At 38.4% G+C, this 60816-nt stretch overlaps 3 protein-coding genes, 2 long non-coding RNA genes, 2 other non-coding genes and 1 pseudogene across 8 annotated transcripts; 4 read left to right on the forward strand and 4 right to left on the reverse strand.

Annotated features, from left to right (window-relative positions):
- Positions 1-3491: 3491 nt before the first annotated feature.
- TRNAK-UUU (transfer RNA lysine (anticodon UUU)) lies at positions 3492-3564 on the reverse strand. The gene has a single exon. It is a non-coding gene; the product is annotated as a tRNA-Lys (tRNA).
- A 27-nt stretch (positions 3565-3591) lies between these two features.
- TRNAG-GCC (transfer RNA glycine (anticodon GCC)) lies at positions 3592-3662 on the reverse strand. The gene has a single exon. It is a non-coding gene; the product is annotated as a tRNA-Gly (tRNA).
- Positions 3663-8502: 4840 nt separating this feature from the next.
- On the forward strand, positions 8503-10302 carry LOC139193194 (uncharacterized). Its single transcript, XR_011577604.1, has 3 exons — positions 8503-8972; positions 9150-9287; positions 9907-10302. It is a non-coding gene; the product is annotated as an uncharacterized lncRNA (long non-coding RNA).
- Positions 10303-21678: 11376 nt separating this feature from the next.
- LOC103403905 (probable linoleate 9S-lipoxygenase 5) lies at positions 21679-26874 on the forward strand. Its single transcript, XM_029095729.2, has 9 exons — positions 21679-22136; positions 22548-22843; positions 23926-24166; positions 24296-24634; positions 24744-24829; positions 24924-25031; positions 25137-25450; positions 25538-25801; positions 25885-26874. Exons 1-9 carry the CDS (start codon positions 21899-21901, stop codon positions 26651-26653), a joined length of 2655 nt encoding a protein of 884 aa, XP_028951562.2. The 5' UTR covers positions 21679-21898; the 3' UTR covers positions 26654-26874.
- A 4171-nt stretch (positions 26875-31045) lies between these two features.
- Positions 31046-32283, reverse strand: LOC139192835 (uncharacterized). Of its 2 annotated transcripts, XR_011577275.1 has the most exons (5): positions 31996-32283; positions 31857-31895; positions 31570-31729; positions 31384-31481; positions 31046-31271 (listed from the first exon to the last, which is right to left on the reverse strand). It is a non-coding gene; the product is annotated as an uncharacterized lncRNA (long non-coding RNA). The 2 variants fall into 2 exon arrangements; XR_011577274.1 differs by having other exon boundaries at positions 31570-31895.
- Positions 32284-37783: 5500 nt separating this feature from the next.
- LOC103403899 (photosystem I reaction center subunit II, chloroplastic-like) lies at positions 37784-38868 on the forward strand. Its single transcript, XM_008342744.4, has one exon. It carries the CDS (start codon positions 38101-38103, stop codon positions 38740-38742), a length of 642 nt encoding a protein of 213 aa, XP_008340966.1. The 5' UTR covers positions 37784-38100; the 3' UTR covers positions 38743-38868.
- A 5743-nt stretch (positions 38869-44611) lies between these two features.
- On the reverse strand, positions 44612-46775 carry LOC139193018 (pentatricopeptide repeat-containing protein DOT4, chloroplastic-like; annotated as a pseudogene).
- A 10746-nt stretch (positions 46776-57521) lies between these two features.
- On the forward strand, positions 57522-58685 carry LOC139193019 (uncharacterized). Its single transcript, XM_070815978.1, has one exon. The coding sequence runs from the start codon at positions 57522-57524 to the stop codon at positions 58683-58685; it is 1164 nt and encodes a 387-aa protein (XP_070672079.1).
- Positions 58686-60816: the final 2131 nt, after the last annotated feature.

Genomic DNA, 60816 nt, shown 5'->3' on the forward strand with positions numbered 1-60816 from the left:
TCAGATATGAGGAAGGGTTGAACATTTTTGCAGGTCTGCCTGTCCGTTGGGGATGGAGGTCGACATATATAGGAGTCTCCCTAACAACAAGTAGTAATGCTATTCCTTTACCCTGCTTGGTCATAGCACGGTAGTGGGAGCTGCCAGCTTCACATGTTTTAACTCTGTCAGAGCACTTTGAAAAAGTGGTCTGTCGTATCTGGCTCTCGAGAAGTCTTCGACAGAATGCCCATAATTTCCGCAAAGCTGAGTGTGCGTGTGACAGGTGCTGACAAGGCTAGAAAAGAAGGTGCCTCTTCGATTTCTGAGATCGGCCCTCGTGGTCTCTGAGCAGCCCAGCTTTTGAGAAAGCGAGCGTCTCTTCGATTGATTCGGAGAACGATGCATCTTCGATTTTTAAGAAAGCAATCATGATGGGGGTCTGGCTCTCGAGATTCGGGGAGCAGTGTCACTTCGATTTTTGAGAAAGTAATCATGTTGGGAGTCTGGCTCTCGAGATTCGGAGGGCAGTGCCTCTTCGATTTTGGAGCAAGCAATCTTGTTGGGAGTGTTTTCTCGAATGTGAGTAAAGGTTGGGCATGTTTGCTAGTCTACCTTGCCACGAAGCACAGAGGTTGACACACAGGGATTTTCGAATTATCCAGCAAAGGTACTGTTCCTTTACCCTCTCTTCGATTTTTGAGAAAGTAGTCATGTTGGGAGTCTGGCTCTCGAGATTCGGAGGACGGTGCCTCTTCGATTTTGGAGCAAGCAATCTTATTGGTAGTGTTTTCTCGAGTGTGAGTAAAGGTTGGGCATGTTTGCTAGTCTACCTTGCCACGAAGCACAGAGGTTGACACACAAGGACTTTCCAATTATCCAGCAGTGGTACTGTTCCTTTACCCTTGTGGGTAATAATATGGTAGCTAGACCTCCAAAATTTATGGGTCTAAACTTTGTTAGTGCTGTTTCTTTGCTATTCTTTTACCTTTCTTGGTCAGAGCGATGTAGTGGGAGCTGCAAGCTTTACGTGCTCAATTTTGGCAGAGAACTTTGGCAAAGTTATCTGTGGTACCCATGAGCTATTGTTGCGTGTGGGAAGTGGGTGATTCAACAGTAAGATTCATGTGTTTTCTACTTCCTCAGAAGTCTTCGACAGAATGCCCATAATTTCCGCAAAGCTGAGTGTGCGTGTGACAGGTGCTGACAAGGCTGGAAAAGTAGGTGCCTCTTCGATTTCTGAGATCGGCCCTCGTGGTCTCTAAGGAGCCCAGCTTTTGAGAAAGCGAGCGCCTCTTCGATTTCTGAGATCGGCCTTCGTGGTCTTTGAGCAGCCTAACTTTTGAGAAAGCAAACGCCTCTTCGATTTCTGAGATCAACCCTCGTGGTCTCTAAGCAGCCCAGCTTTTGAGAAAGCAAACGCCTCTTCGATTTCTGAGCAGGCGCCTCTTCGATTTCTGAAGATCCGTCGAGTGCAGATTTTTATAGGGGCTGGCATTAAGTTCCAAAGCACACTTGAATCTCCACCAGTAGAAGCTCCATTCTTGCACTTCTAAGATCTTGATTTGTCCAACCTCTTCTCTCTTCAACACCTTTGAAAATGTCTGGCCCCTCCGACCGTCGTTTTGACTTGAACCTTGTTGAAGAGGCAGCCCCGCCTTCTCCAGACAACATATGGCGCCCATCCTTCGTCTCCCCTACTGGTCCTCTTACCGTTGGGGATTCTGTGATGAAGAATGATATGACTGCTGCGGTGGTGGCCAGGAACCTTCTCACTCCCAAAGATAACAGACTACTTTCCAAACGGTCTGATGAGTTAGCTGTTAAGGATTCGCTGGCTCTCAGTGTTCAGTGTGCAGGTTCTGTGTCTAATATGGCCCAACGCCTATTTGCTCCAACCCGCCAAGTTGAATCATTGGCGGCTGAGGTGATGAGTCTCAAACAGGAGATTAGAGGGCTCAAGCATGAGAATAAACAGTTGCACCGGCTCGCACATGACTATGCTACAAACATGAAGAGGAAGCTTGACCAGATGAAGGAAACTGATGGTCAGGTTTTACTTGATCATCAGAGATTTGTGGGTTTGTTCCAAAGGCATTTATTGCCTTCGTCTTCTGGGGCTGTACCGCGTAATGAAGCTCCAAATAATCAACCTCTGATGCCTCCTCCTTCTAGGGTTCTGTCCAGTACTGAGGTTCCGAATGATCCCCCTCCGGTGCCTTCTCTTTCTGGGGCTCTACCGACTGCTGAGACTTCTCCTAAGCAACCCTTGTGAAGGCTCCCTCTTGTTTGTTTATTTTGACTCATGTATATGTACACATTTGTAGCTTATCGGGGATATCAATAAATAAGTTTTCCTTCATTTCAACGTATTGTGTTAAATACACCAAAACCTTCTTCGCTAAGTTCTTTGAATTTTCTTTTGTTGAAGCTTATATGTTGAAGCTTTCTGAGTGGAGCATGTAGGTTGGGGTAGTGTTCCCTTAATTTCCCGAGTGAGGAAAACTTCTCGATTGGAGACTTGGAAAATCCAAGTCACTGAGTGGGATCGGCTATATGAATCTTAGAACGCCATTGTGCTCGGTCCTGTGTCATGTCCTTCGTTAGATCCAAGTACTCTAAGTCTTTTCTTAGAGTCTCTTCCAAAGTTTTCCTAGGTCTTCCTCTACCCCTTCGGCCCTGAACCTCTGTCCCATAGTCGCATCTTCTAATTGGAGCGTCAGTAGGCCTTCGTTGCACATGTCCAAACCACCGTAACCGATTTTCTCTCATCTTGCCTTCAATTTCGGCTACTCCTACTTTACCCCGGATATCCTCATTCTTAATCTTATCCTTTCTCGTGTGCCCACACATCCAACGAAGCATCCTCATCTCCGCTACACCCATTTTGTGTATGTGTTGATGCTTCACCGCCCAACATTCTGTGCCATACAGCATCGCTGGCCTTATTGCCGTCCTATAAAATTTTCCCTTGAGCTTCAGTGGCATACGGCGGTCACACAACACGCCGGATGCACTCTTCCACTTTATCCATCCAGCTTGTATTCTATGGTTGAGATCTCCATCTAATTCTCCGTTCTTTTGCAAGATAGATCCTAGGTAACGAAAACGGTCGCTCTTTGGTATTTCTTGATCTCCGATCCTCACCCCTAACTCGTTTTGGCCTCCATTTGCACTGAACTTGCACTCCATATATTCTGTCTTTGATCGGCTTAGGCGAAGACCTTTAGATTCCAACACTTCTCTCCAAAGGTTAAGCTTTGCATTTACCCCTTCCTGAGTTTCATCTATCAACACTATATCGTCTGCGAAAAGCATACACCAAGGAATATCATCTTGAATATGTCCTGTTAACTCATCCATTACCAACGCAAAAAGGTAAGGACTTAAGGATGAGCCTTGATGTAATCCTACAGTTATGGGAAAGCTTTCGGTTTGTCCTTCATGAGTTCTTACGGCAGTCTTTGCTCCTTCATACATATCCTTTATAGCTTGGATAATAAACTACGAGACGCCGTCTGTGGGAATCGAACCCACGACCACGTGGTTAAAAGCCACGCGCTCTACCAGCTGAGCTAAGACGGCCATTGTAAAAATCAATATCAGGGCAAATGCACCAGCCGGGAATCGAACCCGGGTCTGTACCGTGGCAGGGTACTATTCTACCACTAGACCACTGGTGCTACTGCTTTGGTGTGCTTTCTATTTGTGTTTTTGACGACCCACTCTTGTAGGTGATCACATGTTCTTCTCTCTTCTTAAAGAAGGTGTTTGCTAAGAAGAGATCATATGCCATTGCAAAATCCAAGATAGCTTCCCCATCCTCGTTTCTCTCCCCAAAACCATGGCCACCATGGAAACCTCCATAGTTGCCTGTCTCCCTGCCCACGTGTCCATTTAAATCTCCTCCTATAAATAACTTCTCCGTCTGAGCAATTCCTTGCACCAAGTCTCCAAGGTCTTCCCAAAATTTCTCCTTCGAACTCTTATCCAACCCTACTTGAGGTGCGTACGCACTAATCACATTGATAAGTTCTTGTCCTATTACAATCTTGATTGCTATGATTCTATCTCCTACCCTCTTGACATCTACAACATCTTGTGTCAAGGTCTTGTCCACGATGATGCCAACACCGTTTCTCGTTCTATTTGTGCCCGAATACCAAAGTTTAAACCCTGAGTTTTCTAGATCCTTTGCCTTACTACCAACCCACTTAGTTTCTTGTAGGCACATAATATTTATCCTTCTCCTCACCATAACTTCCACTACTTCCATAGATTTTCCCGTTAAGGTTCCTATATTCCACGTTCCTAAACGCATTTTGCTCTCTTGAACTCTACCCTTCTGTCCTAGCTTCTTCACCCTCCCCCGTCTAATAGGATCAAAGTACTTCTTTTGTGTGTCCCGTGTAAAGTTGATAGGAGCATATGCTCCCAAACAACTTTGAGTGGAGTCGTTCGAAAAGAAGTTTCTATGGCCCCCTTGCTCATTTAACACTGCATCCGGGTGCCGATGGAGATACAGCGACCCTTGCTCATTTATCACTGTGCTCGGGCCACACAGCGCGCCACTTACGGGTGACGCCCTAGCTTTAGCGCGATTTTGTTCTGGATTCATTTTCATAAGGATTCGACGTGATCATGGAGTGCCGGCTGTCGACTACCTGACGCCCTCCCCCTCCTCCTTTATCCGGGCTTGGGACCGGCAATGTAAGATACATAGGCGGAGTTTGTGATATCCACTAGTGTAAATATTTTAAATTGAAGATCGAATTCATTACTTGTATTCATATAGGGTCAAGGAGTGTAGTTGTAAAAAAATCATCAAAATCGGAGTTAAAATAACCGTTAAATCGTGATTTTTCGTTTATAACCGTCGAAAACTTTTGTCCCATTACTTGATCTCTGAATGTTTGTTTTTTGCAATTTTTGGCGTATGCGATCTCGAAGTATATACAAACATGTTTGACGGTTGGATCATTGAAACTAGTTTTGTAGAATGAGTATCTCATCAAAACAATAGATTCACTAATACTTAAGAGTTTATTCATAATTTTATTAAGTATAACATAAGATTTTGTGGTATCCACTAGTGTAAATATTTTAAATTGAAGATCGAATTCAATCATTGTATTCATATAGGGTCAAGGAGTGTGGTTGTAAAAAATCATCAAAATCGGAGTTAAAATGACCGTTAAATCGTGATTTTTCGTTTATAACCGTCAAAAAGTTTTGTCCCGTTACTTGCTCTCTGAATGTTTGTTTTTTTAATTTTTGGCGTATGCGATCTCGAAGTATATACAAACATGTTTGACGGTTGGATCGTTGAAATTAGTTTCGTATAATTCGTATCCCATGAAGTTCAATGGTGTGTGTGTGTATATATATATTTATTTATTAAGTAGATTTAAATCTATTTGTTTTGTATGTATAATTATTAAAGTTTTTAGGGGTATAAAATTTAATATATATATATATATATATAATTATTATAGTTAATATTTTGGGTATAATTATTATAGTATATATAATTATTATAATTATTATAGTTAATTTAATATATATATATATAATTATTATAGTTTTTAGGGGTATAAAATTGTTAAATTAATATATATATAATTATTATAGTATTTTCTTAGGGTTATAAATTATTAAATTAATATTCTGCTTATCGTGTATCGTGTTACCCACGTGTATACCCGAACAAACCCGTTATCTTAACAGGTGCTTATCGGGTTACCCGATAACGACCCGTTTCGTTATCGTGTCGACCCGAACACCTGTTAATTTCGTGTCGTGTCGTGTCGGGTTATCGGGTCGTGTCAGGAATTGCCAGGCCTACCAAAAAGCATGATCAAGCACTATACTTTCCACCATACGACCTGCATTTGAACGGCTGAAATTGTGGTTGGCCCAATTATCACTAGTGAATAGTTGTTTCAACCCTGCTTTCTTTTTAACTAGGCTGTCTAGTGCAATATAGTTGGTGGCGAATCGAGTGGTAGCTGGACGAATAATTTCTCATTTGCAAAATTCACGCATCTTTGCCAACAACCAACCATAATTGTAAATATAATTTATGATCGTTCTAGCTCTTTTTACAACATTAGCAATATTCTCTTTCTTCCCCATTGCCTCAAACATGAGATCAATACAACGTGCTGCACATGATGTCCAAAACACATTATGATGCTTCATTAACTTTTTTTCCAGCTTTGACAAATGCAGAATCGTTGTCGGTCACGACTTAGACAACATTATGCTCTTCCACCTCCATGATTACATCCCTCAATAATTTGTAAATATACTTGTAGTTCTTTATATGGTCTGAAGCATCAACGAACTTAAAAAAAATTGTCTTTCCCTTTGGAGTATACCATGAAGTTTATGATAGACAATCTGGTCGAGTCAGTCCATCCGTCACACATGATTATGCAACCATTAGTTTCCCACTTTGACCTCAACTTGTTAACATACTCGCCAATGTCTTTATACTCCATTTCCAAATATTTGTTTCTTACCTCATAGGGAGTGGGAGGTTGTACTTCAACACCAGCCTGTTGACATCCCAATACTATATTTTTGAAATGATGTGATGATGCCTTCTCAGCAAGGACATTTTCATAGATAAAGAACTTGCTAATTAGACGCCCCATTCCCTCCTTCACATTACCTCCAGTGAAATAACTCCAAACACTCTTTTGACGTGCTTTGGATGACTTATATAAACTTGGGGCTATTGGTGGTGTTGGTTGTGATTCTCTAACACTTGCTCCCCGTCTCATTTGTGCACCACCACTTGTCCCGGAACCTTGTGCTCTATTAGGAATTTTATGAAGGTGTTCTCTTTCCCATGTTGACTGTTTGGAGGCACGTAACGCTTGTTTGAAATTGCGTCGTTCTTCAGGTCTCATGTCATCATCACATTCGTCCTTATCGTCATCATCATCACTATCAACCGCTTGGTCAATGACTTCTCCTCGTAGCCCAGCTCGAATATTTTCCATTCCATGTGTTTTCTTTTCTTTCTGGTGTTTTTTATTTTTTAATAATGTGGTGATGAATGCCTTCACTTCTGGGGGGACATTATCGCATCGTTGGACATTATTTCCTAGATCTAATCCACTAAAATGGTACTTAAGTCGTGTCACTCCGCCACTCTTCATTACCCGACCACAATATTTGCAAATTGTGCCATGTTTGTTTCCGTCTATTGGGTCTCCATGTTCACAAGCTGGATCACGTTTAGTAACTCCGCTAGACATCTTAAACGTACCTATATTTATTTTTCATGGAAATTAGGCAATTATTTTTTGGCCAAAAAAATATAGTAGTGACGGTTATATAAGAGAACCTAAATAATAAAGTTATTCTACAGAAGAATTATATAGGAAGTAAATAAAATGATTGTAAGAATTTAAGTAATTATAAAAATAATATGGAATAATAAAACCCAATATTAATGAATAATAATCCAATTTGATAATAAAATCATAAATAACATTAAATATATTAAAATTATCCTAGGGAATAATTATACAACATTACTTAATTACTTCAAAAAATTAACATGCACAATATTATTTGGTTCTTAGATCACATGCACGGGTCCACACAAATTTTTTTGTTGTTGTATAAATTACAATAATATAAATATAAGTTTGTAAACTTACCTTAAATATGGAACCCTTTGTGTAAAGGCCAAATAGAATTTGCGTGGACCAACAATAAAATAATAATTACAACAAAATGTGATGAAAACATATAAAGTCTTTAATAATGAATTAAGAGACAATAAACACACATGTAAGTGACCAAATAAAAAATTAAAAAATTAAAAACCACATGCCATTGACTAAGTAATTAATTGACACAATTTAAAATATAATGCCACCAAAATTTTGGAATAGATAATAACAAAAATGCAAATTAAATAACAATAATGAATGAGAATAACTTACTATAGTTCAGTTTTTTTTTAACTTGGGGGCAAATTGAGGTTGATAGATGTTGAGAATAACATGAGCATTATGTTTTGTTTTGGAGAGATGTTGAGAATAAGGGACGGCATGGGACCATTTGATTTTATTTGTATATATAGAAATAGAACTACCTAACCATATATATAGAAATATGACTACAACTAATTAGTTAGGTGAGTGAACGTGGTGAGTAGTTCAAAAGTAGATACTTGAAAAGAAATTGTCAAAGATTCATTGTCTTGTTTCTTACAAAAAGAATTCAAAACAAAACCATATATATAAAATTTTAGCATATTCTCACAAAAACATAAGTGATATGGTGGTTAAGGTGTTGAAGGAGTAAAATGGGAGGGGTTCTGTGACAGCCCGTCCCTGATTTTAAGAGTTTTAAAGTTTTAATAAAGGATTTTACAAAAATGCCCTTTGAGGCACGCGCATTATTCGAGGTTAATCGTTGTGTCGTGCCATCTAAGATTTGCTTTCTTAACATATCCTCGTTGTACTTGTCGTTACGGACGTGTGGGCGCTGACGGTTCGTTATTTGGAGTTATAACGAAAAAGATTTTAAAGTTTGAAGTTTGAGCATTTTATAAATTTTATTATTAAAATTTGGATGGCCCAGATTTAATGAAGAATTAAATGGATGGCTCGGATGTAAAGGAAAAAATAAATAAATAAATAAAAAGTGAAGGAAGGTTTTGTGTGTGTGTGTGTGCGTGTGAAGAAAGAAGAAGATTGAGGATTGGGCAGTCGGGAGGAAAGAACAAAGAAAAAAAAAATGGGATTGGGCAAAACTGCCCAATCTGAAAGAAGAAGGAGGGGACGAATCAGGAGAAGAGAGAAGGAGAGGATGGCCAATCGGAACAGAGAAAGGAGGAAAGGAGAGAAGGCGAGAAGCGGAGGAGAGAAGGAAGAAAAATAGGTCTTCACCCGCGACCCGTTTTGACCCGCGACACCCACACCCAAATGCCGACGATTTTCACCGAAATTCTCACAAATTGGATCAAGGTACCACTTACAATCAACACCTAGGCCTTCCCTCTTCATATTTCACCCCAAAAACCATGAAATTTCGTGGTGATTTCTCAAAGAACACCCACACGGGTGCCGCGACTTTCTTGTTCAAAATTCGCCCAATTCCGAAGCAATTTCTTTCAATTACTAACACCATTATCATTCCCTTAGGACCTGGAACAAAGCCCAAGCATTAGTTGGAGCATCGGAGTGATTTTAGAGGTCGAATTGAAAACACCCATTTCTAGGGTTCCGCACCGATTTTGGTGAAATTGGAGCTCTTCCAAGCCAAATTGGCCTTGCCCTCAGGTATAAAGTTTACTCTACTCATTGAGATCTTCAATTCTGTATTTTTTGAGAATTTTTGGAAATAGTTGGATTTTCTGGCGAGCCGGGGCGGCCGACCGCCACCCGCGGCGGCTCGTGCGGCGGCGCGTGGCTAATGGCCCGCCAATGTCATTCTTAGCATGTGTTTAAGGTTCTAGGTTCAGTTTTGATAGTTGATGGACGTAAATTGAGTAATTGAACCTAAGTTCGTTACGATTCGTGGTTAGGCGCAAAAGGTGAATCGACGATCCAACCGTCGGATCGTCACCAAACTTTGATACGTTGTAGTACGTAATATTTTAGGATTATAGGAACTTACGGATCGGGAATCTGGTTTACGGATCTTTCAGAATTAGAGTTGTAAGTTCATAAAATAGAATGTTAACCGTCACTTGGTTCTGGAAATTGACGGAGATCCGACCGTTGGATGGTAATGAAACTTTAGCATGTTGTCCTAGAGGTATATTGTGGACCTCTGGAAGTTATTGATTTGAAATCTGAGTTGCAGATCTTCCAGATCGAACTACGTAGTGACATGTTTTATATAAGTTATATATTCTATCGATATGATTTCTGAGGTTGGATTTGATTATTGTTCTAGGCGCCGATCGTCATGACGCCTTGATGTGTGGTGCTAGGGAGTTGTTGGGCGAACTCCAGGTGAGTGGGCAGTATTTCTGTTTATACCTATTTACTATTGATATTTTTCCCAGAAATTGAGTTTAAATGAAAGTACGTTTTAAAATGCCATGCATGCATATTATGAATTATATGATTTGGTATATGATGCATATATGTGAAATGGTGCTGTGGACGCACAAGTGAGTATCAGGTGAGGTTTATGTTGTTCATGTGATTTATTGATGATGTGAATTGTGTTGAGAGCTCACAACCTGCACCCCCGGTGTTAGTGCTTATGTTATTCACCCTGCATCACACGCTTACCTTGGATCCAAGTAGATGCTAGTCGTACAGACCACTAGAGGTGATTCCGACATGCCAGTCGTACAGACCATTGGAGGGGTTCCGACTGGTAAGTAACTTTAGATTATGTGCACAGATGATTGATGAGAGAAGCACTAGAGCGTATTATTTCACCATCTTAGTCGTACAGACTACTATAGGTAGTTCCGACTTATGTGCAGTGTAGTGCCGTACAGGTCACAGTTGGTGACTCCGGCAGGGCCGTACAGGTCACAGTTGGTGGCTCCGGCTGGATGGGATATTGAGCTATAGAATCAGCCGTACATGACCACTATAGGGTCTCCAGTTGATTTATTATTTCACCTGATTTATATTGATGCATTCATATTATATTTTGGCATATGGCATGGCATATTCTTTCTGAAAAGCGTTGAAGGATTGTGATTTGAGCTTTTGATGATATATATATGTTTATATACTCTTTTTTTTCTGGGAAAGTATACAGGTTTTACGGCGAGGGGTTAGAAATGTTTTAAATGAAATGTTTTCGAAAAACTTTGTTTTACTGACCCACTCAATTTTGTTTTGCACCCCTCCAGGTTCTAGATAGCAGAGCTTTGGTGGCCACGAGGAATCCAACGGTGTTCTGACAGAATTCACAGAAGTAGGACTCACCCTCGGGTGTTTCATCTTAATATTTGTATTTTTAAAGCTTCCGAACTGTGTAAATGGTTACGTCACTCTCACGTGACGGCCAGCATGCCTTCCTTCGGGACGGGGTGTGTCAGGTTCGAATCCTATTGGTGTTTTTTTAAATATAGAAATTTATCTTAGATAATAAATATTAGCTTGCAAGCCTTGCAGACATCTTAACGATCATATAAACATTACAGGCTGAATATATAACCACAAACACATCTGTAGCGAGTTGGATAAGGCCCAGGTGCATGGTTGACAAAGGGAGGGGTTCGAATCCCTCTATTCTCAAGATTGAGACTTTTCAGCATTTTTCAAGTATTTTTGGGTTTCATCTCGCGATATATTGCCCAAATAATGTATTGAAATGCTGAAAATATCGTCTCCGATAATATCGATATATTGACGATAATTAAGTGGATAAGTATGAAAATATCGTCTTCTAAAAAAAATGATAATATCGATGAAATATCGCCGATAATATCGATATTTAAATCACTACTTCTGGGCAACGGATAAATACCAAATGCAAATTGTTTTTTTTAAATGACACATAAAATTGTAATCGAAGTCTTAAAAAAGGTAAAAGTTCCCTAAACTTAAGATAAAACTATTGAAGTTGAATGCATGCATTCTTCTTCAGGAAAGATGCAACTAAATTAACTAATGAAGAGAAAGTAGGTAAGCATGATCAGAATTACCGACCAACAGACTGCTGTAGCTATCAATTTAATTACATCTTGGTTGATGAAGAGTACTTAATTAAAGTCGACAAAGTTTTTAGTGCAGTGAAATTGATATATATTTCAAGATTTTTTAATACGAAATAAATAATAAATATGCACGTTATAACGTAATCTGTAAATGAATAAGTACTGTAAATTTTAAACTCTAAACTCTCATATGACATTGTGATAATTACAATACCTAATAATGAATACTTGAAAGATTTTTTTGACACTCGTTCATGGAAATTTTTTTGTTAGAAATTTGTAAGATTAGAAGGGTCTGTAGGCCCTTGCCCTTTTGCGGGGTCACAACTTGTCAACACATTGTGGGAACATGATTCAAGCATATATAAAGGTAGGATTAATTATGGCTTAATGCTCATCGTGATAAGCATGTACAAGTAATCGTCACTTGCCATTTGTTTGTAAATTCAGCTTTCAGTGAAACAAAAATGTAAAAGATGGAAAACTACCATACTAATAAACAAAACCAATCATGTAGTTTATCCTTTTCTTTTCTTGTAGTGAATTAGCCAACTTGTCTTTTTCTTTCCGAAGAAAATATCATTGAGATGTTAGATTCTCTGCTAGTATTTGATTTGATTTATTTCTCTTTTTGTTTTTGATATGTGTTTTAAGTTTTTCACATACTTGCACGTATGGTTTTAGCTAACGCTACTTTGGCATCCTCTCGTTTCAAATTTGTATAAAAGTCTTCTACATTAGCTGTCCAAACAGGACAAGGAAAACACGAACACAAACATGACCACAAATTAAATTCCACGATCAAGATCAAGACCACACGGTCTGACGACTCGTAGGTCATTGATAAAAAGTGTAGCTCGTCAATGATCAAACCAGTTTGGTTCACATATAATATGACGTATGATGGCAAACCACATTCCATATAAAGTTATTAATAAAGTCATAAAATAATTAGACAACTTTTTTCTTGTTAATTAGTCTTTCACATTGACTAATAAAGTCATCTAGAACCATCGTACATGTACAAGACCCCTATAAAGCGTCCATTAACCGACAAATCACATCAAACTAAAAAATGTTTTAACAAATTTACTATTTTAACCACCTTCAAGGGAATATCACACGTGAATCAACGACTAGTGTGTGTACTAAACGAACATCCAATTGATTAAACCTGATAATTTTTTATTTGATTCGTTATTTTGACACAAAAATGATACTAAATTAATAGATTTCAGATAGACACGTTAACAAATCAAATCATTATTAGGTAACTTATAAGCACATGTTAAGATAACGAATCGGTTCATGTGTAATTACGTATAAACTGTAACCAGTTAAGAAATAGTTAATTTGGTAATTTCAAACTACTAAAAAACTACTATAGTCACTTAGTACTATAATTTACTTGTATTCCTCTTCACTTGTAAGTGAGAGATCTTAAGTTCAATTTTCATCAAAGATAAATTTGAACTATATTATTAATAACATAGTGTGAGGCTAAACCATCACTCTCATTTAATGTAGATAATATCATTTGTTAAAAAAAAAATTAAAAAAAATCTACTTTAATAGCAATAGGATTTAATCCCCTTTTGTAAGATTAAATCCCTACGTGAGCTTAATCCCTACTGTTAACTTCTATATTTATTATTTTATATGTGTTATGTGCGCAAATATGAACCGCGCTGGAATGAGAGATGAACCAAAACGTCTATCTTCCTAAGAAAGCTTACTTGAATAAAGGCTTTCTATATTATTAATGGTGAACTGTCAATTTAGTCCCTGAATTATATTCAAAGCTCATATATTCAATTTTCCGTCAATTTAAATCACATTACTTGCATGTGATACACATTGAAAGGTAGATTAGTAGTTTTTCATCAAGAAATAATGTATGGAATTAATTTTGGCGGGTAAATTGGTAGTTTCAAGTAAAAAATAGTGTAAGTTAATTTTGGAGGGTAAATTAGACGTTAGATTCGCAACCTCAATGAAATGTTAATGGTTTATAAGCGAGAAAATAGCGGTATTATACTTTAAAGTGTGTCAAGTGACTTAAGTTGACTAAAAATTGGATAAAATAACTTTGAATATAATAGTATGAACGAAATTAGCAATTTTTAATAAATTTAGGGACATATTTTACCAAAAAAATAATTCAGTGACTTAATTTTCACTAAGGTGATACTTCAGGACTAAATTGACAATTTACCCCATTATTATTAATTAATATATAATTTATACTAATAAAGTTTAAATTATATATATTTATTTATATATTATAATTTATATATATTAATATATAAACATGTGCAAATTCCTAAGTTGAATTATATATTTATTAATATATAAATATAACATGCTTTTTATGCAAAGGGATTCTCATTTTTTTTTCAAAAATTGGGGATTAGGTGTAGGACCCACTTTACATAGAATTTCAACGATTCGAACCGTCTATTTTATAAGTCTCGATTCATAGATCATCCTTGCAAAAATTCATTTCAATCCGAAATCATTTGCTTATTTAATTATTAAGAATAAATTTCATTGTTTCTTATATAACAAAGAATTCGTTAATTTTTTTCAGCCCAATTACTTTTCACAATCATAGAACACTTCATAGGAACACCTAGTAATATCACCACTAGGATCCATGATCAACTCAGTAATTTAAGATGTCCTACACTAAGCGACTTTAGATGATACAAATATGTATTCATGTCTAGAGTCATGCTCTGAGAATATAGTAATCAACCATTCTAGAAAGAAAATTTTATAAATGGATTACCGAACATTTTTGCTCATAAAATAAGAAACGTTTTAGTAAATGAAGAAGGTGTCATACCATATCATACCCTTACTTATGGAAATATAATTAATATTATCCAGAAGGAATGCTTGAAAATGTGTATCGATATGAAAATTTCAAAACAAGTTAACAAAGATAAATTCATTGCTAAGTATAAATTAGGAACGTTCTGTGAACAATATGGACTACCTCCTATTGCTCCTTTTAACAAAAAGAAAAAATCACAAGTATCCCAATAGATACTCAGGTAGATAATACCCCAAATATAATAAATACAAATCTAAAAATAAAAACTTTGAAACCAATAAGTTTTATGAAAAACCCAAGACTAATAAGTCTCAGAGAAAACCTTCATGGAAATTTTTCCCTAAAGAACAAAAGGGTAAATGCTATAAATGTGGAAAATATGGCCATTACGCCAACAAATGTCATGTCAAGAAAACTATCAACCAATTGAAGATCTCTGAGGAAGAGAAACTTCAGTTAATCCAAGTTTTAGAACTTAAAGACATAGACCATAGTCAATCAGAAGATGATTTGGAATTATCCTCTTTCGAGACCCATTCCTCCAGTAGTCTTTCATCACTCAACATTAAAGTAGGTTTTACCGATACTTGTTGTAATAACAAAATCTCAGTACTCAATAAACAAGAAGAACAAGAAAATCTTCTTATTGAATTAATTAGTAAGGTCGATGACCCAGAATTAAAATCCTTTTACCTCCAGAAACTAAAGAAATTGGTTTCTTCAGAAGAACCAGGCATTAACCAATCCCAACAAATTCCAAAAATCTCTCTTAGCACAACCTTGGAAATGTTTAATAAGTCTAAGAAAGAAATCACAATTAAAGATCTCCAAAAAGAAGTTAATAAAATTAAAGACGAAATTAGATTTCTGATGTCCGAAAACCTAGAAGTCCGAACACAACTCAGTAGAGTTCAAACATATATGTTAACAAACTCTCACGAAGAAGAACCTAACAGTTCTTCCTCTAGTTCTGATTCAGGCTCCCAGTCTGAAGAAAAATCTACAGAAATTTAGTCTTAAGTCTTTTAGACAAGATAAGAATCCAGAAATGGTATTCTAAAATTAAAATAATAATTGAAAATTTTCATTTAGAAACAATTGCTTTGATTGATTCCGGTGCAGACTTGAATTGTATTCAAGAATGGTTAATTCTTACTAAGTATTTTCATAAGTCTACAGAAATACTTAGTACTGCTAACCAGTCACCAATGCAATTAAAATATGAAATACCTAAAGTACATGTGTGTCAAAACAATATTTGTTTTAAAACCCCATTTGTTTTAATTAAAAACATTTCAGATCCAGTTATATTAGGAATCCCTTTTATAGCACTTATATATCCTTTTAAGGTTCATGATAATTGGATTACCACCAAAGTCTTAGGACAAAAAGTCATATTTGAGTTCTGCTTGGAAACAGATCTCAGAAAACTAAGACACTTACAGAAAAATAATGTTTCAAAAACCATTAGTATAATCACTAATAAATCACAACACATTAATTTCTTAAAAGAAGAAGTTAATCACAAACGAATTGAAGAACAGCTAACAAATAAATCTTTGTTAGAAACTATTAATAATGTTCAAAAGAAACTTATTAATGAAGTCTGTTCTGACATCCCCAATGACTTTTGGCATTGTAAACAACACATTGTTAAACTTCCTTACATAAAGGAGTTTAATGAATAAAAAATCCTAACCAAAGCCAGACCTATCCAGATGAGTCAAGAAGTCATGGAATTCTGCAAAACAGAAATCCAAGAACTTCTTAATAAAAGAATCATTAGAAAAAGTAAATCACCATGGTCATGCCCTGCATTTTATGTTCAGAAAAACACAGAATTAAAAAGAGGGACTCCCAGATTAGTTATTTATTATAAACCTTTGAATGAAGTTTTGGAATGGATTAGGTATCCAATTCCCAACAAAAGAGATTTGATCAAAAGGCTTTCTCAAGCAGTCATTTCTTCAAAATTTGATATGAAATTAGGTTTTTGGCAAATTCAAATATATGAATCTAATAAATATAAAACGGCTTTTGTAACTCCATTTGGACATTATGAATGGAATGTAATGCCTTTCGGCCTTAAGAATGTACCAAGTGAATTTCAAAATATTATGAATGAGATTTTTAATCAATATAGCCATTTTTCGATTGTTTATATTGATGATGTTCTTATTTGCTCAAGGTCAATAGACGAACATTGGAAACATTTGCATATGTTTGCTAGAATAATCAAGTCTAATGGATTAGTTGTATTTGCTTCTAAGATTAAACTGTTTCAGACTAATGTCAGAGTTTTAGGATACAATATTCATCGGTCTACCATCCAATCTATTGATAGTCATTAAATTTGCTAAAAAGTTCCTAGATCAGATTACTGATAAAACTTAACTTCAAAGATTCCTTGGATCACTAAATTATGTATCTGAATTTTATCCTCATCTTCGTCAACAGTGTAAACCATTGTTTGATCGTCTCAAAGATAATCCTCCAGCATGGTCTACCATTCATACTTCTATTGTTAAACAGATCAAATCACATGTTAAGACATTGCCCTGTCTTGGCATTCCAACTCCCAACTTATTCAAAATAGTTGAAACTGATGCATCTGATATCGGTTATGGAGGTATCCTCAAGTAGCAAACTTCTTCCAGATCTTCCGAACAAATTGTTCGTTTCCATTCAAGAGTATGGAATTCTACACAAAGTAATTATAGTACTATTAAGAAAGAGATATTATCTATTGTATTATGCATTAGCAAATTTCAAGATGATTTATTAAATCAAAATTTTTTAGTCTGAGTCGATTGCAAATCTGCAAAACATGTTTTACAAAAAGATGTTTAAAACATTGCATCAAAACAAATTTTTGCACAGTGGCAAGCCATATAGAGTATTTTTTATTTTGATATTGAGTACTTTAAGGGCAACCACAATTGCATTCCAGATTTTTTTAACAAGAGAATTTTTGCAGGGGAAGAATGCTAAACAGCAGTAGCCAGAGAAGGCTTCCAGCCACTCTTCCACCTCCACCATCAGTAAAAAAGGAATATATTCCCGATTCCTCATCGGCCTTAGCCATCACCAACATATTTACTCCCTTAGGATCCATCGTATGACATATCCGACCAAATTACCAAAAGGCTTTAGCCAACCCATATGATCTATATTCTTCAATGCCATCACCTTCAACACCAAAAACACATAGCTTTGCTAAAACATCTCCCTATATCAAGAAAAATCCATTGGAATATCTTTTCAGCATCCCTAACCAAATTGACAGAAAACAAATCCTAGAAAAAATAGCCAAAACAATCTTACATCCAAATATTCATCATATACCAATTGAATCTTTCAAAACCCTTAAATACTACCAAACAATTCTCAGTGAGACCGAAAGCATTGCTATCAAACTGATTTACAATACCACCCATGAAAACAAAATACTCTACCATTCCTTCCACATTGGAAGATTTCTTACCGAACAAGAATGGGGACTCCCCCTCTATCACACTAAATCACTTCATACCCAGAATGTTCTTATTCCCAACAACCATTATAATTATTTTGATTACATTCAAGCATGGACCAACATATTCCTGCACCAAACATCTGATTTTAGTCATTCTTGGTTCATCACATTTGACAAAAGTTTCAGGTTAAACTTCTCAGCATGGTTTCCCAATTGGTAGTCAGTGCATGGCCCAATAGCTAGCTTACTACCCGAAGATCTCATGTAGATTTTATCATCTGGTTTCCATAAAAGGTTTGATCGCAGCCAGTTCGACGACAGAATCACTCTTCTACCGTTGTTCATGGAAAAATACAAGGTCCCTTGGATCATGAAATGGAACTACGAAGTTGAAACATGACAAGTTTACCATTCCCGGTAGGTTAAATGGTGGGCCAAATTCGACTACCAAAAAATTATCATTGTAGTCTCATCACAATTCATCATTGTTCCTGTTCCAATGGTATCTCCAGCAACAACTACAAAGGCATTGCTGGAAATTCCAGAAAATACACAATCATTATCAGACATTAGTCCTTCATCCTCCCTCAAAGGAAAAACTAAATCATCCAGGTCTTCCAAAACAACAAGTTCGAAGAAAAAAGAGAAACCCTCGCAGCTTAAGGAATAGCAGATAAGCTTATGGCAGAAGTAGCTTTGCTGCACAATGAAGAAGAAGACACAAATTCAGACTCATCAGACTCATCAGACGCTTCGTCTCAACCCGTCAAGTGGGCAGATTACCCGGATTCTTAAGACCCATTTGAAATTTGAAATTTTGAAAATGTAATAATTTGTAATCATTTCAGGGTTTTACCCATGTAAATCGCACAGTAGAAGCCATGTGATTTTTCATGGAAAGCAACATCAACAATGGTAGCAATCATTCAGACATAACATTATTCATGAATAGTAAAATCACTTTTTACTATTCATCCATCATTTCAGCCAGCAGCAGCGTGAATCCACAGGAAAAACATCATCATTTGCTCATCTTTACAGCCTTTGGCTCATGCAAGCGACAGTTAGTAGCGGGATTGCCGGCCTCAATCATCTCATTTCTCTCCATAAAATAAGAATTCATTTTCAGAGGAAGAGGACTTTTAGTCGAAAATAGCTGAGACTTCTGTGAATTCTCTTAAGAACAGAAGCCATTATTCAGATCCATCCCACATTCAGTAAAAATTATCAAACACTTGTATTTTATTTTCAATCAAGGATGCATGCGAGCACCAATGTTTTCCTTATCAATCTTCAGTAGAAGAAATTGTAAGTTGGTTTCCAATTTGAAATAAAATTATTTTCAAATTTATGTCTGCATAATTAATTTCATTATGAATAATATTTTCATAACCACTAATTTTGAATGGCACAAAATTCTTATTCAGAGTCAATTTATTGAGTATCTCAAATTCAAAGTAAATACCGATCGATCATTCATTGTCTTCTTCCTTATTGTTTTTAACATTTGGTATGATATATGCACTCCCAATGAACATAATGAATGTAGTCTTGGTTGTTGTCCTCATAACTTTTACTATCATTAATAGATATAAGCGTCCTCATAACTTTTACTATCATCAATAGATATAAGCTCCGCACCCATTTGGTATCAGAGCCAAGTTAGTGGTAATTGCATTAGCATCTTTTAATCTGCAAGTCAGGTTCATATTCAAGCTTTCAATTTACTATCATCAATATATAAATATATATATATATACACGATAGAAATGAAAGGGCCCACTCACCTTAGGTCCGCGCTACAACTCCCAAGCACGAATATCTAGATGTCTCGAACAATCGGCGCCTAGAACAATTATCAAATCACATCTCGTAATTCTTATCGATAGAATACATAATTTACATAAAACACACGCCTACGATTCGATCAGGGAGATCCGTATCATGGATTTCCGATCCGTTACTTCCAAAGATCCACATTATACTTCTAGAATATAATACTAAAGTTTCATTACGATTCAACGGTTGGATCTCCACCAATTGCCAATTCAAGTGGTGATCAACGTTTTATTTTACGAACTTACAAATCCACTTTGGGAAGAACCGCAGGTCAAATTTTCAATCCGTAAATTTCTAATATCATCAAATATTACCTACTATAATATATTAAAATTTGGGGACGATCCAACGGTCGAATCATCAATTCATGCAAGGATCTCTTGATGGCCAACTAGGTGGTCAACTATGAAACTACATTAAACATCATAATTTCCCTAAACAGATGTCAAATATGGAATCAGGACTTCAAATTTAGCCTAGGTGGAGTCTCGGCCCACGCGCCGCCACACGTGGTGGCCAGCCGCCACTGTTCGCCGGAAAATTCTACTACTTTTAAAAATTCTCAAATTTCACAGAAATGAAGATCTCAAAGAGAGGAACAACTTTCATACTTGCCCCGAAGTCCAAAAGTGGATGGAAGATAGTCAATTTTGCCCACAAAGCCGGCAGGGGCCTAAAGCTTCCCGATGTCGATTTGTCGTCTACGGTGGTACAACGAGGTCAAGGTTGGTTGGGATTTTCTCCTGAGATGATGGGCTACAAAGCACAAGTGGTGGCATCGGCCATCGCTTTGCCAATTAGCCGAAAAATTGAAAAGGATGGTCGGAGCATTGTTGATTTTTGTCGACTTTTGTCGACTTTCGTGGCCTCAAACCGCCACATACCATGGTTAATCAAGGTAGTTCTTGGGTGGGTTTTGTAAAGAGGAATGAGAGCTTCAAGATGGTGATGGTGGTGTCGAAAAACTCCGCCGGAGTTGGCTGGAATCGGCCTTGGAAGATGGGTGGTCGCGATGGGTTGTGCACAGGTGCATGGAAAGCTGGGAGCTTTTTATTTATTATTTTTTTCTTTTCTTTTTCCTGATTTCTGATTGGGCTGTTGCCCTTTTTTCCCTCTTCTAATTGGTTCCTTGTCCCTTTAATTTAATTGGTCCACTATTCCCATCTGATGGGAGTTCAAAATTAAACTAACAAGTAACCAATTTCAAATGTCTGTAACTATACCGTTATAATCCAGACTCGCAAACGGCTTTCGCCTATGCGTTCGTACCAACGAGTACTACGAGGATATGCTACAAGAATAAGTCATATGTCTCTATAACCAATGGTCAACGGAAGTCAAAGCCTTCCCCTCTAGGGCATTTTCGTAAATTCACATTTTAAAAATTTATAAAAACGTAAAGTCAGGGACGGGTCATCACATATATGTACAAATAAATTTGATTATAGTAACAAATAGGAATGTGATATCCACACACCCCATTTTACTTCTCACACACCTTTTTAATTTTCGGCCGTCGGATCGGATGAATTAAAGAATATCAATAGACAGAAATTATCAAGGAGTGTGTGAGAAGTAAAATGAGACGTGTGGATAGCACACCCCTAACAAATATTATCATCATGATTAACCCACTTTTTATGCTGTGAATAATTAAACAATCTTTAAATCTAATGATTTTTTTAAAAATATGATCTTCAAATAAGATAAAAAGAAAATGGACAGTTTGAATTATGACATGTGGACGATGACACACTATCTTGTCATTATGTAACATATACAATTATATGTACATTATTACATAAAAAAATAGCGATTGAGTTTGCCAAGATGGAATCCTATCCTTTATACTAATAAAGAGGCAAACACTAACTTAGGACCACATGAGTTGTCGTAAAAGTTAAAAAAAAAATAAAAATAAAAATGATTGATCTGATAAATCATTAATAAACCCTCCTCCATCAGGAGGAAAGACCACCACTACATAATTACATGATTTACATCTTACTCCAACACAGAGCTAGAACGCTTCCCACATTCTCTCATCCATCTTCCTGAGATTTTTGACCTTTTTTCTGACGGGTGGGTTGTGCAAAGTTCAACAACAATGGTGAGGAGACTGATGGAAGCATGTTGTTTGAAGGACAAGGAGAAGGGAGATGACGATGTGAAGCCAGATTACATGGTGAGTGGGGGCAACAGAATCAGAGGAAAAGTTGTGTTGATGAAGAAGAATGTGTTGGGCTTCAACGACCTCAAAGCTTCGGTCGTTGATAGAATCCATGAGCTCTTGGGCAAAGGTGTTTCCATGCAGCTCATCAGTGCCACTCATCCTGAACCAGCAGGTCAGTCTCTCTTTCTCTAGCTAGGTTTCTTCAGTTGAATCGAATTAACAATCCACTAAAATTCTTTTGAGTGTTTCACACGTAAGCTCTAGGTAACTTTACATTTTCGAGAAAAATACATCAAACCCAATATGTAAGGGGAAAAAACCCAACTGACTTGGTAAATGGAATAGATGTGAGGCCTTTTTCTCTAATTGATCCGTTGATGTGTGTTTTTTTTTTTTTTTTTGGAAAACTTAAAGTTGTCAGTGTTTTTTCTAGTTTACTTAAATACTTTTGTTAGGTGTTTGCAATTCATGAATTTAATCTTGGAACCTACATAACTGGACGCAAAAGCTATGTTGAAGAAGAGAAGTACATTAGGATTTTGACAAAGCTCAAGATTGACTCAAAATTCTTATTCATGTGCAGCAAATGGATTGAAATCGAGAGGGAAGCTTGGAGAGGTAGCTTACTTGGAGAAATGGGTTACAACGACTACATCTTTGTCGGCCGGAGAAGCTAGTTTCTCCATTTCCTTGGATTGGGATGAGTCTCATGGTGTTCCCGGGGCATTGTTGATCAGAAACCACCACCATAGCCAATTCTACCTCAAGACAATAACATTAGAAGACGTTCCTGGGCACGGTCAACTCCATTTTGTCTGCAATTCTTGGGTATACCCAGCACATCGTTACAAGTACAATAGAATATTTTTCCCCAACAAGGTACTGGTTAATTAACATAATGCCAAGTCTAACACCTAGTTTGGGAGTGAGGTGCTTAAAAAAAAACACCTATGAAAAAAAACTATTAGGGTTTTAGATGTTTGTTAAACTGAAAAAAAATGGCTTATTTTGGAAGCTGTGTGAGAATAAGCTGAAATCAAAGGAAAAAGCTGAAGCTGCTATTTGTAGCTTTGGAAAACTGGCTTTTTTTTCAAAGCACACGGGGTTACAGTGCTCCTTTAATGAAAAGACCCACTATCAGACTGCTTTTTTTTCCAAAAGCACTTTTACAAAAAAGTTTACCAAACGCTTTGCTGATTTATTTCACAGCCGCTTATTCTCACAGCACAGCCGCTTATTCTCACAGTAGTTTTTTTTCAAAGTACAGCAATACCAAACCAGCCCTCCATCAGGGAGAGACAGTTTTCACTAGTTTTTTTTTTCTTTTTATAATTTTTATTTAAGAAAGAAGAAATCTGGAATCTTGTAGCTCATGCAGCATGCTTTGTTATTCTTTGATTAAAATAACAAGTAAATAAAGGTTTAGTGACTTGATCAATTGGTTTTAGCATCTGATCTTATCCGAACCATGTGGTCAGATTCTGCAATGATCGATCCTTTTAATCTCAATAGTATGGAAAAATCATAATCCATTACTTTTCCAGCTGGATTAGCACTCGCACATAAAAAAATCATTTTATATTATGTTTGATTTAATTTTTTCTAGTTTCATTAAATCTTTTGGTATTTTGACAAATATAAGATACAACATTAGTTACATTCAGTGGCTTTTTTGGTGGAACACAATTCAACAATTTTCAAAAGTTTCGATAAATTGGTTTTTCTCTAATTTATTAAAAGAGAAATGAGATATTTATTTTTGTTCATTTTTCTCCTATGATTCACCAATCAAATAAGAGTGCGCAAGAAAAAGAAAAAAGACGCTTGGCGCCGGAATCACTTCCCCTGCTGAAATGCAGAAATGAAATTGAAACGCAGAAATGAAACTGAAATGCTATAATTTTTGTTAAGGTACTTACGAGACTGCACTGCCCTGACTGAAAACTTGATTTTTTGTTTAGGCCTACCTGCCATCTGAAACACCTGAGCTACTACACCCTTACAGGGAAGATGAACTCGTTAATCTCCGAGGGAGTGGATCAGGCGAACAAAAGGAGTGGGACAGAGTCTATGACTATGCTTATTACAATGATTTAGGGAGTCCAGACAAGGGTCCAGAATATGCCCGCCCTGTACTTGGTGGGTCGAACGAGTATCCATATCCAAGAAGAGGAAGAACTGGTCGAGAACCAACTAAAACCGGTTCGTAACCTAAATGGCTCATTTTGCTAATCAAGTCGTGACTAAGTTAAAATATGGCGACAACACGTACAGCATGAAGCATTCCTTACGGTTCTATCTATGACCAATTTTCTCTTATGCTTTGTACAGACCCCAATTCCGAGAGCAGACTGCCGCTTCTAAGTCTAGACATTTACGTTCCGAAAGACGAGCGGTTTGGCCACGTGAAGTTTTCAGATTTTCTTGCCTATGGCCTGAAATCCCTGGTTCAAATATTGCTTCCAGAACTTAAGTCTTTGTGTGATAAAACTATCAACGAGTTTGACACCTTTGAGGATGTACTTAATCTCTATGACGGAGGTATCAAGCTACCAAATGGACCTACTCTCAAGAAAATACGGGAGTGCATCCCTTGGGAGCTGCTTAAGGAACTGATTCGCTCAGATGGCGAGCGATTTCTCAAGTTTCCAATGCCTGATGTGATTAAAAGTACATAAAGATATTTTTTCCCCTGTGACATGGTTTTAGATATGCTACATTCCTATATTGTTGAACATAAATCGTATTCAACTATGAATTTTTCCTGATATAATTGCAGGAGATAGGTCTGCATGGAGGACAGACGAAGAGTTTGCACGAGAAATGCTAGCAGGGGTGAACCCTGTTAACATCACCCGCCTCCAAGTAAAATATACAATTTTCCATGGTTCATATTACAATTATAGTGGCATGGATTTGTTCTAAGTTGTCCAAATAATCACCAAAATTTTAACTACAGGAGTTTCCCCCAGTTAGCAAGCTAGACCCAAAAGTGTACGGGAATCAGAACAGTTCGATAAGAGAAGAGCACATTGCAAGCAACATGAATGGCCTCACGGTTAATGAGGTACAAATGATGCTTCATTTGTTTCCAGTATATATTTTATACGATTATAGTCTGTGTTTTTAAATCTATGTACTGAAATAATCATTTTTGTCCCATTTTGCGCAGGCAATTGAAAGTAACAGGCTGTTCATATTAGATCATCATGATGCATTACTGATATACCTGAGGCGAATAAACTCTACGCACACAAAGACGTATGCCACCAGAACTCTCCTCTTGCTCCAAGAAGACGGGACATTGAAGCCTTTGGCAATTGAGTTGAGCTTACCACATCCACAAGGGGACCGTCATGGTTGTGTCAGTACAGTCTTCAATCCACCAGGACAAGGCAAAAAAGGCGTCGAGGAGTCGGTGTGGCAGCTTGCGAAAGCTTATGCTGCTGTAAATGATTCTGGATATCATCAGCTTATCAGCCACTGGTACGATGTCTAACATAGAAAGCGACATATTTTACCATCAGGTAGCAGTTTGGTTCTAGTTTACATGCTAATAATTATTATTTGCAGGTTAAACACACATGCTGTGATAGAGCCATTTGTGATTGCAACACATAGACAGTTGAGTGTGCTTCACCCGATACATAAGCTTTTGCATCCGCACTTCCGGGACACAATGAACATAAATGCCCTGGCCAGGCAAATCCTCATCAATGCTGATGGGGTACTTGAGAAAACAGTCTTCCCAGGTCGATTCTCCATGGAAATGTCAGCCGTTATTTATAAGAGCTGGGTATTCACCGACCAGGCATTACCTGCTGACTTATGCAAGAGGTAAGCCAGAAAGCCTAAATTGAAAATAATAAGATTTGAACTTCCATCAAACTGAATATCATTTCGCTTCTGGTCTATTTCAGAGGAATGGCAGTTCTAGATAAGACCTGTCCTCATGGCCTCAGACTTCTGATTGAAGATTACCCATTTGCTGTTGATGGGCTAGAAATCTGGTCGGCGATTCAAACTTGGGTTGATGAATACTGCTGTTTGTACTACGAATCAGATGATGCGGTCCAAGTTGATTCTGAACTCCAGGACTGGTGGACAGAGCTTCGCAATGTAGGCCACGGTGACAAGAAGAATGAACCATGGTGGCCTAAGATGCAAACAAGAGATGAACTTATTGAATCATGTACCATAATTATATGGGTGGCTTCTGCCCTCCATGCAGCTGTCAATTTCGGGCAATACTCTTATGCTGGTTACCTCCCTAACCGCCCAACTGTAAGCCGACGCTTCATGCCTGAGGCAGGCACTGCTGAATATGCTGAACTTGAGTCCAACCCTGACGCAGCTTTCCTCAAAACAATTACAGCTCAATTGCAAACTCTCCTTGGTGTATCTCTGATAGAGGTTTTATCACGACATTCAACTGATGAGGTTTATCTTGGGCAAAACGATACTCCTGAGTGGACTTCAGATGCTGAAGCACTAGCAGCATTTGCAAGATTTGGAGAGAAGCTGATGGACATCGAAAAGGGAATCAATGAAAGGAACAAGGATATGAGATTGAAGAACAGAGTTGGGCCTGTAGACATGCCTTATACCTTGCTCTATCCTAACACATCAGACACGAGCAGAGAGGGTGGACTCACTGGAAAAGGAATTCCCAACAGTGTCTCAATCTGAACCTTTTGATCTGTATACTAGATGAATATTTTTGAAGTAATAATAGTGTGACATCGTACAATGGGAGTGAAAGACTACCAAATAGGTTTTTTGTAATTCTCATAGTCTTTTCTATAATCTTGTACCTAAGTGATGGTGCAGACGGCACTATCTTAGTAATGTGCATTAGTTGTGCAGCTGTAAACATATGCTTCCCTGAAATCAAGAACTCGTGAAACCTACTGGTTGTGCCTCTCTCGGACTCAAATTATTGTTTTCCCCTCAATATCTATTATATAACTTTGAAGCCAAATGTAACTGTGAATCAAAGCTAGAAACAACCCAAAGATGAACACTATTAACCAGCTATGGCATTTGCCAGACGCAAACACTGTCACTAATTTGCCAACAGAAGACTCAAAAAAGTAACTTGTGAAAGTTCAGATGCAGATCCAGAATTTCAATAAAACGAGCAAATATTAGTGTGATAAGCAACTATGAGAAGATAAAAGACAACGTTGCTATCTTGAAAAGAAAAAATTCACCCACCATCTCATTGAAAATCCAATTACTTGCTCTAATAGTCATTTTTGAACTCCCCAATTCCCATCTTTTACATTTCACTTATCTGTATATATGTCTCTTCTTTTTCACTCACTCACAGTTCCCTTTCTTCCAAGGTTTATGTCGAAAATCCCATACGAAAAATTGACATCAATAAATTACAATATATAATATACATGGTTTCGTTCCTAATTATCCCGAGATCTTTTATGGTAAAACCTTACTCACGTTGGGCTAAGAGGTGGTTAGTTTGAGCACTATTGGTGTTCGACAGTTGGCCCATCTCTATGGAATTTGACAGTTTATACCAAGAAAACCTATCAAAACCCATATTCCATGTAACATGACAATAACAAATTTAGAACCACGAACCAGTACAAAATTCTATATTAACATGGCTAAATAGAACATGGAAAATATATTTCAATGGGAAAAACAAAGGAAGAAGCAAATATGGGTTGTTTCTAATACACTTTCAAACGCATAGAGAAAAAAAGAAAAAAAGAGAGAGTGAGAGAGAAGACCTACTCCATATACAATGGGAACTGGAGAAGATTGAAGCTGTTCATCGCTTGAGGGCTTGGACTTGGAGCAGAAAACCACAACCGGTCGCATTTGCAGTATTCTACTTGCAAATTAACAATGATTCTCCCCTGTTTCATGCCACTTATCCATTCGTTGCATGTGCCACGTGTAATGCTTGACTTATCATGGATTATTTTAGTTAACTATATTTCACACCTTTCACGTATGGGGGTGGTTTCCAAAATTGGCCATGAAGTTTCGATTTTATCATTTTAATCACAAGGTATTGAAGTTATATCAAGTTACGCTTTTGATTGGGATTGATTTTTCATCCTTCATTAAATTGATGAAATAGTGAGAATGAGAACCTTATATATAGGCTAACAAGTTAGTTTCATTTGTACCATTAACAAAAAAAAAAAAACTAATCAATTTAATGGAGGATTATATGTTAATAAAAAAGGTATATGTTGAAACATTTTCAAAATGGTGCAATGTGACAAAACTTATATCTCATGGCCCATTTTAAAAATCAACTTTGGGACGCGTATTCAAAATTGACACTTGTATTAAAAAATGATAAATTAGGTTTTCATCTCTCATTTTCTTTTCTCATTAATTGAAACCTTATTCCACTTCCATTTTTATCAAGGTCATTGACTTTTATCCACCCCATTGAGTGTTTTAGGTACTCAAGTAGACGATGCATCAGATCTTCATGGATGAAGTAGAAGCATGGTCTAAAATATCTATAATATCCCGATATTTCCATCGAAATTTCCGTGTTTTTGGACTACCGATATTTCGGATATTATCGATATTTTAGACATTGCTAAGTCACTCATGTATCTTACCATACAATGTATAAAGTGTAAAATATTGTACTAATTCATTATATATAAACGATTATGGTGTGTTTAAACTTCTTTCATTAATTACTACATATTTTCTACACTCACAATGTTTGCCAGCTCACTATATAATCAATTTAAATCAGTTATATCTATCATGCAATGCATTTCCTTCCAATTTTTTGTGATAAACTAATAGATAATTAACTAAATAAACATCCTGCAAAGTTTCAATAAAAATTTCCAAGTTTTTCTTACAATTTCCGTGGTTTTTATTCAATTTTTATCCATATCGATAATATTCCGATATTTCCATCGAAATTTCCGTGTTTTTGGACTACCGATATTTCCAATATCATCAATATTTTATACCTTGAGTAGAAGTAGTTGATAGAGTCGTCTCCTTTAGTCAGCACAAGTAGCAAACAAAGCCTCTAGTGGAGAATGCATACAGGAGTAAGTCTCACCAAAACTTGGCTATGGTAAAACTGAAAGAGACAAAACCCATAGTTTAAGAGAGAAATGTGAGTTAATGCAACATGTCGGTACTTAACATCTTCAGGACGTAAGTAGAACGTGAACAAGGATATGACCATCCTGATGTAGGTGCCTCGTTAGGTTAGGAATTTAGTGGGAAATATGCTCCTGAACTAAGCAAAAAAAAAACTGTACATTAGGTTTTTTTTTTTAATTAAGCAATAATGTCAAATCCACTTTAACATTGCTATCCGGAAAAGACAATGTTGAGAATAAATTTATTAAACAAAGAAAAGTAAAATACAACAAAAAGTGGAAGCAAGAACCTTACCCCTCAGAAAAATAAAGATCTTTTTTCAATACCAATTAACGGTACAATTTATTTACGGAATGAAAATATACTCGGATGGTTACTATCCACTAAGGCAGTAATTGCCTTTGCCCAATTGCCTAGACAGTTATTGCGTTACTTGGGTGGATTTGCTAAGAGAGAATCATGTCATTGCAACGACGCCAAGCCGCGTGAGCATCGGGATCGTCGGAGAAAGAAGGCTCTTGGACATCGCCAGTGATGAAACCAAGTTTATTCTTGGCACTCAAGGAAAGCTGCATGCCACGGGCCAGGATGTGTAGTTATCACCATTCAACTTCTTGGATACAAGGACAAGATTCGGGTGGTCTGAATGATGAAGGGAAAAAGCACCATCGGGAGAAGAAGAATCAGCCATGGGAACGGCAGAGAAAGCTGCCGAGAAAAAAAAAAAAAAGGGGAAAAATAGGGCTAGGGTTTTAAACCTGCTCTGTATACCATGTAAGAAAAAGGTATGTAGGCTAAAAAGCATATTTGTTATTGATACGTGAATGATATTATATACAATTACATGCCTTGCATAGCAAGGAAAAATCCCTACAAATTAGGAATACAACTATAATTAGGACCACAATTACACAAGGACTCCAACCATATTCCTTATTTGTCTAACACTAAAGGACAATGACACATTAATGTTCTTCGCATAGTACAATTACTAGATGCAGGAAATCTTAGGATCTAGTTATCGCAGATCGTATTTGAATGTATAGTGCTTGTCCTAACCCGACCGTTTGACACCTCTAATAGATATGCATGTGAGCGTGTGCGTTTGTCCCACTCTCACTTTCTTTTGCCCAATCTCTTTCTCTGTCGCCGAGTATGTGGGTGACGTATCAAGTTTGAAATCAATATTCATCCTCGTTTTGGCCTGGATGTTTGTAAAAAAAAAATTGAACTCAGCTCTGCTGTGTGCAGAGCAGAACCAGACAGGCACCGACGGAGAGCAGCAGTAGCATAACCAAATGGGTTTTCTGGCGAGGGGAGGGGCTGAACCAGCACTCCAGTCTTGTTTTTCTGGCGAGGGGAGTGGCGGCTGCCACTCCTCACCATCACGTGGCTTCACCACTGATACGTACTAGCCTTTCTACAAGCGTTTCCGCACATGTGAAAGACAATTTTTTTATCACGGCACACTATACAGGCGACTTAAATGTATTTATTCATGTTAATTGTTTCGCTCTTCAGCATGCAAAAGGTCGCCCTAAAGATCATATGTTTGGGTGAGAGGGGCATCAAAGGTCCAAAGAATTAAAGTGAAATTAGTAAGGAATGAACTACAAACTATTAAAGAAGAAAATAACTTCACTTCGTAGGCATTATAAAGGTTTGTGAATGAAAGTATTAGTTATTCACAACTCCTATGCCTTTGTAATAATTATGTAATGCATCTATCTAAACATTTCTAGTCCATTCAAGACTAACTTGACTACATTAATCCCTTGAAATAAGTTCATTACCCCCAATCGTTAAAAGAGTGTCAAATACGAGTACGAAAATGAACTCAAATAATTTTCTAAGTCACCATGTAGAAAGAGACTTAGTTCTCATGGAAGACAACATTAAAGTTGGAAATGATATCATATTACTGCGAAACCACCAAGTAATTCAATTCGTATTCTTATAATAGCTGACTGAATCTGAAAGCAAATCTTTCTTGTATATAATAAATTGTTTCCATTCCAGAGGGCTTGAAGTCACTGTTACTGCCCGTACCATTGCCAGACTCTACAAATAGTGAGGATTTCATGTATTTGCACACGGCAATTTTTAATGACAATTTTAAGAAAGTAGTGAAAGTATTTAAGGCTTGCTCTTCACTCCACATCCCCAGTGCTGCTGGCCTTGCATCCTTTGGTACAGGTAAACATTTGTTCAAGTGAAATAATGTACTTGCAATGATTGATATTTTTATCTAGTAAAATAAAAATTAATAGAGAAGGGAAGAGGAGATCACGTCATACTTCAGAAATAGTCTTCAACTTGCCCTGTTGTTACTTCAGCAATAATCTTGATAGTGCTCAAGCTTGGGCAAAAAGAAATCACCTACTTGTTGAACCACCTATGAAAGTTATAAATATGTAATTAATTGGTCCAAGAAAATTCACGGAGGCATATAAACAGATAAAAATCGTTGAATCTTATATTACCTGCAATGAACGGAGAAACAATTTGGTATAAGAATCTCATTCCACATAACTTCTTCAGTTCGGGCCTAAACAACTGAAAGCAAAAAAATTCCCAAGATACATACTTTCATCCAAATCATCCACCGTCGTTAACAAAACAACAACCTGTATCTTTCTTCAGCTAAGATAAAGCAAAAACCCAGATGACCCAAAATCAAATGGCTGTTCAGTGCTGGCTGGATTGTTTTTAAGAAAACTGTAAATTTGGAACATGCTGAAACCAAATTTGGTACCAAAAGATTTCAAACCTGAATTGTTTGTCAATATCAGCTTTCATCGCCATGAACCTGAAGCATTATAATAAAACACAACTTATTAACTATTTGGTATTGACTTGTAGAAAGTTAATAACTTTTCGCAACATTACAAAACCGAAAATTGTAGTACCTTTCAGATATGGGAATCACGAATTTCTTCCCTCTTTCTTCTTCATACGCATCCAACACCATTGCAAACTCTCTAATTATTCTCTTATCCTCGCTTTCTGCAATCTAAATTCAATAAACTCTTTCCTTCTTCATACGCATCCAACATCATTGCATACTCTCTAATTATTCTCTTATACTCGCTTTCTGCAATCTAAACTCGATAAATCCCAGTGTTGAAAAAAAGTCAGTAAAAAGCTTCCACTGCAATGTATTGCCAATTAAATTTTACCAATTGGCTAAATATACATATAGGGTTCTAAGTTCTAACTGCTAAGAAAGGGCGAGGTCTGAAATAGGATTTACGGAAGTTACACTATTTGAGGGAAACTGTTTTGTATGAAACGTGGTGCAGTTTTCTAGGACCTTTTCCCACGTTTGAATTGTTTTGTTATTTACACAAATGCCCATGGAACATTTAGATTCATAATTTACTTCAGTTATAACTTTTATAATTTTAGGGGCTTTAATGTCTACTTCTTTTTTGTGAAGCTTTGAGACACCAAAACTCAGTTCTGGCTTTCTAATATGTACTAGCCTTCCTGCACGCGCTGCCGCGCATGCAAAAAGCTTCTTTTTTTTTGTTCTCCTTTTTATTACAGGCTTTGCGCACTCCTTAAGTTGTTTTCATGTGTTTAAAAATAAAGAACATAATATTTACTAAACAAGTTATTGTATGATGATTGGATACATTAATGGCAATGTTACATAATAAGTGACACATCCCAACGCGAGATGTCCACTTGGACTCCGAATCGAGCTGTGTTAGCCAACACCATGAAGGTGACAAAGCTATAAAGTGTAGTGATGTCCATTTAAACCTAAAGTGCCTAAATGTAAGATTGCGCATGTGAGCGGGAATAAACCCATTTCACATTTGATGTCAGAGCATAAGTAAAATACAGTGGAGGTAAAAGAGGAATTATACAGTCAATAGTATTCCAACAACATCATTATGCCAAAAATCCTCGTCAACACGAAAGCTCAGCCACTAAAACCTGGAGGGATGAAAAACAAGGGTGAGTATGCCTAAAAATAAAGTTTTGTAAAAACCTTTTTGAAAACATAATAACCCCTCGCTGTAAAATAAGAATAGTTTCCAAAATATACATACTACATATAGTATAAAAATGCTTACCGTAGCATGCAATATCTCAAGAATTCAATACGACACAATATTTCGTAAGTAAACACATGACCCCCGTAATCACATAATCTCGCATAAGCAAACATATCATATCAAGTGCTCATCGACACATGCTGACACACGAGTTCATGCAAAGATATTTAGACATGAACAGGGCTAGGTGTAACAATGATATACGCTCTAGTACTACAATCATGCTCACATCGACCTAATAGTAATAAATAAAATATTAATCAAGGCTGTAATTAAAATCTTATAAAAGTACGCACACTTGTGCATCCCCATAGGATTTATGATAATTTCGTAATTTCCATTATTTTGCTAATTCTTATAAACATTAGTCTAATCTAGGCATACATAGGGAATCCTTTTTCAAATGTATAAATGGAAACTAAATAAATATATAATATTTAAAGGAAAAGACCCACTCACAGTTACTTGCGATGTCACATCCATTCAAGTTAGGAAATCAGAGTCTTTGATACTAATCGCACCTAAACATAATATTGGGACCCATTAGTAAAACTCCACTAAGACAATTAAATTTGGGGAAACAAGGTACGGATTTGAAATCAGGGCGTCGAACTACGCTAAGGAGGGCTCCCCGATAAATGTTGTAAAAAGTCAATGGAAAAGTCAACGGTTAACCCTAAAAAGTCAACCGAGACACCACGGTAGTCAACCATGTTAAAACTTTAAAATTTCATTAAATGGATGTCAAAAACGGACTCGGGACGTCGAAATTAGCTTAGAAGGGTTTTCGAGAAATTTCTAAAAAAGTCAACACAAAGAATATTCCTAAAATATTCTGAGCCCATTTCAGAACTAGGCCAGCAGGACCAATGGCCCAAAGGTTTGGACTGAGCTTGGATCAGGTTTTGGGACGGATTTGGGCTTAAGGCCATTTTTTTGCATCGGATCGGGTTGACTCGTGGGCTCAAGGGTCGGTCGGTTTTCTGAGAAGAAGAACACCGGAATCGCAAGTGAGAATGGCCGAAAAACTTTAGAATGCTATAACGGTTTCAATTCTAAACCAAATTCAAAAATTCAAAAGCCAAAGTAAAGCTCAGGAGTTAAGGAATCGAAATATACCAAAGTGAGGTTGAGCCAAGGTCGAGATCGGCCGGAAAAAGCCTGCAAAGGGCCGGGTTTCTCGCTAAAAATATGGGAGTGTTTCCCTAGTGGTTTCTATCCCCAAACCCTACAACAAAGGCCTAAAACCTTAAAATATTTCACAAATGATGAGAAAGTGGGGTTCCTGAGACCTACCTTAGTTGGAAAATAGTGAAGTCTTGCCGGACGAGACGATGAACAGTGGGCAGAGCCGCCGTGCAGCCACATCTCGAACCAGGTTGCACTGAACTGACTGGATGACGGTGATGGTGATCTCTCTTCGAGGTTAGTGGTCTAGTTCCGATGGTTTTGACGAAAGACGACGGTGATCCGTCATGGTATTGTTTGCGTGACTACAGAGATGAGGAGGACGACTGAGAGAGAGAGAGAGAGAGAGAGGTGAGGGATAAAGGAGAGGAAATTATGGTAGTTGGCGATGGTTCATGACTAGCCTAGGTTTTATAGTGGTGGTGTTCGTCAGAACGGCGAAGGTTGTATTCGCGGTTTCTCTGCACATGCATAGAGAAAGACATGAGATGGAGCAGAGAGATGAGATGGAGTGAAATGAGGGAAGGAGATGAGGTGGCAACAAATGAATGGATAGTAGGAAAAAAAATGGGTTTTCTGGAGATTGGAAGACACATGAGAGAGGGAAAGAGTGAGATGTGGGCCCCACATGTCTTACAGCTCAAAGTCACTATTGAACCATATATTTTCAAAAATTAAAAATAAATAAATAAAAATACATAAAGAACTACGAGTGACTTGATCCCTCAACGAGGGTACGTAGGCAATCTAGGGCTTGACCTAGGTGCAATCGCAAGATCAAACACCCAAATCCTCAAGTTATGATTTATTCATATTGGAATCAAAGGGTTTTTCCTTTTTAATGAAGGATTGTAGTTAATAGACGCATAGTCTAGAATTGGTCGAACTCAAATTAATAAAACCCTTTTAAGAAAAGTGAGACGCATAGTCTAGAATGGGTTGAACTCAAATTAATAAAACCCTCTTCGGAAAAATAAACGAGGGTGAAATTGTGTCTAGTGAATTATTGTTTACATATTATGTACAATTTTGGCTCAACAGTCACCAATGAAAATACAAAAAAAATTCTCATGTAACATGAATTTACCAAAACGCCCATCATGCTCTATAATTTGTAAAATCTTCGTCGTAACTCCAAATTCAGTTCCGCTTACGCCTATGCATTCGTACCGTTAAGTACTTCGTGAATATGATAAAATAATAGTCCATATAGGTCACGAAATGACGGTCAATGAAAGTCAACAATCTCTCCTCTAGGGACATTTTCGTCAAATCACTCTTTCAAAATTTATAAAATCGTAAAATTAGGAATGGGTTGTCACAATAAGTCATATAGGGAGGAGTTTTACACTGGCCAGAGGTTAAAATGGAAGAGTGGATTTTGCTTCAAGCCGCAACGTGCAGTTGTAGACTTATAGTGGTGTTTGCATGGTGATTTACTATATTTTTTAGTCCTTTACTCCCTGCAAGCCAGACGAAAGTGGACAAAAAAAAAATACAAAACAATATTAAATTCTAATAATGTTATGTTGAGGGAAGCTCTTAAATTAAGTGTCAAATGCCCTCTTCATTGAAATTGTTTTCATCCTTTTCATCCTCACAGTATATGAAATCAGAACTGCAAGAAAACGACCTACCCATATATTAACCACCAATTTGGAGATGCTAAAAGAACGAAAATTTGATGTTAAAAACATGAATTAGGAGAAAAAGGAAATATAAACATAAATTGACACTAATATCCACCTTTCAAACCTTCATCTCTTCAAATCAGAAAACCCCAATTTCACTGGAAACCGCCAAGTCTCGGGTTCCGCAGTCAGTGGCCGAGACCTTATCAGAGACATTTTGCGATTATCGCTTGCTCCAATGGATAATGGAATTACAGACACCAGGTTATAGTTCCCCTCGATGTCATCACAGTTCTTTAACCTTAATTTAGTTTTGAGTGAAAATATTACCATAAAAAATTTTAAAAAATCTTAAAACAGTTAAATTAATAGTGCCCTATAAGTCAGAGCACTTAGGTCATGAATCGTGCAATGCCACACCATCCAATTAACCATTTCATCTGGTAAAGTCTCTGACTTCGCAACAAAACCCTACAAACACAAAAATTAACCCACAAAAATTATAACCGCGATTCACACAGAGAGAGGGGTGGGTGTATGGACGTGTGGGTGGTTCTTATTAATGCCCATTGATTCAGCAAACCACTTTTGCAGTTTACGTTGATTAATTACGTGGGCAGAACGTGGGATGAGAATGTGCACGTCTCTATTATTTATTTTCCTTATTTCTCTTTTCCAATAATTTTTTTTTGTTTTAGTTTTTTTGTATCTATTTTTTATGACAAAATTATCCCTACGAATTTTGTTCTTTTATTTTGGGTAAGGTTTGAATTTTTTTGTTATAGGGACTTTTATGTTCAGTTTTTTATGGTGAAGCCCTGAAACACCAAAACTCACTTCTGGCTTTCTAATATTAGAGATATGTATGTACATAAGTATGCTTATATTTGAGCATATTGGTCATATGATTTGGTCGTAAATATGTCAGACTGTGGAGCAATGATCCTTTTGGGTAAATTAGTTAGAACTTTTAATCCTAATTTTTTTTTTTTGAACAACGATATAATCTACACTAAAGGGGCGTGGCCCGGTGGACTTAGTTTCACAATAGGCTAACAATAATTTGGTTCAAATTCGTCTTTGGTGAGAATCGAGTCTAAAACCTCATACTTACAAGTGAATAGAAATACCACTACGCTAGGTACTAAATGGCCAATTCATGAATTTTTTCTTAGCGACAAAACTCCAATTTTTACGGACCAATGCTTACTTATCTGGATGATTAATTTGTCAATTTTTAGGGATAAAATCTATCAAACAGAAGTAATCCAGGTGTCTTTTTCTAAGTATAAATAATATGCAGGGTGTGGACACAAGTGATAACAGTTCAGCTATGGACTAGAGATATAGTGTTCGATTGCATTCTCCCCCAATATAACATGTTAGTTGGTTTGATTGTAGAACATAATTGAAACTTGATTGGCTGAGATAGCCTTCATCTTATGTTAAACCAATTGCGCTAGTAACATGGATTGACAATTTGACGCACTCTAGCTTAGATTTTGTGTTACATGTACATGAGATTTTTTTTTTTTTCTTTTTCATCTTAAATCCTTAATTAGTTAAGACGTCCCTCAAGCAAAAAGAAGGCAAAGAGTAGATAAAAAGGGCTTTGGCCCTCAAATTCAAAGGCAGAAGAGGCTTGATTGCCTGCCTATAAAACAACAGCAGTTTGAAAGGTTAAACTATTTGAGAATCCACAAACTAATACTCACAACACGCATCAATATAACCTCATTTTAAACATGAAAATGATCACAGCTTAAATTGTTTTTATTTCATCAACTAACTGTTCATCTAATATAAAAAATATATATATATAAAAATCGCAATTTTTGGTGTCTCCATATGAATTTACAAGTTGACCAAACTAATTAAGATATGCAAAAAGAAGAAACAAAAGCAAAGATGAGCCCTGAGTCACAGGTAGGGCAACGTATCAGAATCACATGTTCTTATTGGCCGAGCCCTTATCACCTTATCCAAACCCAAATCCTCACCACCCACATCAAATCCCTGCAAACTCCCATTCAAAATCTCCATTACCCCATAACCCCCGAAAAAATTATACTACCGCACAACACAACACAAACCACCCACAACTATACCACTCTCTCTCTAGTCCCTCATGGCCATGGCAACACAAGCCAGCCTCTTCACCCCAACCCCCTCAGTCCCAAAGACCACCGCCGACCGTACAACCGCCCCATGGAAGCAATCAGTCTCCTCCTCCTTCATGCCCCCCAAGCCACTCAAGCTTTCCACCACAAGAACAATGAGGATTAATGCCTCCGCTGAAGAGAAAACCGTAACCACCACGAAAGAGGAGGCTCCGGTAGGATTCACCCCACCCGAGCTGGACCCAACAACTCCCTCGCCGATCTTTGGCGGCAGCACCGGCGGGCTGTTGAGGAAAGCGCAGGAGGAAGAGTTTTACGTGATCACATGGGAGTCACCAAAGGAGCAGATTTTTGAGATGCCGACCGGCGGAGCAGCCATCATGAGGGAGGGTCCTAACTTGTTGAAACTGGCTAGGAAAGAGCAGTGCTTGGCTCTTGGGACAAGGCTGAGGTCAAAGTACAAGATTAAGTACCAGTTTTACAGGGTTTTCCCTAACGGGGAGGTCCAATACTTGCACCCCAAGGATGGTGTGTACCCTGAGAAGGTGAACCCTGGGCGCCAAGGGGTTGGCCAGAACTTTAGGTCGATTGGGAAGAATGTCAACCCAATTGAGGTCAAGTTCACCGGCAAGCAAGTCTATGACATATGATCATGATATTGATTTGTGTAATTTGCAATGTATTTAAGATCATGATGATGACTATGTGAGTATAATTTGTGCTTCTTGTAATTTGATTTCATTAAAATGCAACTTCAGTGACATGATTTGGGTCAATATGTTTTCTATTTTAATTTATATATGTTATATATTTCCATAGATTATTATAGTGTCACTACTACAAAATGGACTTATTGTGTCACTAGGTGATGTCGCTTTAATATAATATAGTGGTGGACAAGACATTTGCAACACCGACTGAACATGACGTCGGATTTACTGTTGCTTGTAAGCGTCATAAACTGTCTATGTCGCTTTTAACCGACGTAAACATTTAATGTCGCTTTTAACCAACATACATTTTAATAATTTTTAAATAATGGTGTCGCTTTAAAAAAAATAGTGTCGCTTTTAAGCGACATAAAGTATTGGTGTCGCTTCTAGCTGACACTAATTATTGTTTTTAAATATTTTAAAGCCTGCATCAGTTTTGAGCGACATAGATTTTATTTTTCTAATATTTTGAAACCCGGTGTCAGTTGTAAGCGACAGATTGATGGTCTTTATATACTATCCCCATGTTTTCTTCTTCCTCTCTTGCATCTTTGTTAAGGATGAGTTTATGAGGTGGCACGCAACTAGGCCGGCAAACGGGTTGTGTTTATCGTTTTCGTGTAACACCTGTTATCTTAATGGGTCGTGTCGTGTCTCAACCATTATCTTAATGGGTCCTTAAGAGGCGACCCGTTATGATCCGTTAAGAAATTTTTTTTTTCCTTAAATTTGCACATACCACACATTGCCACATAAATATTACTTCAAAACATTAAAACACATTTGTCGTTTAAGTGTTACATCTACACTCGAAAATAAGAGCCTAATAAACAAACATCCATACACTACTACTCTATTACAAAATGTTAAATGTGCAAGGCTATGCAAAATAAAAGAGTTTTTGTTTTCAAGGTTGTGAAGCCTTTCTCAAAAGTTTAAACCTTGCCAATGGAACTCAAAGCTTGCATGTTATTCCTTTTACAAAATCCTCAATTTTCATCGATCATTGTGGTATCCACTTTTATAAATATTTTAAATTGACGATCAAATTAGTTCATTGTATTCATATAGGATCAAGGAGTGTAGCTGTAAAAAAATAATCAAAATCGGAGTTAAAATAACCGTTAAATCGTGATTTTTTATTTATAACCGTCGAAAAGTTTTGTCTCGTTACTTGATCTCTGAATGTTTGTTTTTTGCTATTGTTGGTGTATGCGATCTCAAAGCATATATAAACAAGTTTGACGATTGGATCATTGAAATTAGTTTCGTAGGATGTGTATCTCATCAAAACGATAGATTCACTAACACTTAGAGTTTATTTATACTTTCATTAAGTATAACATAAGATTTTGTAGTATCCACTAGTGTAAATATTTTAAATTGAAGATCGAATTCATTCATTGTATTCATATAGGGTCAAGGAGTGTAGCTGTGAAAAAATCATCAAAATCGGAGTTAAAATAACTGTTAAATCGTGATTTTTCGTTTATTCAACGATCCAACCGTCAAACTTGTTTATATTTTTCGTTTATTTGACTGTTATAAACGAAAAATAACGATTTAACGGTTATTTTAACTCCAATTTTGATGATTTTTTTACAACTACACTCCTTGACCCTATATGAATACAATGAATGAATTCAATCTTCAATTTAAAATATTTACACTAGTAATCTTATGTTATACTTAATGAAAGTATAAATAAACTCTATGTGTTAGTGAATCTATCGTTTTGATGGGATACGCATGTGAACACGGAAAATTCCTGAAACGAAAGAGACAAGAACGACGTGCACAAACAAATATTAAGTATTTGATGATTTTGGGTTACAATCTCTCTCTATTTGATCCTCTGATTCGATCTCCGTGAGGTGTTGATTGGTGGGTGTTTCGTTGATCCAAGGGCCGTCGAGGCTTGATCTTGGATGAACAGTTGGAAGTTTCTTCAAAGGGCCGTGGGCTTGATCTTTGAGGTGGATTTGAACGGATCTTCAAAGGGGCTTTTGGGCTTGATCTTTGAAGAACAGTGATGAACGGATCTCCAAGGGCTTTTGGGCTTGATCTTGAAGAACAGTGATGAACGGATCTTCAAGGGCTTTTAGGCTTGATCTTGAAGAACGGTTGGATGTGTGGATTTGTCGACGTTGTTGATCCAAAGGGCCGTTGGGGCTTGATCTTGGATGAACGGATGATGAACGATGATGCTTTCTTCAAGAGCCGTCGGGGCTTGATCTTGAATTGGTGGATGATTGTTGATCCAAAGGGCCATTGGGGCTTGATCTTGGAAGAACGATGAACGAAGAACGAAGAACGCTTTCTTCAAGGGGCCGTCGGGGCTTGATCTTGAAAGTGGATGATTGTTGATCCAAGGGCCGTCGAGGCTTGATCTTGGAAGAACGATGAACGAAGAACGAAGAACACTTTCTTGATTCTTCGGGAACCTGGATGCTTGAGAGCTTCGGAGTTTCAGAGCTTTAGAGCTTCAAGGTGTAATATGAATTGGTCTCTTTAAATGAATGAAATAGGCTTGTATTTATAGAAATTTCCAAGGCCTAATTTTGAATATAATATTCCAGATGAAATAAGTCGTTTCTGCCAGGTGTTGACACGTGTCCTATTTGATGACTTTTCCAACTCATTTCAATTTTCGTTGAGTCACACGCTACGTGTAAAATTTATGTAATACATGAGCGTTGACACTTTGATTTACCGGTCAACATTTATTTACGAAATTTCGATGTCTACAAATGCCCCCACTTCAAGGCACGTCGTATACATGTGCTTGTCACGTGTAGGAGATGCGTTTTGAAGTCCCTTACTGTAGATGTCGATCCAAGGGCCGTCGAGGCTTGATCTTGAATTGGGTTGGAGATTTCTTCAAGGGCCGTTGAGGCTTGATCTTGAATTTTGTTTGTTTGAAATTTCTTCAAGGGCCGTTGAGGCTTGATCTTGAAGGTTGAAATTGGGCCACAAGGAGCTTCATGTGGTAGATGATCTTTGGCTTTGGTAGTGGGTGAATCGGCACGTATTTTGTTGCGCTTGTTGACTTTCCACAGCTTTGAACTTGAACTGGGTTGGAGGATTTTCTGGATTCCTCCAATTGTTGATTTTCCACAGCTTATTCTTGAACTAGGTTTTGATTCAAGGGTGGTAGACACTTAATCTTGAATTGGACTTGTGATTTCCTCAAGGGCCGTCGAGGCTTGATCTTGAATTTGGCTGGAAACTTCTTCAAGGGCCGTTGAGGCTTGATTCTTGAAGGTTGACTCGAACACATGGCAAGCAGGCACGACGTAAAGGTGACAACCTGTTTCTTTGTTCAGTCTTTCTAATTCACACCTGAGCAGTTTGGTCAACGGTATGATCTTCAAGATTGATGAACTCCTCTTCCAATTGGTGACTTGATCTTTAAGGATTCGATTCAAGGGTGGTGAATCGGCACGTGCAGCTCACAACGCCTAGTAAGCCGACCCAAGAATTTGAGGGTCAAAACAAGTTCACCGTCCTCAGGCAGATGCGGCATATTCTCGAGTTCTTCATCTCAGACTCTTTCTGCTGAGTTGATTGTGCATGCTGCATTCTTCTCTCCTTGTTTCTTCAGGTAGATGTGGCAGCTTCTCGAGTTCCTCAGTTCGGACTCCTTCTGCTGAGTTGACTGTGCAGATCGCATTCTTCTCTGCTTGTTCCTTCTGCACCTTGTATCCACATGCTGCAAGGTATCATTTTCACTTGCCTTATCTGTTCTCCAGGCAGATGTGGCAGCTTCTTTGAAAGTACAGCAGCAGTGGAAGGCGAATACTCGAGAGCAGTGCTAGGTAGGCAATCAGGGAAGGGTTCCAAGCAGTCGGTTCCTTACCCGAGTTTGAGTGGAAGTTCCGGCATATTGTTTTCTTTATCCTTGTCTTTGTAGGTAAGAACAAGGACAAAGGAAAGGACAGGGAGAACGCATGATATGAGATACTCTTGCTTTCTACCCTGGTGATATGAGATACTTTTGCTTTGGAGTCATTGGCTTGCAGAGGTACCCCAAGGAATAAGGAACATTGAATGACTCGAGAGGCTTCGTTAGGAAAGCATTTTTTTGGAGATGAAGAAAGGCTCTGTATGTCTGCCTTGCCATGGAAGGCGAAGGTAGACAATTATAGGAAGTTCTTTGATACCTGTAGAGGTACTATTCTTTCACTCGTGTCGGCAACTAATGCGTGATTGATCTATATGGCTTCACGTGCTTTCTTCTTTATCAGAAATCTTCGACAAATTGTCCGTAATTTCCGCCAAGCTGAGTGTGCATGTGACAGATGCTGACGCCGCTAAAAAAGACTGGCGCCTCTTCGATAACTGGGATCGGCGCCTCGACAAATTACCCGTGATTTCCGCAAAGCTGAGTTTGCGTGTGATGGATGCTGACGCCGCTAAAAAAGACTGGCGCCTCTTCGATAACTGGGATCGGCGCCTCGACAAATTACCCGTGATTTTTGCAAAGCTAAGCTTGCGTGTGACGGGTGCCGACGTGTCTGGAAAAGCAAGATGCTTCTCCGATTTCTGAGCTTGCCTCTTCGATTTTTGAATTGGCCTCTTCGAATTCTGAGCTTGCCTCTTCGATTTTTTGAATTTGCCTCTTCGAATTCTGAGCTTGCCTCTTCGATCTCTGAAATCTCGTTGAGTGCTGATTTTTATAGAGGCGCGCAGTTCGTTTCAAAGCACACTTGAATTTTCGCTCGCAGAAACTCCCTTCTTGCACTTCTAAGATCTTGATCTGTCTGACCTCTTCTTTCTTCAACACCTTTGAAAATGTCTGGACCCTCCGACCGTCGTTTTGATTTGAACCTTGATGAAGAGGTAGTCCCGTCTTCTTCAGATAACATATGGCGCCCATCCTTCATATCCCTTACTGGTCCTCTTACCGTTGGGGATTCGGTGATGAAGAATGATATGACCGCTGCGGTGGTGGCCCGGAACCTTGTCACTCCCAAAGATAACAGACTACTTTCCAGGCGGTCTGATGAGTTGGCTGTTAAGGAGTCTTTGGCTCTTAGTGTGCAGTGTGCGGGTTCTGTGTCCAACATGACCCAACGCCTATTTGCTCGAACCCGTCAAGTTGAATCGTTGGCGGCTGAAGTGATGAGTCTCAAACAGGAGATTAGAGGGCTTAAGCATGAGAATAAACAGTTGCACAAGCTCGCACACAACTATGCCACAAACATGAAGAGGAAAATTGACCAGATGCAGGAATCTGATGGTCAGATTTTACTTGATCATCAGAGGTTTGTGGGTTTGTTCCAGCAGCATTTACCTTCGTCTTCTGGGGCTGTACCGACTGCTGAGGCTTCAAACAACCAACCTCCGACGCCTTCTCTTCCTGGAGCTCTGCTGAGTTGTGAGGCGCAACCCGATCGTCCTTGAATATCCCCTGTTGTAAATTTGATTTGATATATATATTTTTTTTAATTTATATATAATGCAAATTTATGTAAAATTTCCAGAAAAATAAATAAAATGGACCTTTTATTTCTCTCTATGCGTTTTTTTATTTTTTATTATTATTATTATTATTTATTATATTTATTATTTTTACAATTTTTTTTTCTTTCTGCACATGGTGCCCATGCACCATCAGAAACTTTTGATCTGCCATGGGGCTGTACCCCATCTTTGATCCTTCATTCCTCTTTTTTCACGTGGTGCCAGATGCACCACCACCTTTTTTTTTTTTTTTTTCTTTTCTATAAATTAGGATGGTGGGATAGGGAATTTGCAGGGATGAAGCCGAGCAAGGAGGACGGAGAAGATGGTGCTTCGAGCTTCACGACCGGCTAGTCGTTTGACGGCGGTCGTTGAAGTCGTTGGCAGCTGCGAGGCCAGAGACGGAGGAGGACAGGGCAGCTGTGATGGACAGAGACGCCATGGCAGGACCTCGATGAGTTTTAAGATACTGGTGCAGGTACTGGCGAGGTGATTTTGACGAGAAAAGCATGAAGAGGGCGTTGAGCACCATGGGCCTGCAATCCTTAAGGTTGATCTCGTAGTCCTTGAGCTCTTGTTCAGGCATGACGGGATCCGCTGCGGTCTTTTTATCGGCAATAAAGTTCTTTGCCTCATAAAACAGCTCAGAACGCGATAGAAGAGTTACGAACAAAGCACAATGTGCAACTGTAGGTGTCTTGATGCAGTTGAAGTAAAACTTCCCTTCCTCGACCATGCGTGCTGCAACGCAAGCATGAAGGACAGCAGCATAGGTGATTTCATCGATCTGTGTACTCGTTTCCTTCTCCATTTGGCAGAATAAATCTACTCCGATCTTTCCTTGTCCGTGTAAGCTGTACCCAGTTATCATCACTGTCCACGAAACAAGATCTCTGTACTTCAACCTGGCAAAAACTTTTGCAGCTGATTTGATAAATCCCGACTTGACATACATGTCCACAAGAGCATTCAGAACGGTGAGATTCATTCGAATACCATGTCGCAGCAAGAATCCACGAGTCTCTTTGCCATGTTTACCTGCAGACATTCTTGCGCATGCTGGGAGAACACTAGAGACCGAGAGCGGATCAGGTTTCACCCCGTCTCCAACCATCTGCCTAAACAGCTTAAGACCCTCATTGAAGCATCCCCTCTTCACATTGGCACGAATCATTTCTGTGCAAGAAATGACATCTTTCTCCGGCATTTGGTTGAAAACTGCCCAAGCTTCGTCGACACAGCCACAGTCCATGTACATTTTCAAGAGGGTATTGCTCACCAACACATCATACCCCAATCCACGTTCCTTGGCAACCCTGTGGACTTTTGTTCCATCAATCAACGATCTCAACATGCCACAGGCACCAGCCGCCGTCGCCACAGCCACAGAATCTATCTGTGCTCCGGACTCCACCATTCTCTCAAACACATGAACCGCCTTGCCGGGTTTACCTTCCGCAATGTACAGCCTGGCCAGCATTGTCCATGAAACATAGTCCTTAACCAGGGATTTGTCAAACAGCCATTTCGCGGAGTCCGCGCTGTCGAGGCGACCGTACAACTCAATGAGAGCAGCAACCACGTACCGGTCACCAGAGCAGCCGAGCTTGTGAGCGTGGGCATGGAGTTGCTTGCCGAGCTCGGAGTCGAGAATCACGCTGCTGGCGCTGACGTTGCTGATGCTGTCGATACCGAATCAAATGTTGCTGAGCAGGAGAAGCACACAACCTTCGAACCCAAGACCCTCCACCTGAGCGGAGCATGGAAGCCAGTTGTGGTGTAGTGACGGTGGTGTTCGCAGATCGGGGGAGCGGAATATGAAATACGTAAGTTGCATGAACCGACGTTCTCTGGAAGCAAGTACCTGGGTATACTTCTTCCATCCAATGCATTCCTTGCCATAGATGCGGTGACAGCATCACTGAACTGAATCAATGCCTGGAAGCCTGCTGTTTTTTCCAAAAGTAGCAATCTTGTGCACAAAGCCGAAAGCAGAGAACACCAAGTGAATAACATCAATGCTCACATCGCCAGCTTCAACACCCTCAATGGTTACCAACAAGACATTTCCGGGCACATCTCCCGGACTTTTGTTATTGACAATTTCGTGTCTATTTGAATACTGAATGTACACGGTTTTACCACGGACCTGCGCAGGCTCCGAGGATGAAGCATAATACGAAACCATATTGATGGCCTGGTTTAGGTCCGAGAATTCGACGAAGGCCTGATTGCGATTGGCGCCGACATTACACTTAGTGTTGACGATCTTGCCGAAAGGTTTGCAGAGCTCGATCAACTCCTCCTCGGCGCACTCCCACGGGAGGTTATGGAGGTGGAGCACCTTCGACGGCGTCTGCGTGTACCGGAACTGCGGCGTCCCCGATGTCGACATAGGGCAGGGATTGGGTCGGCCAAGTTGGGAATTGGGAGTTAGGGTTTGGGGAAGAGAGAGATTAGAGAGGGATTGGGGTGTTTGGCCGTCGAGAAAGTGTAATGGAGGGGCTTTGGGCCTGAGCCTGGATTTGGGCTTTGAGAGCTGGGCCTAGGCCTAGGCCTGGAGGGAGAGGAATCTGCATTACAGCATGCTTAACACATTTATGTGTTTAAGAAGTGATGGGCTTTGGCGAGACTGGGCCTTTTGCTGACATTTTGCTTTCTTTTCTTTTTTTTTCTTTTTTTTTTTTCGAAGAAACTGTAATTTAATTTTGTACAAAGAAAATTGCAAATTTTCTTAACAAAATAAATTTGTAATGAAATTGACCTTCTTTAATAAAACATTTATTCTTTTGATTTTGATGTGACTGAACTCGAAAAATTGAATATTCGAGCTGCCTACGTACTCCTCCAAAGAAGAGATCAAGTCGTAACGTAGTTCAAATACATACATATATATTTTTTTGGTATTTTCTTTTTTTTGTGCCGTTTGCAGTTTTAACTCATGCAGGCAAGGAGTGTTGGTGTCGTTCGCAGTTTCAACTCGTGCAGACAAGGAGCATTTGGTGCCGTGTTGCAGTTTCAGCTCGTGCAGGCAATGAGCGTTTGGTGCCGTGTTGCAGTTTCAGCTCGTGCAGGCAAGGAGCGTTGGTGTTGCCTTTTATGCTCGTGCAGACTAGGAGCTTAGTGCCGTTTGCAGTTTCAACTCGTGCAGACAAGGAGCATTTGGTGTCGTTTGCAGTTTCAACTCGTGCAGACAAGGAGCATTGGTGTCGTTTGCAGTTTCAACTCGTGCAGACAAGGAGCATTGGTGTCGTTTGCAGTTTTCAACTCGTGCAGACAAGGAGCATTTGGTGCCGTTTGCAGTTTCAACTCGTGCAGGCAATGAGCATTTGGTGCCGTTTGCAGTTTCAACTCGTGCAGGCAAGGAGCATTTGGTGCAGGCGAGGAGCCTCGTGTCCTACAGTTTAGGCTCGTGCGGACAAAGAGCTTTGTGAATTTGTCAAACGATCCGGGATAGTTGTTCCTCGCAATTTTCATAGCAAGGAGTCTTGACCGAGTGATTGAAGAAGTCTTCAGGAAAGAAATCACGCATCGTGATGGGGATGGACGATCTATGTGTCGAAATTTCATCATTTTCAACACGTTCACGTTGCTTTGAAGGTTGACAAGAGCTGCTTTGCCCCCTTTCCGATTGGCGGACTTGTGGAGGAGACGTATGCTTCTTGTGCAATTTCTTAGGAGTGACTTGAGTCCATCCTTCAACTTTGCTTGTCTTGGAGGATGCCCCCAGCGGTTGAGGTGAAAACTTTGAGTCGGAAGAGCCAGAAGTGAAGGTGGTATAGTTTGACTTCACCACATCGTCAAGATCTAGCTCGATGATTCCTTTCTGAGCCAGCTTCATGATGAGATCTTTCAGCACGAAACATTTTTCTGTCGGATGACTGATGAAGCGGTGGAATTTACAGTATCTTGGACTGTCGGTACGATTTATCTCTTCCGGCCGTCTGCACTCAGGCAAACTGATCACCTTCTTGTCTAACAGGTCATCCAGCATGGCAACCACATCAGAGTCGGGGAATAGATAAGTCTTCTCCTCAAGCTCCTTCAAAGTGTGTCTACGCATCTCTTGATCATGAAAAGCTTCGTTTTGAATCGCCTTGCCTCGTGTAGGGATTTTGACGGGAGCTGTGTTGACTGTCATTGCTTCTTTGGTGGATTTCCACGTAGCCTTCTCCACCTTTGGCCCAAGAACTTTGTCGTTCTTGTAGTCGGCGATCGGTTCCTTCTTCCCATGATGGGCGATGCTCAACTCCATGTCATGGGCGCGAGTGGCCAATTCCTCGAAAGTCTGTGGTTTAATGCCTTGAAGGATGTATTGCAAACCCCATTGCATGCCTTGGATGCACATCTCGATTGAAGAGGTTTCCGAGAGCCTGTCTTTACAGTCGAGGCTTAGAGTGCGCCATCTGTTGATGTAGTCAATGACTGGCTCGTCCTTCCACTGCTTTGTGCTCGTTAGCTCTAGCATGCTCACAGTGCGGCGGGTGCTGTAGAAGCGGTTGAGGAATTCCCGCTCTAATTGCTCCCAGCTGTTGATGGACTCAGGCTCTAGGTCCGTGTACCACTCAAAGGCATTTCCTTTCAGCGAGCGCACAAACTGCTTGGCGAGGTAGTCCCATTCGGTTCCTGCGTTGTTGCAGGTTTCAACGAAGTGGGCAACGTGCTGTTTCGGGTTTCCCTTTCCATCAAATTGCATGAACTTTGGTGGTTGATAACCCCTCGGCATCCTTAAGGCGTCGATCTTCTTTGAATACGGCTTTGAGTACAACCCGGAGGTATATGAGCTCCCTTCGTACTGTGCCTTGATGGTGTTGGTGATCATCTCTTGCAGCTGCTGGATAGAAAGAGATCCCATGAGTGCCGTTGCTTGGTCTGGTTTCGGCTTCCCATCGATTTTCTTCACCGGGGGTTCTTCGTCTCCGCCAGCTCCTCCCTTTAGTGGATCATTCTCTGGGTCGGGTTTCTCGCTGTCCTGCGCCTCCAGTCGGTTGACTAATGCCGCGATTTGCAAGTCTTTTTCTTCCACAGTTCGAGTTAGTCTTGCGATTGCTTCATTCATTTGAGCAAGCTGTTCCTCGACTGAAGTTGCTCCAGCGGTCATGACTTGCATGGCTGAACTGCCGATTGAATCGTCATCGGAGAGCATGGATTCGGAGTATTCCCTTGGTCTTTCCCCCCTTGGTGCCCTTAGTGAGGCTAAGGTGATCATAGGCTCGTGCCTGGGGTACTCTCGTTCCCCTGGCAGAGTTGATGCAGAGGTGAAAGAGGTGGCAGAAGTAGCTTTTGCTTTGCTTCGAGTCGTGATACCCAACGTGACACCACTTGCGACGAGGGCGCCTTTGTTCTTTGCGCCGGTTATGGGAACAGCTTGAGCCTTCCTTGAAGCCATTAATTTTGGAAGTGTGCTCGAATTTCTTGAACGGAGAAAGAGATGAGAGGTAGAGATGGTCCCACTGGGCGTGCCAATTTGTGAACACGGAAAATTCCTGAAACGAAAGAGACAAGAACGACGTGCACAAACAAATATTAAGTATTTGATGATTTTGGGTTACAATCTCTCTCTATTTGATCCTCTGATTCGATCTCCGTGAGGTGTTGATTGGTGGGTGTTTCGTTGATCCAAGGGCCGTCGAGGCTTGATCTTGGATGAACAGTTGGAAGTTTCTTCAAAGGGCCGTGGGCTTGATCTTTGAGGTGGATTTGAACGGATCTTCAAAGGGGCTTTTGGGCTTGATCTTTGAAGAACAGTGATGAACGGATCTCCAAGGGCTTTTGGGCTTGATCTTGAAGAACAGTGATGAACGGATCTTCAAGGGCTTTTAGGCTTGATCTTGAAGAACGGTTGGATGTGTGGATTTGTCGACGTTGTTGATCCAAAGGGCCGTTGGGGCTTGATCTTGGATGAACGGATGATGAACGATGATGCTTTCTTCAAGGGCCGTCGGGGCTTGATCTTGAATTGGTGGATGATTGTTGATCCAAAGGGCCGTTGGGGCTTGATCTTGGAAGAACGATGAACGAAGAACGAAGAACGCTTTCTTCAAGGGGCCGTCGGGGCTTGATCTTGAAAGTGGATGATTGTTGATCCAAGGGCCGTCGAGGCTTGATCTTGGAAGAACGAAGAACACTTTCTTGATTCTTCGGGAACCTGGATGCTTGAGAGCTTCGGAGTTTCAGAGCTTTAGAGCTTCAAGGTGTAATATGAATTGGTCTCTTTAAATGAATGAAATAGGCTTGTATTTATAGAAATTTCCAAGGCCTAATTTTGAATATAATATTCCAGATGAAATAAGTCGTTTCTGCCAGGTGTTGACACGTGTCCTATTTGATGACTTTTCCAACTCATTTCAATTTTCGTTGAGTCACACGCTACGTGTAAAATTTATGTAATACATGAGCGTTGACACTTTGATTTACCGGTCAACATTTATTTACGAAATTTCGATGTCTACAACGCATTCTATGAAACTAATTTTAACGATCCAACCGTCAAACTTATTTTTATATGCTTCGAAATCGCATACGCCAAAAATAGCAACAAAAAAAAACATTCAAAGATCAAGTAACAGGACAAAACTTGTCGACAGTTATAAAACAAAAAATCACTATTTAACGGTTATTTTAATTCCGATTTTGATTATTTTTTATAGCTACACTCCTTGACCCTATATGAATACAATGAATGAATTCGATCTTCAATTTAAAATATTTACACTAATGGATACCACAAAATCATATGTTATACTTAATGAAATTATAAATAAACTCTTAAGTGTTAGTGCATCTATCATTTTGATGGGTTACACATTATACGAAACTAATTTCAACAATCCAACCATCAAACTTGTTTGAATATGCTTCGAGATCAGATACTTGACAATGAAAATATCCTAACAACGTGGAAGAGACTCATTTTCATGAATCATTGTCGTTGCCTACTAAGTTAATTAATTATGCCAATACCGACAACGACCTAACAGATGATGACTTGGAATAAATATATTAATTATTTTATATATTTTATATATTTTAAGTATTAATGAGACTATGTTTCAATTTGTATGTGATGATATTTTAAAATAAAATTATATTTATGTTTTTTATTACGTATTTTATTCAAGTTAAATTTTATTTATTAAAATCTTAAAATGTTATATGAGATAACACAAAAAAAAAAAAAAAAAAAAAAAAAAAAAAGCTGGTTATCTTTTTTCTTTGGGTTAAATATTAGGCGGGAAATGGAGGCTGGAAATTTCCCAAACATTAGGAGGGAAATGGATGGAACTCTTGAAATATTAGGCAAGAAATTTCCCGCTTGTTTTGCACAGGAAATTTAGGTTAAACTTAGTGTCAGTTTGAACTGACGTTATAATCTTTTAATTTGACGCAAGTTTTATTAAACCAACGCAATGTGAACTTCAAAAAGTGTGTCAGAAGTTAGTGTCGGTTAAAACCGACACCAACATTAATTTAATTACGCTATATTTTCAATAAAGGGTGTAAGAAAGTTGACTGGTTCATTTAACTCGACGTGAATATCAGTAAAGTGTGTCAAGTTGGCGTCGGTTAAAATCGTTGTCATGTACATTTAATTCGACACCAGTGGCTTTTAATTCAACGTCAGTCAATCCATGTCAGTTTAAACCGACGCCAACTAAGTACCCATATTTAAACCCCTCTCTTTCCCATTTCATCCGTGCTTTCATTTCTCCCCCAATTTCAGTCTTTCTTCTTCTCCTTCCCCATTTCATCTGTGCGTCCCTTTCTTCATCCTTTTCAGTTTTTCCTCTTCTCCTTCCCGATTTGCTATGGATCACCATTTTGAAGATCAACATTCTGAGGAACTCCAATTCGAAGAGGAAGAGCTCGAAGGTGGTTCATTTTTAAATTATTATGATTATTAATTTTAGTTTCTATTTTGTATTTTAGCTAGTTTTATGCTTAAATTGAAAATTTATTTTTGTTTCTTGGTTTTTAATTGTTTTTTCTATATTTATAACTCAATGGAGACACGGACCCTCATTTCTGAATTGGAAAGAACAAGCTTGTTCATTTGATTCGTCTGAAAAATGCATTAGTGATAATTCTAGTGCATTTTCGAAACATGTAGCGGCAGAGGTTAGAGATTACATAAATATTCCGATGGTGACATACTGGAATAAAGAAAAAACAAAGGTAAACGTTTCATGATTTATTTTATTATACCTTGAAATTTGTCTAATAAATTCTTTTATTTTTCAAGAGATTGCCGAAATAAAATAAGTATAATCAGCAGTTGAAAAATATGAACCACACAACCGGTTCAAAATCTTTTGCAAGAGTTCCGGAAGAATTTGTATGGGTTTGTACATTTTTAGGAATTGTAGTTAATTTTAAATTTAATATATAGTTGGTAGAAATTTTATTTTTTTAATATGAAGTTTGCTTAAAATTGTTTGTTTTTTCATTGACATATGGTGGGATTTATTTTTATATATTTTTTTAAAATTATTATTAATTAAAAACGGAAAAAAGATTTTTTATTATTATTAATTTATTTGGTGTCGCTTATGGGTGACAGCATAATAATTATTTTATGTATCTATATGTTATGCAATGTCGGTTAAAACCGATAGTAGTTTGAGTATTTTATTTGTTTAACTATTACTTGATGTCGGCTAGGACCGACAATAGGTTTGATATTTTAATTATTTAATTGTTGCTTGATGTCGTTTTGGACCGCCATCATATCAGAATTCAACATCGTTTCTAACCGACGTAAGTGTAGATGTCACTTTTAAGCTGTTGTTGTTTTTTATTTTATATTACTTTGCTTCTTGGTGGCAGATTAAGGAGACTAACCGATGTCAATACCATTTTTGTGATGGTAGCAACGGAGTCGGTTCTCCTATGCGACATTGCACGATTTGATGTCGGATTTTCACCAAAAATTCCGACAGTAATTGGGGTTTCTTGTCAGTTTTTCCACTGCCAGTGATAGCCTTTTTTGTAGTACTATGTAGTTGAAGCAAAACGCGTGCTGATGGGGTTTCTTCTAATTTTCCCATCCTCTTTTTTTTTTTTTTTTTTGGTAAACTGAATTTATAACCAGGTCAAAGCCAAAAAAGGTACAGGGAAGTCCACAACAAGGATCAACCAACAAATATAACACAAAGAAACTACTTCAGGTGATAGAGGAAGCAAAGACCCGACACAAACCACAACATTGTGTCACCCTAAATCACTTGAACCAAATCAAGACTTAAGGTGGACACGGTAAACTATCCTTGTTCAAGATATGAACTATCGAAGATGGAGGTCTCTCAACCCAAAAATAATCACTCATCTCTGAGTTCTTGGAAGAAGCTAATCGATCAGCAACCATGTTGGCCGATTTAGGCACCCAGGACCAATGACACATCTAGAAAAAAGTTGTTCGCACACATAATTTTCCTTAAGCCTGGAACCATGTCCCATCTGCCATTGAATATGGAATTACTTAAGCTTAAAATTACTTCCTTTGAATCTGATTCCATAACAATTTTATCTAACTCCAAGTTCTTGGCAAGCATACACCCATCCAAGATCGCCTTTTGCTCCGCCATTTGAACACTTAACGCCGAGATACATGATTTCCTTGCAGCAACAAACTTACCATTTGAATCTCTAATTACCATTGCAATATTTCCTTTCTTCATTGTAGCATTCCAGCTAACATCCACATTAACTTTAAACAATGACCGATCAGGTGGAGACCAAGCAAAGATGGGTTAAGAATTACCATGGAGATTTCCATGGTTGTTTGAGCTTGTCCGCCTCCCACTTGTAGCCCTTTGAGTTCTCCTAGTAGCCTCCATAAAAGTAGCATATGCAGTTGTAGTCTTGTGAATAACCCACAAATGAGACACATTCTTTTGATTGAAAATAGCATTGCATCTCTCTTTCCAAATATTCCAACAAGTGAACGCCACTTGTGACCAAATCTAAGTTTTATCTTGCCTGCTGCCCTTATTATTCATAATTAGAGAATGTAACCAATTACTAAAAGTATCAATTTCATTTTTATTCACCTTCTAGTTAAGTTGGCCTCTGAACCAAACAGGTTCAACCCATGGGCATAGAAAAAACATATGCTCCACAGACTCATCTTGCTCATTACAAATGGGGCATATTGGTGAGGCAGCAACAAGTCTTAAAGAGATCTAACCTTGTGGCAAGAGCTCTATGAAGGACTCTCCACATAAAAGTTCGAATTTTAGGAAGGGTTTCCAACTTCCAAGTACTTTTCCAGACTTGGTTATTGATTGATGCCATTGAGGAGGAATTCCAATTTCGATTAGAAAACTCCTTACCATGTAACCATTGATAACCCGATTTCACCGTATAAGCACCCTTTTTCTCCAAAGGCCAAATAAATCTATCATTACAAGAAGGGTCCCCAATTTGTATATCTTTTATTTCATCAAGCTCCCTCTAAGATAGGCAAGAACTAATAGGTTGAAGATCTCATTCCTAAGAGGAAGGCTAGATTATAGAGGCAACATTTTGGTTCAGGTTTATATTAGAATCCACACAAGGGTTAAGATGCCCATTTGGTAATGAAAGAATCCACTAATCCACCCATAACCTTATAGTTTCACCATTCATCACCTACCATTAAGCACCACCCAATAAAATCTCTTTCTCTTCCAGTAAGTTTGCCCGAGCACACGAAGCCCTGCTTCCTTTTTTTAGCTTCCAGAAATGATGAATTTGGAAAGTATCTTGCCTTTACAACTCTAACCTATAAGGACCCCATTAAACTCTTGCAAATTCCTGAAACCCAAACCTCCCTCTTGTTTTGGCAAGCCTAAGACATCCCAACTCACCCAGTGGATCTTTTTATCATCAACATTTTGTCCCCACCAAAACCCAACCACAAGAGAGTCAAATTCCTTGCAAATACTTACAAGAAATTTAAAAATATTCATTAGGTAAACTGGTACAGCTTGGGCAACATCTTTAATAAGTACATCATTTCCCGCATGTGACAACAATTTCTGTTTCCAACCCTGGATTTTCCTTAATAAATGATCCTTGATATACCCCAAAGCTTGGCGTTTAGACCTACCCCAAATTGTTGACAGACCAAGATAAGTACCAGGGTTATCAACAATTCGCATCCCCAAAATAGCACCCAACTCTTCCCTTACATTTCTTAGGGTACTAGCACTAAAGTACACACTTGATTTATTGACACTAACTTGCTAGCCCGAAGCAACACAGTAAGCATTTAAAATATGAACAATGTTCTTGCAATTTTGTTGATTGGCTTGGAGAAAAATCAAGGTATCATCCGCAAAGAACATATGCGATATACTTGGACTATTTGAGCTAATTTTAATTCCTTCAATATAATTCAAATCCACAGCTTTTTGAATGAGCAAAGAAATAACATCACTTACAAACAAGAAAAGGTAGGGTAAAAGAGGATCCCCTTGCCGAAGCCCACGTGAAGGAAAAAATTTCCTGCCAGGTCTACCATTGATTACGATATAGAAGTTAACATTGACCACATACTTCATAATTAAATCAATCCATCTTCGATCAAACCCCATCTTAACCATAACCTCCTCCAAGAAATCTCACTCCACACGATCATAAGCTTTATTCATGTCCAACTTTACACCCAATTCAAACTTTCTTTTAGTTCTTCATAGTTTCATGAAATGGAAAATCTCATGGGCAATCAAAATATTATCTTGAATCTGCCGGCCAACAACAAAAGCATTCTGCATTGGAGAAATTAACGTTGGTAAAAGTGATTTAAGTCGATTGGCAAGAATTTTATAGAGTACCTTATAAGAAAAGTTGCACAGGCTAATGGGTCTAAATTGAGCAACGGACTCTGGATTCGAAACCTTTAGGATCAAGACAAGCTGTGTAGAGTTCAATTTTTTGGGACTAACCTCCCCATTCATAAAATCGTTGACTATTCCTTTAATCTCCTACGAAATAACATCCCAGTAGCAATGGTAGAATATGCCTTGAAATCTGTCTGGCCCAAGTGCTTTCATACCCCCCATTTGAAATACTGCATCCTCAATCTCACTATCAATAATCGAACAAGTGATAGTGAGATTCATCTCCGTTGTCACCTTCTAATCCACACAATCAATGAGTGAACCTCAATCTCTTGGCCTATCCGAGACAAACAAAGACTTATAGTGCTCCTCAAATGTTTTCCTTATTTGATTTGCATTCTCGACCCACTGCCCATTACCATCCTTAATCTTCATAATCTTTTTTTGTCTTTTTCTCTGCACAGTGGACTGGTGAAAGAAAGAAGTGTTAGCATCACCACATTGCAGCCTTTCTTCTTGCTCCCTTAATCTATCAAGCTGTAAAGAGACAGCCTGAATTTGTTCAACATTTTCCTTCCAATTCGTTTGCAGCACACCCAACTGACCCGTTAATTCTTCAATTTGCAGCCTCCTCCGTCTAAACTTTCTTTTGCTCTATTCCTTCAATTTACCACGACATAAGTTAGGTTTCTTTTGCCATTTCAACAGCCAGTCTCCTTCACACTCCTAATCCTAACACTTTTTTACAATATCTCTACAATCTTCTTCCTTCGTCCAAAAAGCCTCAAATCTAAACCGACATTTACCTCTAGCGGTGTCAGGTTCACAATTGACAATAAGTGGGCAGCGATCCAATCCCATTACTAACTCGTGCATAACTGCGGTATTTGGCCACCATTCCTGCCACTTCCCATTAATCAAACATCTATCAATTCTTTCTTCCACAATCTGTGTTGAATTATAAGTCTATAGCTGATTAGAAATAAGTTGTGATGTTAATATGTGTATGCACTTATGTTAAATACTAAGTGAGAAGATATATAGATGAAAAGGCCATGAGTGTCATGTGTGATGATCTTAGCTATTAGCTAAAAGTGTGGCTGAGATCTGTTTTCAATGTTTTGATCCAGCTCAGTTTTGTAAAAGCAATATATCTCTTCTTGCACGTTGTGTGCAAGAGTGTGAGGCATTCAATGAAAACAATGTCCTTCTTCTGAGTTGCTGCAGAAGAAAGAAACAACCACCTTCTTCTCTCTCTGTTAATTCTTTTCCCCATTAGAATTCACTCTATCAAACACTAACATGGCCTCAGAGCCGGTTCCGATCAATTGAGTCTGGGCGTGAAGCTGTGAAGTCACTGAGCTAAGTCGAATCTCGGTGAAGGTTGCCGGAGTTCTATTTGAGAAGAAAATCAACAGTCGGACCAAGATGTCTGGATCTGGAAGCTCGGAGGTGAGAACTCCAATTTTCTCTGGTGAGAACTACGAGTTCTGGAGGATTAAGATGGCAACAATCTTCAAATCGCTTGGGTTATGGAACCTGGTGGAGAAAGGGATTACAACCCCTGAATCGAAGAAGAAGAAGGAAGCTGAAGGGTCATCGGACGATGCAGTCGATGAAGAAATGACTGTGATGTCTATGAAGGATGCAAAGGCCCTAGGAATCATTCAAAATGCAGTATCTGATCAGATCTTCCCTCGGATTGCTAACGCTGATTTAGCTAAGATGGCATGGGATCTCTTGTATGGAGAATACCATGGTGGTGATCAGGTTAGGTCTGTAAAACTTCAGAATCTTAGACGTGAGTTTAAATATGCTAGAATGCGTGATGATGAATCTTTGACTGGGTATCTTACTCGTTTAAATGATCTGATTAATCAAACGAAGACGTTTGGTGAAGCTCTATCAAATGAGAGATTAGTTCAGAAGGTGTTAATTAGTCTCACTAAGATGTATGATCCTATTTGTTTAGTGATAGAAAATACCAAATGTTTAGAGTCTGTTGAACTGCAAGAAGTACTAGCTATATTGAAGAGTCAAGAGCAGAGGTTTGATTTACATTCCTCTGATGCAACTGAGAGAGCATTTTCTTCACTTACTGTTAATTCAAAAGGGCAGAATCGAAGTTATGCTCAGTCTAGTACTTTTAAGCCACAGAGAAATTGGAATCAAAAGGGTAAAAAGTGGGACTCAAAACCCAAGTTTCAGCAAAAGTCATTTTCTAATTCTGCACAGAATAGTACTCATTCTCTAACCATGGGTCAAGAGGGTACAAAACCTCAGTGCAAAGTGTGCTCCAAATTTCATTATGGTGAATGTAGGCATAAAGGGAAATCCAAGTGCTATAACTGTGATAAATTTGGTCATTGGGCCAAAGAATGTACTGCTGGAAAAGCTATTCAGAAAGCAAACTGTACAAATCAAATGGAGGTGACTGGAAATTTATTTTATGCAAATAGTGTTATTGCTGAAACAAAAGTTAATGGGGAATGGTATATAGATAGTGGCTGCAGTAATCATATGACAGGGAATGTTGATCTTCTTGTTGATATGAAGACAAATGTTGCAGGGAAAGTTCAAATGCCAACATGAGTGTTAGTTAATGTGGCAGGAATGGGATCACTGGAAATTGAAACTAACAGAGGGAAGAAATACATCAGAGAAGTCATGTACTTACCTGGTTTGAAAGAGAATCTATTAAGTGTAGGACAAATGGATGAGCACGGATATTATCTTGTGTTTGGTGGACATATGTGTACTGTTTTTTATGGTCCTTCTCTGGAATGTCAAATTATCCGTGTGAAAATGAAAGAAAACAGGTGCTATCCTCTATCTCTAAGGCCTGAGAAACAACTTGTGTTGAAGACTAGTCTTGCTCATTGTTCTTTGACTTGGCACAGAAGATTAGGTCACCTAAACTTTGGTGGAATCAAACAATTGAAGGATAAAGACATGGTTCATGGTCTACCATATCTAGATGAGTATGATAGAGTCTGTGAAGGCTGTCAATATGGTAAGCAACACAGAGAAAGCTTTCCTAGTGGTCAAGCACAAAGAGCAGGTGCTCCACTTGAATTGGTTCATGTTGATCTATGTGGACCAATGAGAAATGAATCCACTGGAGGAAACAAGTACTTTATGTTGATTGTGGATGATGCAACAAGAATGATTTGGGTATACTTTCTTAGATATAAATCTGATGCTTTTTCTTGCTTCAAGAAATTTAAAGCAATGACTGAGCTGCAAACTGGTTTAAAGGTGAAATGCCTGAGGAGTGACAGAGGAGGGGAGTTCTTGTCTTCTGAGTTCAATCATTTCTGTGACACAGAAGGCATTCAAAGGCAACTCTCTCTTGCATACACACCACAACAAAATGGTGTGGTTGAGAGAAAAAATAGAACAGTGATTGAAATGGCTAAGTCTATGCTACATGATAAAGGAATGCCGTACTATATGTGGGCAGAAGCTGTACATACTGCAGTTTTCATTTTAAATCGATGTCCTACCAAATCTCTTGCCAACATAACCCCCTTTGAAGCCTACAGTGGAAGGAAACCTGGTATTGCTCATTTGAAGGTCTTTGGTTCAATCTGTTATGTTCACACTCCATCTGAGCTAAGGCACAAACTAGAAGCTAAAAGTATAAAGGGAGTTTTTGTTGGTTATGCCAAGTGTGAGAAAGGGTACAGAATTTTTGATCCACTCTCCAAAAGGTTGATATTGTCAAGAGATGTTGTGATTGATGAAGATTCAAGTTGGGACTGGCAGGGAAGCTCAAATAAACAGGTGACTATGCCTAATTATGAATGGCAGTCAATTGAGATACCAAGGAGTGAGTTCACAGATGATGAGACTCAAGTCTTAAATAATTCATCACCAGGTTATTTGAGAGAAACTCTAAGTGATATTGATGATGCTCAGATTACTCCACAAGCATAGTCAAGTGAGTTCTCTAGCAGATTATGTGAAAATGTGAGAGATTCACAAGATTTTGATCATACTCCATTGAAATGGAGAAATCTGGAAGATGTTCTTGCTCAGTGCAACTTGTGCATCATAGAACCAGAAAAGTATGAAGATGCTGAAAAGGATGAGTCTTGGATGAAAGCCATGAAGGATGAGCTTTCCATGATAGAGAAGAATGCAACCTGGAAGTTGGTAGACAGACCAACTAATAAGCCTATAATTGGAGTTAAATGGGTATTTAAAACCAAACTCAACCTTGATGGAACTGTGCAAAAGAACAAGGCTAGGCTTGTTGCAAAGGGATATGCCCAGAAACCAGTAATAGACTATAATGAGACTTTTGCCCCTGTTGCTAGGTTGGATACAATCAGAACTCTTATTGCCTTGGCTGCACAAAAGAGTTGGAAACTCTATCAGCTTGATGTAAAATCGGCCTTTCTTAATGGTGTTCTGGAATAGGAGGTGTTTGTAGAGCAACCTGATGGATTTGTAATCACAGGAAAGGAAGACAAAGTGTATAAACTCCATAAAGCTCTCTATGGTCTCAAACAGGCTCCCAGAGCTTGGTATAGGGAGATTGATACCTATTTTACACAGTGTGGTTTTATGAAAAGCCTAAGTGAGGCTACTCTTTATACCAAAACAAGGGGAGATGAAATTTTGATTGTTTCAATCTACGTGGATGACATTGTGTATACTGGGAGCAGCAATGATCTGTTGAAAGAATTTAAGGAAGATATGATGATCAAATATGAAA

Source organism: Malus domestica, chromosome 16 (genome assembly GCF_042453785.1).
Source record: "Malus domestica chromosome 16, GDT2T_hap1".
NCBI lineage: Eukaryota > Viridiplantae > Streptophyta > Magnoliopsida > Rosales > Rosaceae > Malus > Malus domestica.

Coding starts and splice junctions, on each gene's coding strand:
- LOC103403905 (XM_029095729.2), top strand. CDS start 21,899: ATGGTGAGGAGACTGATGGAAGCATGTTGTTTGAAGGACAAGGAGAAG. Junction 22,844..23,925: donor GAATATTTTTCCCCAACAAG/GTACTGGTTAAT, acceptor TTTTTTGTTTAG/GCCTACCTGCCATCTGAAAC. Junction 25,802..25,884: donor CCTGCTGACTTATGCAAGAG/GTAAGCCAGAAA, acceptor GGTCTATTTCAG/AGGAATGGCAGTTCTAGATA.
- LOC103403899 (XM_008342744.4), top strand. CDS start 38,101: ATGGCCATGGCAACACAAGCCAGCCTCTTCACCCCAACCCCCTCAGTC.
- LOC139193019 (XM_070815978.1), top strand. CDS start 57,522: ATGTCTGGATCTGGAAGCTCGGAGGTGAGAACTCCAATTTTCTCTGGT.